Source organism: Halichoerus grypus, chromosome X (assembly GCF_964656455.1).
Source record: "Halichoerus grypus chromosome X, mHalGry1.hap1.1, whole genome shotgun sequence".
Taxonomy (NCBI): domain Eukaryota; kingdom Metazoa; phylum Chordata; class Mammalia; order Carnivora; family Phocidae; genus Halichoerus; species Halichoerus grypus.
Genome location: NC_135727.1, coordinates 23,108,059 through 23,180,147, shown reverse-complemented (window position 1 = coordinate 23,180,147; position 72,089 = coordinate 23,108,059).

Below are 72,089 nucleotides of genomic sequence, written 5' to 3'. Positions count from 1 at the left end.
AAAATCTATGGGATACTGCAAAGGTGGTCCTAAGAGGGAAATACATAGCCATCCAAGCCTCTCTCAGAAAATTAGAAAAATCCCAAATGCACAAGCTAAACTAATACCTAAGGGAGCTGGAGGAAGAACAGCAAATAAAACCTAAACCAAGCAGGAGGAGAGAAATAATAAAGATTAGAGCAGAAATCAATGAAATAGAAACCAGAAAAACAGGACAGATCAATGAAACTAGAAGCTGGTTCTTTCAAAGAATTAATAAGATCGAAAAACCACTGGCCAAACCTATCCAAAAGAAAGAGAAAGGATCCATATTTATAAAATCATGAATGGAGGGGAGAAATCATGACTAACACCAAGGAAATAGAAACAATTATTAGAAATTATTTCCAGCAACTCTATGCCAACAAATTAAGCAACCTGGAAGAAATGTATGCCTTCCTGGAAACTTACAAACTACCAAGACTGAAACAGGAAGAAATAGACAATCTGAATAGACCAATAACCAGTAATGAAATTGAAGCAGTGATCACAAACGTCCCAAAAACCAAAAGTCCAGGGCCAGATGGCTTCCCAGGGGAATTCTACCAAACATTTAAAGATCTTTTGTTTGTTTATTCATTTGACAGAGAGAGAGACAGCTAGAGAGGGAACACAAGCAGGGGGAGTGGGAGAGGGAGAAGCAGGCTCCCAGCTGATCAGGGAGACCAATGTGGGGCTCAATCCTAGGATCCTGGGATCATGACCTGAGCCGAAGGCAGATGCTTAATGACTGAGCCACCCAGGCGCTCCTCTACCAAACATTTAAAGAAAAAATCATCCTATTCTACTGAAGCTGTTCCCAAATATAGAAACAGAAGGAAAACTTCCAAACTCCTTCCATGAGGCCAGCATTACCCTGATCCCAAAACCAGGCAAAGACCCCATCAAAAAGGAGAATTACAGACCAATATCCCTGATGAACATGGATGCCAAAATACTCAACAAGATCCTAGCTAATAGGATCCAACAGTACAATAAAAGGATTATTCACCACAACCAAGTGGGTTTTATGCCTGGGATGCAAGGGTGGTTTAACATTCACTAGTCAATCAACATAATAGAGCACATCAATAAAAGAAAAGACAAGAACCATATGATCCTCGCAATAGATTCAGAAAAAGCATTTGACAAAATACAACATCGGTTCCTGGTTAAAACTCTTCAGAGTATAAGGTTAGAGGGAACATTCCTCCATATCATAAAAACCATCTATGAAAAGCCCACAGCGATATCATTATCAATGGAGGAAAGCTGAGAGCTTGTCCCTTAAGGTCAGGAACATGACAGGGATGCCCACTCTCACCCCTATTATTCAACATAGTGCTAGAAGTCCTAGTCATAGCAATCAGACAACAAAAAGAAACAAAAGGCATCCAAATTGGCAAAGAAGAAGTCAAACTCTCTCTCTTCATAGATGACATGATACTTTATGTGGAAAACCCAAAAGACTCCACCCCCAAATTACTAGAACTCATACAGCAATTCAGTAATGTGGCAGGATACAAAATCAATGCACAGAAATCAGTTGTTTTTCTATACATCAAGAATGTAACAGTAGAAAGAGAAATTAAAGAATTGATTCCATTCACAATAGCAACAAAAACCATAAGATACCTTGGAATAAAGACTCCACCAAGAAACTACTACAACTGATAAATGAATTCAGTAACGTCACAGATACAAAATCAATGTGCAGAAATGTCACATTTCTATGCACTAATAATGAAGCAGCAGAAAGAGAAATTAAGAGAACAATCCCATTTACAATTTCACCAAACACCATAACTTACCTAGGAATAAATTTGACCAAAGAGATAAAAGACCTGTACTCTGAAAACTATAAAACATGGATGAAAGAAAATGAAGATAACACAAAGAATTGGAAAGACATTCCATGGTCATGGATTAGAATCACAAATATTTTTAAAATGTTTATATTACCTGAGGCACGTGGGTAGCTCAGTCAGTTAAATGTCTGTCTTTGGCTCAGGTCATGATCCCAGAGTCCCACATCAGGCTCCCTGCTCAATGGGGAGTTTTCTTCTCCCTCTCCATCTGTCCTTCCCCATGTTCTCTCTCTCTCTCTCTCATAAATAAAATCTTTAAAACAAGTTATACTACTCAAAGCAATCTACATCCCTAATGCAATTACTATCAAAATACCAACAGTATTTTTCACAGAACCAGAACAAATAATCCTAAAATTTGTATGGAACTACAAAAGACCCTGAATAGTCAAAGCAATTTTGAAAAATAAAAGCAAAACTGGCGGTATCATAATTCCAGACTTCAAGTTATATTCAAAGCTGTAGTATTCAAGAGTATGGTGCTGACATAAAAGTAGACACATGGGGGAATCTGAGAGGCTCAGACAGTTAAGCATCTGCCTTCAGCTCAGGTCATGGTCTCAGGGTCCTGGGGCTGTGCCCCACATCAGGCTCCCTGTTCAATGGGGGGTCTGCTTCTCCCTCTCCCTCTGCCCTTCCCCCTCTCCCTCTGCCCTTCCCCCTGCTCTCTCTCTCCCTCTCTCTCTCAAATAAATAAATAAATAAATAAATAAAATCTTAAAAAAAAGTAGACATAAAGACAAATGGGACAGAATAGAAAACCCGAAATAAAACTGCAATTATGTGCTCCATTAATCTCTGACAATACAGGAAAGAATATCCAGTGGGGGGGGGGAACAGTCTCTTCAACAAATGGTGTTGGGAAAATTGGTCAGTTCCATGCAGGAGAATTAAACTGGACCATTTTCTTACACCATACACAAAAATAAACTCAAAATGCACTAAAGACCTAAATCTGAGACCTGAAACCATAAAAATGGTAGAAAAGAGCACAGACAGTAATGTCTCTGACATCAGCCATAGAAACATTTTTCTAGGTATATCTCCTGAAATAAGGGAAATGACAGCAAAATTAAACTATTGGGGCCACATTAAAATAAAAAGCTGCACAGCAAAGAAAATGAGCAATAAAGCTGAAAGGAAACCTACTGAATGAGAGAAGATATTTACAAATGACATATCTGATAAGGGGTTAGTATCCAAAATATATAAAAATTTGTACAACTCAACATCCAAAATGCAAATAATCCAATTAAAAAATGGGCAGAAGACATGAACAGGCACTTTTCCAAAGAAGAAATACAGATGGCCAATAGGCACCTGAAAATTCACTCAATATCATTAGTCGTCAGGGAAATGCAAATCAAAATTACCAGATATCATCTCACACCTGTTGGAATGACTAAAATCAACAACACAAGAAACAACAGGTGTTGGTGAGAATGTGGAAAAAAAGGAACATTTGTGCACTTTTGGTAGGAAGACAAACTGCTGTTTATCACTGTGGGAAACAGTATGGAGGTTCCTTGAATGGTTAAGAATAGAACTACCCTACAATCCAATAATAGCAGGGACAGGCATCCCTGTTGAGATAGTTTTCTTGTGTATTTCATTAAAATTATAGATCAGTTTTTAAAAGATTGCCCTCCCTTCTAAAAACACTATTTCTCCATGGTTTACAGGCCTCTTTTCAGATACTTTATTAGCATTTTGTATTTTTTTCCCAATAAATACCTTGCATAGTTAGTTAGGTTAATTTCTGGATGTCATTGGCTAGCATAGGTTTTTTGAGATACCATTGATTACCAAAAAGATAATGTGGAAATATTGGAAATACTTGTAATTTTTTTCTCTCCTATTTTCCAGTTCTGTCAACATTGCTATAGCACCAGCAGTTAGTTTTAGTTTTCATCTTCTTTCAGTTTTCCCCAGCACTAGCCATGGATTGTATCTTAATGGTTACTTGCAATAATCAGGTCTTACTCTTTGGCAGTTAAAGAATCAGCCTTCTGTGCTCCCTCACACCCTATGCCAGGCCTTTAGGTTATCCAAGCCCCTGTTAAGACACATTCCCCTCAGTGATATGAACACCTGTAAACTCACACTCCTTCCTTGGTTATATAAGTGCCAAAACTTCAGATCCCCTCCTTTTAAGCTCCTAAGTTCTAATAGCATCACCTTTTTAAAATTTTATTCTTTCTCTTTATATAAGTGGTAATTGTTTTTTATGGTTATTCATTTTTGGATTTTAGGGTTATCTTAGTATCCCTAAATTTTGGTATCAGTAAAATTATTGTGGCAATAAACTGACATTCTTAAACATGGAGACTTAGAGATTCTTATATTCAATCATATGATCTTATACATATGAATATATAACAGCATTTATAATTATTCAAATAGCTTGGTCTTTAATCCATATAATTTCATGGAGCTAGAGCAGTAGTAGACATGTGAAATATTTGTGAGATGAATATAATTGTTAGAAGATAATCATTTGTACAGATGTTATGTACACTTGGAACTCCTTTCTATCAGTGAAGCCCTGAGATCTTTATGATTTAATAATCACCAATATTGCATTATTACATAAACAGTCATCTTGTTAGAGTGTTTGAGAGACTTGAGGAACATGACCTACACTGTTTACCTGTTTCAGCCATTTTCTTCCTTGAGTATTTTGCTGTCAACATTTCATTAATCTTTGTCTACTTTTTACTTAGCACAGACAACAATTGCTTCATTCCATCATGAAGAAGAATAAAAACAGTAAAGGAAATCATCAGGCTTATGTTTTAGAGCGTAAAATTTTAGGTTGAGAAACAAAATATTTCTTTCTTCTATTCAAGCAACACCTTACTGAGTTGTATGATATTTCTTTTCTATATCTTCTTAATGTTAATAAAGCACTACCATGAAATTTATGGCCACTCATAGATCTTCAAGTGAGAAATGATAACTACTTGCTGTTTCTCTTGAGTATATAATTTAAATGGATTTTCTCAATAATTTTCAAAGGAGTATTTTAATACTTTCTGATAAACAATGCAGAACATATATGCAAACACTATTACTATAAAGACATTTTCAAAATTACCCTTTCATTCTGCATACTTGTATATTTGTTGTTGATCATTTTGTCTGAAAATATGGTATGAAAACCATTATAGATGATTGAAAAATATATGCAGGCATGCTAAACAAGTAATCAAGGTAAAATTTTATAAGAACATACATCATTTTTGCAAGTATGCATTTTTTAAAAACCATTTATAAAGCACCAGCAGTTTAAAGAAACTCTATTAAACACTAACATAGCATCAATGCTACTGATATGTATGGGATTACTTCTGCTTTAGTGTAATAAAATTATCTGCTGCCCTAAAAAAGCAGTTTCTATTCAGCTTATATATGTTTAAACACTGAGAATATTCATGATCGTGACAATTATATCTTATACAGATATATAGCAGGTGACAGACAATAATTATACAAAATAACAATTACTGCATAATACAAATGATTTTCTTTCTCTTCTAGTGATTTCTGTGTGTGTCTGATGATATATGGAATATATCATGATATAGGATTAAACATTTTAAGCAAATAATTTTGTTAAGTCAAAATATTTGGGAAGCAGGAATTGCACATCAATTCCTTGAGAAGGGGAAGACATAAAAACCTAGGCAACAATGAAATAATTTTTTAAATGTTAAGAAAAATAGAGTATACACTTAATGTTCTGACATTCTTTTAGGTGATAAAAACTCAGTAATATAGGAGTAGCAAAAAGAATAATGGGTGAGCAATGGGTCTCATCTTTGAATTACTTAAACCCTAATCCCCAGGAAACACAAATCCCCATTCATCCTGCAAACAGATCCAAGTCTACTGATAGTTTTTTAGCAAAGGTCCTCAATGTGGTAATTAAGTTAATCTGCTGACCTTCCTAAATTTACATATATATATATATATATATATATATATATATATATATATATATATATATAAATTGTCTCCAACAACCTGTGGTTCTGAACCTGAAGATGTAAGAGTAAAAAGAATTGAGCATATTTCTCACCCCTCTTTCCTCCATTTAATGTTCAGCCCCTAAAGCTGAGGTTTCACTAAAAGAGGATTTCATCACTGACTCCACGCCTAACCCCAGATCATTGACACAGGGATTTTGCCTGGTCTAAAAGTAGAGAACCTGAGAAAGTTAGTTGTAATGAGCATGTCTGAGGTCAGAAAACATCTCAAACACTGATACTGGGAAACATTCATTCAAAGGTAGCAGAATTTAAATTAGTCTGTTGGCCTCAGCATTATTGAAAATAATACAGCAATCAACTGGCAATTAGTGGAGCTTAACAGCTGAGTGTGGTCAGAGGCAGAGATAGTCAAAATAAGCCCTAACCAAATCACTTATCCCAGGATGATTGCATGCATAAAAAAGGCTATGCCCCTCTGAGGAGCAACATCAGAGGCTTAACACTGCAGAGAAACAATATCCTTTACAAAAATGAACCACCAAGACACTAAGTAAAATTAAAAAAAAAAAATAACAGTAACAAGCCCAGAGGTGTTCAGTAACGAGTCCTCAGAGTTACTACAATATATCATGTAAAATGTCCAGTTTCAAAAAACAAAGAGACATGGGAATAACTATAAAGTATGACACGTGGATGGGAACAAAAATAACAGGCCAGGCAATAGAAACTAACTTTGCAGGGTTCCAGAGGTTGTATATAAAAAAAAAAAATTTCAAAGCACCTCTTACAAATATACTCAGAGAGCTAAAGGAAATAATGATTAACAATGTACATAAAGATATGATGACAATGTTACATCAAATAAGTATAACAATAAAGCTTTAGAAATTATTTTTAAAGGATCATATGAAAATTCTAGGGGGTGAAAAATACAATAACTGTAATAAAAAAAAAAATTCACTACAGGGACCCAATAGTAGATTTGGACTAGCAGAGGAAAGATTTAGCAAACTTGGAGATAGACCAGTAGAGATTATACAATTTGAGGAACAAAATAAAAATAATAAAGAAAAATGAGCAAAATGTCATAGAAATATGGGGCACCATTAAATGCACCAACATATGCTTAATGGGAATACCAGGAGAGAGAGAGAAAGGAGCAGAAAAGATAGTTGAAGAAATAGTGGCTGAAAACTTCCACATATATTGAAAAACAACAATATATACATCCGGTAAACTCAATGAATTTCAAGCATAAGATATAAAAAAAGAAACATCATGCTGAATTCTGGAAACCAAGGACAATATCATAAAAACAGCAAAAGAAAAATGACTTATTTCTTACCAGGGAACTTGAATAAGATTAATAGTTGACATCTCAGTAGAAACATTGGAGAACATAAGGTAGTGAGATAACATATTTCAGCTTCTCAAAGCAATCACTGTGAATCAAGAATCCAATATCCAACAAATCTATCTTTCAAAAATGGAGGTGAAACAAAAACAGGCTCAAATAAACAAACACTGAAAATTTGTTACTAGCTGACCTGTTTTACAAGGAATACTAAGGATTTTTCAAGCTGAAAGCAAGTGATCTCAGATCCACATGAAAATAAAGAGCACCAATATATGTAATTAGGTAATTATACAAGATGTTGTAAATTCATACATTGTCATTTCTTCTATTAACTGTTTTAAAAATCAACTGTGTAAAACAATTTGTATATAATGTATTTGGGGGTACATAACATGTAGAAATGTAATTACTTCACCAATAACAACACATAAAAATTAAGGGATTAAACACATAAAACACATAAAAATTGGAGGGAGGCAAGATGGTGGAAGAGGAGACCTAGTTTCTTCTGGTCCCTTGAATTTAGCTAGATAACTATCAAATCATTCTGAATACCCATGAATTCAACCTGAGATGTAAGAAAAGAATATCTGGCACTCTACAAGTAGAAAAGCGACCACTTTCTGCAAGACAGGAGGTGCAGAGAAGTGAATCTGAGGGGATATATCAGAAGACAAATGGTGGGGGGAGGGAGCCTCAGTAAACTGGCTTCCAGAAAATGGTATAGCCCCAGAATTAGAACCCTTAGAAATCTGTTCCAGTAAGAGACATCTCTGCTTGAAAGGTGCTCAGGTGGTGAAAATGGGCAAAATTCTAAGTGGAACAATGTAGTTTCAGGATTGCCTGAGTCACAGAAATAATGGGGTGCCTGAGCCAGTAGAGTTCCCAAGCATTGGAGCAAGGAAATTGGTTACGGTCAGTGAGCCTAGGAGGGGGCTTTCAGCTTGGTTCACTGTAAACCACGAGCCACACCTTAATCGGGTGACTGCTGTCTGTGCAGGGGCCCTGCAAAGGACAGAAGCTTGGGTTCCCTCTGCCTTGCCCCAGGAGGGACAGAACTGGTGCACGCACCACTGGGCAACAGCTCTCAGGGCAGGAACCCTGTAAAGACTGTAATGGGCAACCATCCACCTTCCCTTGGGAGGGGTGGAGTGGGTACAAGAATGATTCAGTGAACCCTCTCTGCGCCAGGGCCCTACAAAGTGCAGTAACGCAGGACACTCTGTGTTCCCCCAAGAGGATTGTTGTGGGTGCGCACTGCAGGAGTCTGCCGAGTTTGGCACACACAAAGGTGAAGACTGTTTAACCCTAAGGGTTTACTGAAGAGAGAGGACCACATTCTTTCCACTCTGGGCCTGGAGATAGGGCATAGACATTTTTATTTTGATCATCTAAAGAGAGGCACAAAGCTGTCAAGGAACAAAAGCCTCACAGAGGACCAGCTTATACTGAGCCTGGCACCCTGGCAAGTGGCAGTGCAACTCCACCCAGGCAAAGACACCTGAGAAGAAGCACAGCAGGCCCCTCTGCCAGGAGACCAACTGGAAGTACAGGTGCACAGCAAGTTTAAGGACTCCAGGAGAGTGTAAAACTCCAGTGCTAGGGGAAAATAGTATATAGAATTCAAGGTTTTTCTCATGATTCACTTATCCTTCAGTTTAAAATTTTCCATTCCTTTTTTTTTCTTTTTTCCCTTTTCAACTAGTTTCTTATTTTATCAACTCTTTGTTTTTAAGGTTTTTTTTAACTTTCATTTTTTACATTTACATTTTATAGATATATATTTTTTCATTTTTGGCTTCCTTTCACTCTATTCAATTTTTGTATATATCTAAGTTTTATTTTCTTTAAAATTTTGAAATTTAGTGTCTTCTAACATGCAGACCAAAATACACTCAGGATCAACTAGATGACCCTGTTTTGTCCACCCTGTGAGATTATATTCTCTTTCCCCCCTCCCTTTCTTTTTCTTTTTCTTTTTTGGTTTCTGACATCTTTGGATTTGTCTAGTGTGTATTTTGCTTAGATCGTGGTTGACATATTTGATTCTATTCACTCATTCATTCATTCTTCTCTGGGCAAAATGACTAGAAGAAGGAATTCACAACAAAAGAAAGAAACAGAGGTAATATTCTCTGCCACAGATCTAATCAATATGAATATAAGTAAACTGTCAGAGCTGGAATTCAGGATTATGATTATAAAGTTACTAGCTGGACTTGAAAAAAAGCATAGAAGACACTAGAGTATCTCTTAGTCCAGAAATGAGATCTAATCAGGCTGAAATTAAAAATGCTCTAACTGAGATGCAGTCCAAATTGGATGCTCTAACAGCTAGGGTCAATGAGGCAGAAGAGAGAGTAAGTGACATAAAAGACAAGTTGATGGAAAGGAAGGAAGCTGAGGAAAAGAGAGAAACACAACTAATAGGCCATGAGGACAGGTTTTGAGAAATTAGTGATTCCATAAAACGAACCAACATCAGAATTATTGGGGTGCCTGAAAGTTAAAAGGGGAAGATAGGGCCAGAAGCTGTATTTGAGCAAATTATAGCTGAGAACTTCCCTAATCTGGGGAAAGAAACAGACATTCATTTCCAAGAGGTAGAGAGGACCCATCCCAAAATCAATAAAAATAGATCAACACCCCAACATATAATAGTGAAGCTTGCAAATTTCAGAGATAAAAAGAAAATCCTGAAAGCAGCTCGAGACGAGATTCTTAATCTACAGAGGTAGGAACATTAGCCTGACATCAGACCTATCCACAGAGACCTGGCAGGCCAGAAAAGGGCTGGCATGGTATATCCAGAGTACTAAATGAGAAAAACATGCAGCAAAGAATACTTTATCCAGATAGGCTGTCATTAAGAAAGGAAGGAGAGATAAAGAACTTCCAGGACAAACAGAAACTGAAAGAATATGTGACCACCAGCCAGAATTGTAAGAAATATTCAGGGGTGTCCTATAAGTGAAGAGAGAGCTCAAGAGTAACATAAACCATAAAGAAACAGAGACAATCTACAGAAACAGGGACTTAACAGGCAATAAAATGGCACTAAATTCATATCTTTCAACAGTTACTCTGAATGTAAATGGGCTAAATGCTCCAATCAAAAGACACAGGGTATCAGATTGGATAAAAAAGCAAGACTCATCTATATGCTGCCTACAAGAGACTCACTTTAGACCTAAAGACACCTCAAGACTGAAAGTGAGGGGTTGGAGAACCATTTATCATACTAATGTACCTCAAGAGAAAGCTGGGGTAGCAATCCTCATAGCAGACAAATTAGATTTTAAACCAAATACTGTAGTAAGAGATGAAGAGGGACACTATATCATACTTAAAGGGTCTACCCAACAAGAAAATCTAACAATTATAAATATCTATGCCCCTAATTTGAGAGAAGCCAATTATATCAACCAATTAATAATCAAATTAAAAAAACACATAGATAATAATACAAAGATAGTAGGGGACTTCAACACCACACTCACAACAATGGACAGATCATCAAAGCAGAAGATCTACAATGAAACAAGGGTTTTGAGTGACACATTGGACCAGATGGACTTCGCAGATATATACAGAGCATTGCATCTTAAGGGCAACAAAATATACATTCTTCTCGAGTGCACATGAACATTCTCCATAATAGTTCACATACTGGGTCACAAATCAGGTCACAACCAGTATCAAAAGATTGGGATTATTCCCTGCATATTTTCAGAGCACAATGCTTTGAAACTTGAACTCAATCATGAGAGGAAATTTGAAAGGAACTCAAACACATGGAGGTTAAAAAGCATCCTACCAAAGAATGAATGGGTCAACCAGGAAAGTAAAGAAGAATTTAAAAAAATATGGAAACTAATGAGAATGAAAACACAACTGTTCAAAACCTTTGGGATACAGCAAAGGTGGTCCTTAGAGGGAAGTACATTGCAATACAAGCCTCTCTCAAAAAAATTAGAAAAATCTCAAATACACAAGCTAACCTTAAACATAAAGGAGCTGGAGAAAGAACAGTAAATAAAGCCTAAAACAAGCAGAAAAAGAGAAATAATAAAGACTAAAGCAGAAATCAATGAAATAGATACCAGAAGAACAGTAGAACAGATCAACAAAATTAGAAGCTGGTTCTTTCAAAGAATTAATAAGATCAATAAACCACTAGCCAGACTTATCAAAAAGAAAAGAGAAAGAACCCAAATTAATAAAATCCTGAATGAAAGAGGAGAGATCACGACCAACACCAAGGAAATACAAACAATTTTAAGAACATATTATGAGCAACTATATGCCAACAAATTAGGCAATTTAGAAGAAATGGATGCATTCCTGGAAACTTATAAACTACCAAAACTGAAACAGGAAGAAATTGAAAACCTGAACAGACACATAACCAGCAAGGAAATTGAAGAAGTAATCAACAACTTCCCAAAAAACAAGAGTCCAGGACCAGATGGCTTCCCAGGGGGATTTTACCAAACATTTAAAGATGAATTAATACCTATTCTAATGAAACTGTTTCAAAAAATAGAAATGGAAGGAAAACTTCCATACTCTTTCTATAAGGACAGCATCATTTTGATACCAAGACCCCATCAAAAAGGAGAATGACAGACCTGTATCCCTGATGAACATGGATGCCAAAATTCTCACCAAGATACTAGCCAATAGGATCCAATAGTAAGTTAAAATAATTATTCACCATAGCCAAGTGGGATTTATTCCTGGGCTACAAGGGTGGTTCAACATTCACAAATCAATCTATATGATACATCACATTAATAAAAGAAAAGACAAGAACCATATGATCCTCTCGATTGATGCAGAAAAAGCATTGACAAAATACAACATTCTTTCTTGATTAAAACTCTCCACAGTTTAGGGATAGAAGGAACATACCTCAATATCATAAAAGCCACCTACAAAAAGTCCACAGCAAATATCACTCTCAATGGGGAAAAACAGTTTTTCCTCTAAGGTCAGGAACATGACAGAGATGTTCACTCTCACCACTGTTCAACATAGTACTAGAAGTCTTAGCCTCAGCAATCAGACAACAATACAAAATGAAAGCCATTCAAATTGACAAAGAAGTTAAACTCTCACTCTTCACAGATGATATGATACTTTATGTGGAAAACCCAAAGATTCCACCCCAAAATTTCTGGAACTCATACAACAAGTCAGCAACATAGAAGGATACAAAATCAATGCACAGAAATCAGTTGCATTTCTATACACTGAGACTGAAGAAAGAGAAATTAAGGAATTGATCCCATTTACAATAGCACCAAAGACCATAAGATAACTAGGAATAAAGGTAACCAAAGAGGTAAAGGATCTGTACTCTAAAAACTACAGAACACTTATGAAATAAAATGAGGAAGACACAAAGAGATGGAAAAACATTTCAAGCTCATGGATTGGAAGAATAAACATTATTAAAATGTCTATGCTGCCCAGAGCAATCTACACACTCAATGCATTTCCTATCAAAATACCATTGACATTTTTCAGAGTTGGAACAAATAATCCTAAAATTTGTATGGAACCAGAAAAGATCCCGGATAGCCAAAGGAATGTTGAAAAAGAAAACCAAACCTGGGGGCATCACAATGCCTGACTTCAAGCTATATTACAAAGCTGTGATCATCAAGACAGCTTGGTACTGGCACAAAAACAGGCACATAGATCAATGGAAAAGAATATGGAACCCAGAAATGGACCCTCAACTCCATGGTCAACTAATCTTCAACAAAGCAGGAAGGAATACCCAGTGGAAAAAAGAACAGTCTCTTCAATAAATGGTGCTGGGGAAATTGGACAGCCACATGCAGAAAAATGAAACTTGACCATTCTCTTATACCATACACAAAGATAAACTCAAAATGGATGAAAGACCTCACTGTGGGGCAGGAATCCATCAAAAACCTAGGGATAACAGAAGCAGCAACCTCTGTGACCTCAGCTGCAGCAAATTCTTGCTAGACATATCTTTAAAGACAAGAGAAACAAACAAACAAACAGAAAACTTTTGGGACTTCATCAAGATAAAAAGCTTCTGCATAACAAAAGAAACAGTCAACAAAACTAAAAGGAAACTTACAGAATGTGAAGTTTTTGCAAATGACATATCAGATAAAGGGCTAGTATCCAAGATATATAAAGATCTTATCAAACTCAACACCCAAAAAACAAATAATCCAAGGATGAAATGGGCAGAAGACATGAACAGACATTTCTCCAAAGAAGACATACAAATGGCCTACAGACACATGAAAAAATGCTCAACATCACTTGTCATCAGGGAAATACAAATCAAAGCCACAATGAGATACTGCCTTATGCCAGTCAGAATGGCCAAAATTAACAAGACAGGAAACAACGAATGTTGGTGAGGATGTGAGAAATGGGACCCCTCTTACACTGCTGGTGGGAATGCAAGTGTGTACAGCCACTGTGGAAAAGAGTATGGAGGTTCCTCAAGATGTTAAAAATAGGGTGTCTGGGTGGTTCAGTTGGCTTAGTGTCTGCCTTCAGCTCAGGTCCTGGGGTCCTGGGATCTAGCCCCACGTCAGGCTCCCTGCTTCTCTCTCTCCATCTGCCTTCCACTCCCCTGATTGTGCCCTTTCCTTCTCTCTCTCAAGTAAAATAAATAAAATCTTAAAAAAAAGACATTAAAAATAGAGGTACCCTATGACCCAGCAATTGCACTACTAGGTATTTACCCCAAAGATACAGATGTAGTGAAATGGAGGGACACCTGCACCCCAATGTTCATAGCAGCAATGTCCACAATAGCCAAACTGTGGAAGGAGCTGAGATGTCCTTCAACAGATGAATGGATACAGAAAATATGGTTTATATATACAATGAAACATAACTCAGCCATTAGAAAAGATGAATACTAACCATTTACATCGATGTGGATGGAACTAGAGGGTCTTATGTCAGTGAAATAAGTCAATTGGAGAAAGACAATTATATGATTTCACTCATATGTGGAATATAAGAAGCAGTACAGAGGATCATAAGGGAAGGGAGAGAAAATTGAATGGGAAGAAATCAGAGAGAGAGACAAACCATGAGAGACTCTTAACTATGATGAACAAACTGATGGTTGCTGAAGGGGAGGTGGGTGGTGGGATGTTGTACCTGGGTGTTGGGCATTAAGGAGGGTATGTGATGTGATGAGCACTGGATGTTATACACAATTGATGAATTGTTGAATACTACATCTGAAACTAATGATGTATTATGTTTTGACTTACTGAATTTAAATTAAAAAAATTAAAAATAAAAATAAATAAAAAATTAAAAAATTAAAAAAAAATAAATTGAATGGGAGAAAGACTGTACTGAGCTAAATACATAACTCCAGAAGATAACTCAAATCCACTGGGGCAAATGAAGATAACCAGAAGAGATAAGGAAGAAAGTTAATATAATAAAAGCTATAAGTACATATTGTTTTACTTTCTTCTTAAATGTCATAAAATTATATAAAGTAATAATTGTAAAAATGTTTTTTTGCAATTGTAACATACATACCTTAATATCAATGAAAAATATCAAAAGAAGTGGGAAAAAGAATACAACTATAGAGTGCTATTTACATATCTCACTGGAAGTGTTAGTGTAAATCTAAAGCTTGTTATGATAACTTTAGATGTACATAGAATAAGCCATAAGGCAGCCACTAAGTAGATAATTCAACCAATATAATGACCAAAATAATTAAAGAATTTAAAAAGCTTCATTAGAAAATATTCACATCATGGAAAAGAAAGCAGTAAAGAGGATAAAGGAACAAAAAATATATGAATGAAATAGAAAATGAAATACAGAATGCCATATATATAAATCAAATGTTATCAACAAAAATATTAAATGACAATGGATCATACAATCAGATCAAAAGTCAGAGATTGTCATAAGAAATTCAAAAAAATGATCCTCCTATATGATGTCTAAGGAGACAGACTGAGATTTAAAGACAAAGATTGAAGGTAAGATACAAGAAAAAAATGCAAATAGCAGCCTCAAGAAAGTTGCTACTATCAAAGAAAATTGACTTTAAAAAAATGTTACCACAGATAAGCAAGGATACTTTTATAATAAAAAAGCTATGAAGAATGAATGTTTTACTTTTTCTTTCCTGATTTGGATGCCTCTTATTTCTTTTTTTCTCCTCCGTTTGCTGAGGCTAGGACTTATAGTACTATGTTGAACAAAATGGTGAGACTGGACATCCCTGTTGTGTTCCTGACCTTAGGGGAAAAGCTCTCAATTTTTCCCCATTGAGGATGATATTCTTTGTGGGTTTTTTGTATATGGCTTTTATGATATTGAGGTATGTTCCCTCTATCCCTACACTGCAGAGAGTTTTAGTCAAGAAAGGATGCTGTATTTTGTCAAATGTTTTTTCTGCATCTATTGAGATGATCATACTATTTTGAAAACCCAAAAGACCACCCAAAAAGTGCTAGAACTCATACAGGAATTCAACAAAGTGGCAGGATATAAAATCAATGAACAGAAGCCAGTTGTGTTTCTCTACACTAACAATGAGGCAGAAGAAAGAGAAATCAAGAATCAATCCCGTTTACAATTGCACCAAAAATCATAAGATACTTAGGAATAAACTTAACCTAAGAGGTAAAAGCTCTATACTCTGAAAACTATAGAACAGTTATGAAAGAAACTGAGGAAAACACAAAGAAATAGAAAGTTCCATGCTCGTGGACTGGAAGAACAAATATTGCTAAAACGTCTATGCTACCCAAAGCAATCTACATATTCAATGCAATCCCTATCAAAATACCATAAACACTTCTCAAAGAGGTGGAACAAACAATCCTAAAATTTGTATGGAACCAGAAATGACCCTGAGGAGCCAAAGGAATTTTGAAAAAAGAAAACCAAAGCTGGTGGAATCACAATTCCGGACTTCCAAGCTGTATTACAAAACTGTAATCAAGACAGTATGGTACTGGCACAAAAACAGACTCATAGATCAATAGAGAATAGAAAACCCAGTTTGTTTCCTGAGATTAAGAATTCTGCATATCAGTGAGGTCATATGATACATGTCTTTCTCTGATTGACTTATTTTGCTCGGCATAATACCCTCCAGTTCCAACCACATCACTGCAAATGGCAAGATTTCATTCTTTTTGATGGCTGCATAATATTACATTGTATATATATACCACATCTTCTTTATCCATTCATCTGTTGATGGACATCTTGGCTCTTTCCATAGTTTGGGTATTGTGGACATTGCTGCTATAAACGTTACAGTGCACATACCCCTTCGGATCACTACATTTGTATTTTGGGGTAAATACCCAGTAATGCAATTGCTGGGTCATACAGTAGTTCTATTTTCAACTTTTTGAGGAACCTCCATAGTGTTTTGAGAGTGGCTGCACCAGCTTGCATTCCCACCAACAGTGTAGGAGGGTTCCCCTTTCTCTGTATCCTCGCCAACTTCTGTCGTTTCCTGACTTGTAAATTTTAGCCATTCTGACTGGTGTGAGGTGGTATCTCATTGAGGTTTTGATTTGGATTTCCCTGATGCCAAGCGATGTTGAGCACTTTTTCAGGTGTCTATTGTCCATTTGGATGTCTTCTTTGGAAAAATGTCTGTTCATGTCTTCTGCCCATTTCTTGATTGGATTCTTTGTTCTTTGGGTGTTGAGTTTGATAAGTTCTTTATAGATTTTGGATACTAGCCCTTTATCTGATATGTCATTTGCAAATATCTTCTCCCATTCTGTCGGTTGTCTTTTGGTTTTGTTGACTGTTTCCTTTGCTGTGCAAAAAACTTTTTATCTTGATGAAGTCCCAATAGTTCATTTTTGCCCTTGTTTACCTTGCCTTTGGCGAAGGTTCTAGGAAGAAGTTGCTATGGCTGAGGTCGAAGAGGTTGCTGCCTATGTTCCCCTCTAGGATTTTGATGGACTCCTGTCTCACATTGAGGTCTTTCAACCATTTGGAGTCTATTTTTGTGTGTGGTGTGAGGAAATGGTCCAGTTTCATTCTTCTGCATGTGGCTGTCCAATTTTCTCAACACCATTTGTTGAAGAGACTGTCCTTTTTCCATTGGACATTCTTTCTTGCTTTGTCAAAGATTAGTTGACCATAGAGTTGAGAGTCCATTTCTGGGCTCTCTATTCTGTTCCATTGATGTATGTGTCTGTTTTTGTGCCAGTACCATATTGTCTTGATGATTACAGGTTTATAATAGAGCTTGAAGTCTGGAATTCTAATGCCACTGGCTTTGCTTTTCTTTTTCAACATTCCTCTGGCTATTCAGGGTCTTTTCTGGTTCCACACAAATTTTAGGATTCTTTATTTCATTTCTTTGAAAAAAGTTGATGGTATTTTGATAAGGATTGCATTGAATGTGTAGATTGCTCTAGGTAGCATTGACATCTTCACAATATTTGTTCTTCCAATCCATGAGCATGGAACATTTTTCCATTTCTTTGTGTCTTCCTCAATTTCTTTCATGAGTATTCTATACTTTTCTGAGTACAGATTCTTTGCCTCTTTGGTTAGATTTATTCCTAGGTATCTTATGGTTTTGGGTGCAATTATAAATGGAATCAACTCCTTAATTTCTCTTTCTTCTGTCTTGTTGTTAGTGTATAGGAATGCCACTGATTTCTGTGCATTGATTTTATATCCTGCCACTTTACTGAATTCCTGTATGAGTTCTAGCAGTTTTGGGGTGGAGTCTTTTGGGTTTTCCACATAAAGTATCATATCATCTGCAAAGAGTGAGAGATTAACTTCTTCTTTGCCCATTCGGATGCCTTTTATTTCTTTCTGTTGTCTGATTGCTGTGGCTAGGACTTCTAATACTATGTTGAATAGCAGTGGTGATAATGGACATCCTTGCCGTGTTCCTGACCTTAGGCGGAAAGCTCTCAGTTTTTCCCCATTGAGAATGATATTCGCTGTGGGTTTTTCATAGATGGCTTTTATGATATTGAGGTATGTACCCTCTATCCCTACACTCTGAAGAGTTTTGATCAAGAAAGGATGCTGTACTTTGTCAAATGCTTTTTCTGCATCCATTGAGAGGATCATACGGTTCTTGTTCTTTCTTTTGTTAATGTATTGTATCACATTGATTGATTTGTGGATGTTGAACCAAACTTGCAGCCCAGGGATAAATCCCACTTGGTTGTGGTGAATAATCTTTTAATGTACTGTTGGATCCTATTGGCTACTATTTTGGTGAGAATTTTTGCATCCATGTTCATCAAGGATATTGGTCTGTAATTCTCCTTTTTGACGGGGTCTTGGTCTGGTTTTGGGATCAAGGTAATGGTGGCCTCATAAAACAAGTTTGGAAGTTTTCCTTCCATTTCTATTTTTTGGAACAGTTTCAGAAGAATAGGTATTAATTCTTCTTTAAATGTTTGCTAGAATTCCCCTGGGAAGCCATCTGGCCCTGGGCTCTTATTTGTTGGGAGATTTTTGATGACTGCTTCAATTTCCGTAGTGGTTATTGGTCTGTTCGTGTTTTCTATTTCTTCCTTGTTCAGTTTTGGTAGTTGATACATCTCTAGGAATGCATCCATTTCTTCCAGATTATCTAATTTGCTGCCATATAGTTGCTCATAATATGATCTTATAATTGTTTGTATTTCTTTGGTGTTGGTTGTGATCTCTCCTCTTTCATTCATGAGTTTATTTATTTGGATCATTTTTCTTTTTTGATAAGTCTGGCCAGGGGTTTATCAATCTTATTCAGTCTTTCAAAGAACCAGCTCCTAGTTTCGTTGATCTGTTCTACTATTTTTTGGTTTCTATTTCATTGATTTCTGCTGTGATCTTCACTATTTCTCTTCTCTGCTGGGTTTAGGCTTTATTTGCCATTCTTTCTGCAGCCCCTTTAGGTGTAGGGTTAGGTTGTGAATTTGAGAACTTTCCTGTTTCTTGAGAAAGGCTTGTATTGCTATATGCTTTCCTTGTATTGCTATATACTTTCCTCTTAGGACTGCCTTTGATGCATCCCAAAGATTTTGAACAATTGTGTTTTCATTTTCATTTATTTCCATGAATTTTTTTTAATTCTTCTTTAATTTCCTTGTTGACCCATTCAATCTTTAGTAGGATGCTCTTTAGCCTCCATGTATTTGAGTTCTTTCTGACTTTCCTCTTGTGTTCGAGTTCTAGTTTCAAAGCATTGTGGTCTGAAGATATGCAGGGGAATTATCCCAATCTTTTGGTACCAGTTGAGACCTGATTTGTGACCTAGAATGTGATCTATTCTGGAGAAGGTTCCATGGGCACTAGAGAAGAATGTGTATTCTGTTGCTTTGGGATGGAATGTTCTGAATGTATCTGTGAAGTCCATTTGGTCCAGTGTGTCATTTAAAGTCTTTATTTCCTTTTGATCTTTTGCTTAGATGATCTGTCCATTTCAGTGAGGGGGGTGTTAAAGTCCCCTACTATTATTGTATTGTTGTTGATGTGTTTCTTTGCTTTTGTTTTTAATTGGATTATAATTGTCTGCTCCCATGTCAGGGGCATAGATACTTACAATTGTTAGATTTTCTTTTTGAATAGACCATTTAAGTATGATACAGTGCCCTTCCTCATTTCTTATCATAGTCTTTGGTTAAAAATCTAATTTGTCTGATATAAGGATTGCCACCCCAGCTTTCTTTTGATGTCAATTAGCATGGTACATGATTTTCTACCCCCTCAATTTCAATCTGGAGGTGTCTTTGGGTCAAAAATGAGTGTCTTGCAGACAGTATATTGATGGGTCTTGTTTTTTTTATCCAATCTGATAGCCTGTATCTTTTGATTGGGGCATTTAGCCCATTTACTTTTAGGGTAACTATTGAAAGATAGGAATTCAGTGCCATTATATTGCCTGTAAGTGACTGCTACTGTAAATTGTCTCTGTTCCTTTCTGGTCTATGTTGTGTTTAGGCTCTCTCTTTGCTTAGAGGACCTCTTTCAATATTTCTTGTAGGGCTCGTTTTGTGTTTGCAAATTCTTTTAGCTTTTGTTCGTCTTGGAAGCTTTTTATCTCTCCTTCTATTTTCAATGACAGCCTAGCTGGATATAGTATTCTTGGCTGCATATTTTTCTCGTTTAGTGCTCTGAATATATCATGCCAGTCCTTTCTGGCCTACCAGGTCTCTGTGGATAAGTCTGTTGCCAATCTAATGTTTCTACCCTTGTAGGTTACAGACTTCTTGTCCTGAGGTGCTTTCAGGATTTTCCGTTTGTCTCTGAGACTCCTAAGTTTTACTATTAGATGTCGGGATGTTGACCTATTTTTTTTTATTTTGAGGGGAGTTCTCTGTGCCTCTTGAATTTTTATGCCTGTTTTCTTCCCCAAATTAGGGAAGTTCTCTGTTATAATTTGCTCCAATATACCTTCTGCCCCTCTCTCTCTTTCTTCTTCTTCTGAGACCCCATTTATTCTAATATTGTTTTATCTTATGGTATCACTTATGTCTCGAACTCTGCCCTCGTGATCCAGTAGTTGTTTATCTCTCTTTTTCTCAGCTTCTTTATTTTCCATCATTTGGTCTTTTATATCATTCACTAATTCTCTCTTCTGCCTCATTTATCTTAGCAGTTAGAGCCTCCATTTTTGATTGCACCTCATTAATAGCCTTTTTGATTTTGACTTGGTTAGATTTTAGTTCTTTTATTTCTCCAGAAAGGGTTCCTGTAGTATCTTCCATGCTTTTTTCAAGCCCAGCTAGTATCTTTATAATCGTCATTCTGAACTCTAGCTCCAACATCTTACTAATGTTTGTATTGATTAAGTCCCTGGCAGTCGGTACTGCCTCTTGTTCCTTTTTTTGAGGTGCATTTTTCCATCTTGTCATTTTGTCCAGAGGAGAATAGATGAATGAGAGAACAAAATGCTAGCAGTGTAACAACGATCCCAGAAAATTATACACTAAACAAATCAGAAGAGACCTTCCAGAAAGTGGTCGTTTTTCTGTTCAGAAAGTTGCTGCTATTATTTTCTTCTATGTATGTCCTTTTGAGTTCGTAGGTGTTCAGAATGGTTTGATACATATCTAGCTGAATTTCTGGGACCAGATGACATTTAGGTCTCTTACTCCTCTGCCATCTTGCTCCTCCCCTCCTCTCTTTTTGTTAATCTAACTTAATATTTCAGTTTTGTTGGTCTTGCTAAATACTCAGCTCTTGGTTTAATTGATTTTCTCTATGATTTTGCATTATTATTATTGATAAGTAGAAGATGTCTAAACATCAATAGAAACAGGAAAAACAATAGAATAGAAAAATAGTCAAATGTATGTATAAATAATTTATATTGAAAGAAATATTTTTAAAGATTTGTTTATTTACTTTAGAAGTGGGGGATGGGCAGAGTGAGAGGGAGAAGGAGGAAGCAGACTCCCTGCTGAGTGCTGAGTCCAATATGGGGCTCAATCTCATGATCCTGAGATCATGACCCAAGCTGAAATCAAGACTCAGTTCCTTAATGGACTGAGCCATCCAGGTGCCCCAAAAGGAAATCTAAATAATGAAGTAACATATGAAACTTTGTCAACTGGCAAATTAAAATTGCAATTAGAAATATATTTCTTCCTTTATCTTTGTTATTTGAACAATTAAGGTAAAAAAGCATTGGATAGGGCAGAGCAAGGCAGTAATTGCAGTGGTGGAATGGATGGGGAAGCCATGATGTCCCAGAGTAGAGTTTCAGAGTTCTTATCAAGGTAAAGAAAGCATCAGTGTGGTGATGGTGATAAGCCCACCATAGAGATACAAAACATGAAAAGAGTTAAGAGCATATCCATACATTGGAGCTTCCTGATATGAGGTATCAGAGCCTGAGCAGGATGAGGAAAGTGTCCATGCAGAGAAGGAATTTGGGATAAGATATCATGTCCCAAGTAGGTTATGGAGGTATTATTGTGAGAAGTATGGCCTGGCATAGTAATTCATGTTGAAAAAAGGTATGGAAGAAGTCCATACGGGGAGGAGGTCCTTTTATATATTAGTAAAACACAAGCAGTGTGAGGAACTTTCACATTCAGAGAAGTGATGCCTTGGGGAATCAGAATTAAAACAAGGTTAAGAAGTCTTCCATGCATTGTATATATATACCACATCTTCTTTATCCATTCATCTGTTGATGGACATCTTGGCTCTTTCCACAGTTTGGCTATTGTGGACATTGCTGCTATAAACATCGGGGTGCACATAGCCTTTTGGGTCCCTACTTTTGTATCTTTGGGGTAAATACCCAGTAGTGCAATTGCTGGATCATATGGTAGCTCTATTTTCAACTTTTTGAGGAACCTCCATACTGTTTTCCAGAGTGGCTGCACCAGCTTGCATTCCCACCAACAGTGTAGGAGGGTTCCCCTTTCTCCGCATCCCCGCCAACATCTGTCATTTCCTGACTTGTTAATTTTAGCCATTCTGACTGGTGTGAGGTGGTATCTCATTGAGGTTTTGATTTGGATTTCCCTGATGCCAAGCGATATTGAACACTTTTTCATGTGTCTGTTGGCCATTTGGATGTCTTCTTTGGAAAAATGTCTGTTCATGTCTTCTGCCCATTTCTTGATTGGATTCTTTGTTCTTTTGGTGTTGAGTTTGATGAGTTCTTTATAGATTTTGGATACTAGCCCTTTATCTGATATGTCATTTGCAAATATCTTCTCCCATTCTGTCAGTTGTCTTTTGGTTTTGTTGACTGTTTCCTTTGCTTTGCAAAAGCTTTTTATCTTGATGAAGTCCCAATAGTTCATTTTTGCCCTTGCTTCCCTTGCCTTTGGCGATGTTTCTAGGAAGAAGTTGCTGCGGCTGAGGTCGAAGAGGTTGCTGCCTGTGTTCTCCTTTAGGATTTTGATGGACTCCTGTCTCACATTGAGGTCTTTCAACCATTTGGAGTCTATTTTTGTGTGTGGTGTAAGGAAATGGTCCAGTTTCATTCTTCTGCATGTGGCTGTCCAATTTTCCCAACACCATTTGTTGAAGAGACTGTCTTTTTTCCATTGGACATTCTTTCCTGCTTTGTCGAAGATTACTTGACCAGAGTTGAGGGTCCATTTCTGGGCTCTCTATTCTGTTCCATTGATGTATGTGTCTGTTTTTGTGCCAGTACCATACTGTCTTGATGATTACAGCTTTGTAATAGAGCTGGAAGTCCAGAATTGTGATGCCGCCAGCTTTGTTTTTCTTTTTCAACATTCCTCTGGCTATTCGGGGTCTTTTCTGGTTCCATACAAATTTTAGGATTCTTTGTTCAGTTTCTTCGAAAAAAGTGGATGGTATTTTGATGGGGATTGAATTGAATGTGTAGACTGCTAGAGGTAGCATTGACATCTCTGCTCCATCTCTGCAGCCGGCTTCCCTGCTCCAATACCTGGGAGCTCTGCCACACTCAAGCACCCCCGGTCTTTCTGTGACCCTGAGGTTCCTGAGACCACACTGTCCCGCGAGGGTTCCACCCCCCGCTTAGCCACTGGAGCGACGTCCCTCAGCAGAACCGACTTCTAAAATTTCCAATTTTGTGCTCTGCTGCTCTATCACTTGCCAGAAGCAGCTGACGGAGGCCCCCTCCCCCACCGTCTGTCCTCCCAAATATCGCCTTGGATTCACTTCTCTGCGCATCCTACCTACCAGAAAGTGGTCGATTTTCTGTTCAGAGAGTTGTTGCTATTCTTTTCTTTGATCTCCTGTTGAGTTCGTAGGTGTTCAGAATGGTTTGATCCCTATCCAGCTGAATTACTGAGACCAGACGAAATCTGGGTCTCCTACTCCTCCACCATCTTGCTCCCAAGATTCCTACTTTTTTACATTTTTGACATATAACACAATATTTATATACTTCTTATATTATACATTTACACAATAACTCAACAGCTGTGAAAATGCCATGTTAAAGGCTGTAGTAGCTGCAGACAATGCCAGTATTATCTCTTTTTATACTGTTATCATATAAAACATAATACCAAGAGCTTAACTAGCAGTCTCTGCATCAAAGGAGGCAAAATACATATTTATCTAATGTTAACATGTCAAAGTAAACACAAAAACTCCTATGGAAATTGTTTCTTTTTATTGGTATATGTGTCTTTAGACATCAATAATGATCAAGAGAAGTTTACAAGCTCATTATTCAACAATAGTCACAGAACTGGTGATACAAAATTTGAAAACATATTCATGCAGATTTGAAATATTTTAAATGTAACCTAAGCAGATGTAAATAAAGGACAGAGCACTATGCTCTGTTTGCTATCCCTCCTCCACGAAACACCCAAATATAAATATAACTCCTCATTATGGTAGAAAACTATTTCTCAAGCACCAACTATAGGCTAACCACTGTATGAGATAACTTTATTAGATGCTTAGCATGATAGTTTGAATATGAGTTTTTCAACTTAGCAACAAAAGCCTTATTTTTCAGGTTCTTCTCAGGTGCATCTATTTAGCACACAGTCATGCCATGGAATAAAAGTCAATTGCATCATGCCAATCAACAATTAATAATAAAGTATTGTAATTAGCTTTAGCACTTGAGGATAATGGATATTTTTTTTTATTGAACATGTGTATGTGCTGCATAATTGCACTTGGTTGTACATTTTGCATGAGTAAACATGCAAAGTTTTGATTTATAATAAAAACTCATGCATAACTTTCAAGTTCCTATTGACAAGAACTTAGTCTATGCAAAAATATCAGGGAAAGATTTGTGTTAAAATCTGCACAGGAACGCCTGGATGGCTCAGTCGGTTAAGTGTCTGCCTTTGGCTCAGGTCATGATCTCAGGGTCCTGGGATGGAGCTCCATATTGTGCTCCTTGCTCAGTGGGGAGCCTGTTTCTCTCTCTGCCTGCTCTGCCTGCTCCACCTGTTGCTCCCTCTGATTGTGCTCTCTCTCTCTCTCTCTCTGACAAATAAATAAAATCTTAAAAAAATTAAAATAATAAAATAAAATCTGCACAATAATAATCCAGTGTGTATACATTTGACTATGTGCATTTTTATGAAGGATTTTCAATAAATAATAACAAAAATAAGTTGAAATTAAACTTTGTCAAATCCCCTGAACTTCTTCTTAAGAACAGTTTGAAAACTGAGTCCTTGAAGGAGACAGGTTCAAATAACCTGTTCACTCTAAGGCAAAATATTACCTCTGAGGACACAACTTGATTGCTTGAATAGTGTAAATTTCACATTCTATTATATCATTTCTAAAATAGTTCCACAGGAGTTATAAATAGTCATAATACTCCATATATTATCCTAACTGCTGCAGTTGCTGGAAGTAAGGTCAAAAAAGTACAAAGTAAGGAATAGAGATGTTCTGATGTTGGTGAAATGGTAAAGGGATGAATAAACATAGGAATAGTGGGGGCATAATTTTAAACATCCATCCTCCTGTATCATTATGATGATTAACTGTGATTATATGCATGATACACCTTAAGAACAAATACTATTATATCAGAGTAAAGGTAGCTCATTTGATAAGAGAATGTGGAGCAACAAAGGTCATGAATTCAATTCTCCATGTGATTTATTGATTATGAGTGTAAGAGAATATGTATTGAGAAGCAGTAATTTAATCTTACCACACCACAATAAGTCAAAATTTATTTCAAAATAGTGAGGCTAGTTGAGTACCTATTGGATTTAGGACATGGTATTAGGTGATAATAGTATTGAAGTAAAAACAGTTTTAATAAATCTGATAAATGCTTTCATAAAGGCATATATAGAATGACAAGTGAGTATATAAGAGAAATATCTAACCCCAATATTGTGGGTTCAGAGAAGAGAAAGATACAATATGACATTCTAAGTTTATTCATGAAGTAGGTTTAGCTAAAGCATAAAGGTAGAGGATAAATTTATAATACTGTCATTTCAGTATGTGAAGACAGTGTATATAGATGATAAAAGCTTTATATGTATAAAACAGTTTAGGTAGAGACTGCTATAAGCATAAGCAGCATCACAAATGTTACATTATAAATATTTTTGTATGAGTCTTGATTATAGCCCTAGGCAAAATTAAGAAATTAGTAGAATAAGGCAACCTACTTAAAAAATAAACTTGAATTTTTAATGTATCTCTAATTTTACAAATGTGAATGCATGCGTTTCTGATAATTGTACTACTTAGAGGGCAAATAAATGAGAGAAATATTTTTTCCATTGCTTTAGGAATGATTATCATAACTCTATTGATATAGTTCTAAAATAAAATGTGATGTGTCACCATGACCTTGATGCAAATAAAAAGACTGTGTTATAAAAAATGTCTACATTAGGATAGTTCTCTTTATGAATCCTTTGCAATAAAGTATATATACTTTATAAATCCGTCAACATTTAACTAAGTGAAACCAAAATCAATCTACATTAGAATGATCTTGGAGTAATATTATCCAGAAGTTGCCCACATTTATCAAATAATCTGCTTCTTTAAAATATTTCAGTTTCCCAGATACTTATATGAACATTGAGGTGTCTTTTTTTTTAAAAGAGTAAGTTGGTTGCAAAAATAATTATATGGACTTATTATGTGCCAGAACATGTTATAGATGTTTTGGATACATGAAGGTACTAGAAAGATATAACACCTACCCTAAAGTATCTTACATCCTACTAGGCAGAGATCATAATGAATACAAAATAAACAAATAAATAGGATAATATCAAGTACCGATAAGTTTTATGGTGTCAATAAAGCAAAGAAGTATGATAGAATGTAACCAGTAATTTGGCAGGATAATTATTTTAGCTTGAGATGTTGTCTAAGACTTCTCTGGATGATTCAAACTTTGAGGTGAGACAGGAATTATGAGGAGAAAAATCTGTGAAGACATCTGAAGAAATGGTGCTACAAGCAGGAGGAATAACAGTAACAAAGTCCCTGAGACAGAAATAAGCTAGGACAATTGAGTAACAAGGAAACAACTCAGCATCTTAGAGTTCAATTAGGTCAATGTTAAGTTGGAAATACCTATCAGACATCCATATAGAAATGTCTATTAGGCAGCTGGATGAAGAGTATGACCAAAGGAATGGGATCAAATGGAGGTTTTGGCTTCACATAGATTAAGAGACACTTCTATTATAAAAGGAGAGAAGGGAGAATATGTGCAAATAGATGTCAGTAGATTGGTGGGATTTAAGATAATCAAGTGAAATATTGTCTGTTTGCATCTTTGCTTCATAAATGTGCACTGAAGTTATTATGTAAGGTAGGGATGGTATTTTTAGGAGACACATGCTGTAAACTAGTCATTTTAAACAATGAAAAAGTGATAAATTAGGGAAATATGATAGAATTGTCTGTCAGTAACCCTTGAGAACTTTTGATTATAAATTTGAAGTGATTTTATTTAGCACAATCATATACTCTCCTTTGATAGTCAACTTCACATTAAGTCAAAGAACAAATTATATTAGGAATATTTCAGCTATATACATAAAAACTGAGACATATGTAGTTGTAAAGCAACATGGCAAGTGATGTATTAACCAAGACCTTTACCTGTCAACTGATAGAAAATTATGTGTAGTGTTTTGACTACTATAGTTTTGTAATATAGTTTAAAATCAGGAAGTGTGTGCCCCCAGATCTGTTTTTCTATCTCAGCATGCTTTCACTATTTGGGGTCTTCAGCAGTTCCATATAATTTTTAAGACTTTTCCTATTTCTGTGAAAGATGCCATTGAAATATTTATAGGGATTGCATTGAATCTATTGATTACTTTGGGTAGTATGAACATGTTGACAATATGAATTCTTCCAATTCATGAACACAGAACATCTTTCCATTTATTTGTGTCTTCAATTTCTTTCATCATTGTATTATATTTTTCAGTGCACAAATCTTTTACCTCCTTGTTTAAATTAATTCCTAAGAATTTTATTGTTTTTGATGCTATTATAAATGGGATTGTTTTCCTAATTTTCTTTTTCGATAGTACATTGCTAGTGAATAGAAAGTAAAATGATTTTTTTGTTGTTGATTTTGTATCCTAAAACTACTGAAATCGTTTATTAGAGAGAGCAAGCATGCAAACAGGGGGAGGGGCAGAGAGAGGAAGAGAGAGAGACTAGCAGACTCCCAGCTGAGTGCAGAACCTGATGTGGGGCTCCATCTCAGGACCCCAAGACCATGACCTGAGCTGAAACCAAGAGTCTAATTCTCAACCGACTGAGCCACCCAGGTGCCCCGTTCTAACAGTTTTTGATGGAGTTTTTAAGATTTTCTATATTTAAGATCATGTCATCTGCAAACAGAGACATTTTACTTCCTCCTTTCCAAACTGGTTACCTTTTATTTATCTGTTTTTTCTTGTCTGATTACTCTGGCTAGAATTTCTAGTACTATATTGAATAGGAGCAGTGAAAGTGAGAACACTTGTCTTGTTCCTGATCTTAAAGGAAAAACTTTCAACCTTTTACCACTGAGTATGAACTTAGTTGTGGACTTATCATATATGGCCTTTATTATATGGAGGTATATTTCTCCTATATCCAATTTGTTGAGAGTTTGTACCATGAAAGGATGTTGAATTCTGTTAAATGCTTTTTCTGCATCTATTGAAGAGATCATATTATTTTTTTCTCTTTCATCTCTTCCTCCCTATCTTTCTGTTTGCTCCCCTAAAATCATTCCTATTTCCCAATATGTGCCCCTCTTTTTCTCTTCTCCTTTAATACAGCCATTCTGAAGCTCCCAGCCCAGAGACTTCAACATGTAAATAAAGAGGCATCCTTGGTAATAGGTTCTCTGTATACACTTCTATGTAATGTAGACAACAACAACAAGAATAACAAAACAAAAACTTCTATATTTCTTGTCAGTCAAGTAATACATAATGTCTTTGCTGACAACATTTTCTCAATAAATAATCAGTATTTGAGCCTGATTTTGAGTCCCAAATAGCTCAAAATATGATACATTTTCTAACTTAAACTCTTGGTAGATTAACATTAAAAGGCTCCTTATTTGGACTCTATTATCCACTAATCTTTCTAAGCCTTATACATGCATGAGAATGAATTTCAACCCACCCTTGTGAGAATGAAAAACAAAAGCAAGAAGGGCTAATTTAGCCACCTTTCTTAAAATATTGACTTTTAGGGGCACCTGGGTGGCTCAGTTCATTAAGCGTCTGCCTTCAGCTCAGGTCATGATCCCAGGGTCCTGGGATTGAGCCCCACATCGGGCTCTCTGCTCAGTGGGAAGCCTGCTTCTCCCTCTCCCACTACCCCTGCTTATGTTCCTTCTCTCCCTGTGTGTCTCTCTGTGTCAAATAAATAAAATCTTTAAAAAATTGACTTTTAGAAAACATAGAGTAATTGAAAAATGAAAGCTTTGAGAAACATCACAAAATTCAGAGGATATTCCCAATGGAAAAATGTCAATATTGTACCAAAAAAGTTTCAATATTGTGCTGAATAAATTAACCATATGAGGTGATAAGCGGAGGAGTATATTATTTATAGCTCAGAGATACATTAATTATATTGGGTCCTTACAATGATAAATATGCCTGAGTTTGTGCCATTACTGAAATTAGTTTGAGGGTCAGTAAGATAGACAACTCACACATCTCAGTGGACTAACACAATGAAGGCTTATTTCTCATTTGTAAAAGTCAGCTATAGATCTAAGCACCTCTATCAGGAATCTGTCCTCTACCTACAGATTCATTAATTCAGGATATTGAGATTCTTTAACACTCTGTAATTTCACTATATAAAATATATAACCTCATTGGTTGGAGAGGTATGAAAAACATAACAGGGAGTAGAGCACTAGATCTTAAATTCTTCCACAGAAAAGTGGTGCACATTACCCCTGCGCACATTTATTGAACTAAACAAGATTCATGGTCATGACTAACTTTAAAGGGGAAGATGGTGGATCCAATCCCTCTGATGTGCCTGGACAGAGAGAAAAACCAGAAATGTTGATAAATCTGAGTGAAGTTTTTGATAATATTCTTGGAAGATATTGGTTACAAAATATAGCAATTACTAGGCAAATAGATTTTTACAAGGAGTGTAATATTGTGTATTTGTCAAATGTGTGGGGTAGACTGTCAAGACAACTTTACCTGTACTCAGACTTGGTTGCAACTTACATATGTGGCACAAAAACTACTGAGGGACTCTTACTACCAATAACTCATCTTCTGACTCAGTGGAAGAATATTCCTTCCAGACATGCTTCTTTGGCTATTCATTATCTCTATTATTATCTCCATTATTACTAAAATTTTACTGATCATGTCTTACCTGACAAGAAGTGTATAACAGTTTGACATATGCATCCTCATAGTAACCATATTAGTCATATATTATTCCCATTTTTAAATTAGAAATTGAAGTTTGGGGAAGTTAAAATTTGCTCAAACTCCCACAGCTAGCAAGTGGTATAGCTATAATTTGAGGTGATTTATCTCCAGCTCCATACAGAACATCAAATTCAATCACAGATATAAGTCAAATAAATTTCCTGAGTAAAGTAAAATAGTAAATCATTAGCACACAAGCAAAAGAACTGAGTTGAAGATACCGGTGTTATTCTTTAATAAAACTGGCATTTTTGGAAAATAAACTGTCAAAGTAATTCAAATGCTAAAACTTTTTTTTTTTTTAATTTTTGTAGGGTTTTAAAAGTTTTTTTATTTAAATTCCAGTTAGTTAACATACAGTGTAATATTACTTTATTGCCTTTAATTAATTAATTAATTGTGGTATCTTTACCTGGTTTTGGTATCAGGGTAATGCTGGCCTTATGGAATGAATTTGGAAGTTTTTCTTCCTTTTCTATTTCTTAGAATGGTGTGAGAAGAATAGGTATAAACTCTTCTTTAAATGTTTGGTAGAATTTGCCTGTGAGGCCGTCTGGTCCTGGACTTTTATTTGTTGGCAGTGTTTTGATTTCTGATTCAATTTCTTTGCTGGTTATTGATCTATTCAAGTTTTCTATTTCTCCTTATTTCAGCTTTGGTAGTTTATATGTTTCTAGGAATTGATCCATTTCTTCCAGGTTGTCCAATTTGTTGGCATATAGTTTTTCATATACTATTCTCTCATAATTGTTTGCATTTCTGTGGTATTGGTTGTTATTTCTCCTCTCTCATTTGATATTTTATTTATTTGGGTAAGATCTCTTTTCTTTTTGATAAGTCTAGCTAAAGGTTTATCAATTTTGTTGATCTTTTAGAAGAACCAGTTCCTGATTTCATTTTTCTGTTCTATTGTTTTTTTGTTTGTTTTATATTCTATATCATTTAATTCTGCTCTAATCTTTATTATTTCCTCCTTCTGCTGGCTTTAGGCTTCATTTGTTCTTCTTTTTTCCATGCTTTTAGGTGTAGGTTTAGGCTATTTATTTGAGATTTTTCTTGTTTCTTGAGATAGTCCAGTATTGCTATATACTTCCCTCTTAGGACTGTTGCTGTACCCCAAAGGTTTTGGGCTGTTCTGTTTTCATTTTCATTTGTTTCCCTTTATTTTTTTTTTTAAATCTTTTCCTTGATTCCCTGGTCAACCCATTCATTGTTTAGTAGCATATTGTTTAACCTCCATGCATTTGTGGTCTTTCCAATTTTTGTCTTGTGGTTGACTTCCAGTTTCATAGCATTGTGGTTAGAAAATATGCATTATATGAATTCAATCGTTTTGTATTTGTTGAAGCCTGTTTTATGACATGATATATAATCTTTCCTGGAGAATGTCCTATGTGCACTTGAAAAGAATGTGTATTCTGCTCTTTTAGGATAGAATGTTTCCAATATATTTGTTAAGACCAACTGGTCAAGCGTGCAATTCAAAGCCTTTGTTTTCTTGTTGATTTTCAGTTTAGATTATCTGTCCATTGATGTAAGTGGGGTGTTAAGATCCCCTACTATTATTGTATTATTATCAGTTTGTTCTTTTATGTTTCTTATTAACTGTTTTATATATTTGGATGCTCCCAGGTTGGGTGCATAAATATTTACAATTGTTAGACCTTTTTGTTCGATTTTCCCCTTTGTGAGTTTATTGTGCCCTTCGTTGTCTCTTGTTACAGTCTTTTTTTAAAGTCCAATTTGTCTGATATAAATATTGCTACTCTGTTTTTTTTTTTTTTTCTTTGACATCCATTTATATGATAAATGTTTCTCCATCCCCTTGCTTTCAATCTGCAGGTGTCTTTGGGTCTGAAATGAATCTCTTGTAGGTGGCATATAGATTGGGCTTTTTTATCCATTCTGACACCCTATGTCTTTTGATTGGAGCATTCAGTCCATTTACATTCAAATTAATTATCAATAGATATGTATTTAGTACCATTTTATCATTCGTTTTTCTTTGCTCTTGGAGATTTTCTCTGATCCTTTCTTGTGTTTGTCACTTTTAGTCTCTTCTTCACACTCAATGAGTCCCCTTTAATATTTCTGGCAGGGCTGGTTAGTAGTCACAAATTCCTTTCATTTTTGTTTGTCCAGGAAACTCTGTATCTCTCCTTCTATTCTGAATGATAGCTTTGCTGGATAGGTTATTCTTGGCTATAGATTTTACCCATTCAGCACTTTGAATATATCATGTCACTCCCTTCTTGTTTGCCAACTTTCTCTTGAGAAATCTCCAGATAGCCTTATGGATTTTCCCTTATAGGTTAAGGATTTCTTTTGTTTTGCTGCTTTTAAGATTTTTTCTTAATTATTATATTTTGCAGATTTAATTACAATATATCTTGCTGTTGGTCTGCTTTTGTTGATTTTGATGGCAGCTCTCTCTGCCTCCTGGATCTGGATGTCTGTTTCCTTCCCCAGATTAAGGAAGTTTTCAGCTATTATTTCTTGAAATAAATTTTCTGCCCCCTTTCTCGCTTTTCTTCTTCTAGGACTTCTATAATATGAATGTTTTATATGTGATGGAATCACTGAGTTCCCTAAGTCTACTTTTCTGTTGCATAATTCTTCTCTTTCTTGTCAGCTTCATTACTTTCTATTACTTTGTCTTCTAGATCATTAATTCATTCCTCTGCTTCTTCCAGCCTGCTGTACATTGCATCACATTCCTAATCCAGTTATTGCACTCTTCATCTCTAATTGAGTCTTTTTTTTAACTCTTATCTCTGTGGTAAGGGTCTCACTGATGTCTTCTATTCTTTTCTCAAACCAGTGAGTATCCTTATGTTTGTTGTTTTAAACTCTCTATCAGTCATATTACTCATATCTGTTTTGCTTAGATAGCTGGCCATGGCCTCATTTTGTTCTTTCATTTGGGATAAATTCCTCCTTCTCCACATTTTGTCTAAGTCTCTGCTTTCTTCTATATGTTAGAAAAGTCAGTTATGTCTTCTGCACTGGAAAGTAATGGCCTTATGAAGAAAAGGTCACATAGTGCCCAAGGCCTGGCACTTCAGGGAGTTTCTCTGGTGTGTGCTGTGTGCACTCTGCTTTGTGTTTTGCCTGCTTTTTCAGTCCAGTTTTCTACAGAGGTTCTCCTTCCCTGCTCTGGACAATGTTTGGTCCCTGGCCTGAATGTGGTGAATTTTAACTAGCTGTGCTCTGATCTGTTTGTGAAATGACACCTGTCACCACCTCCACTGGAACTGAGGCCCTGCAGTTCTCTTTGGTCAGGAGATGTGGTGTGGGCAGGGGCTTGTGCTGGTCTTCTTGGGAGGATCTTACAGAGCTGGGACCAAAAAAGCTTGACTGAGAAGGACAGTCTCACCAGGGCACAGGGGGGTGGGACTTGGTAAAAGTACGTTAAGCATCCAGTGTCCATCTTTTACTGCTTCCCACAGGTGGTTCTGTGTTTATGCTGAGGGGTAGGGGAGGGAAATGGTGTTGGCCAACTCCTTTGTTCGCATACAGGTCTCTCCATGAATGCTGCCTCTCAGGGGTACTCTTCAAGAAGAGCAAATAATCGCCCTACTGTGTGCCTTTGGCACTCTTCAGATCACTGCTTCCATATTGTCTGCCTTGGGTTGTTTGCCTGCCTTCTTTCCAGGAGCATCACAGTGCCCTCTAGACTGCATCCCAGCCAAACCCACTGACCTTTAAAGCTCTAGGATTTAAGCCCTGCTGGTTGCAAGAACTCATGAATTTTAACCTTTCTTGTTTTCCAAGCCAATGGCTTTGGGGAAATGTTCTCCTTGTGCATTCCCCTGTGTGCTCCTCTCTCACCCTTCCTTGTGACCGTGGCTCCCTCCCTTCTGCAGCACCTTCTATCAATTTCTCCCCTAAACCAGATCTGTGCACTTCCTACCTTCTTCAATGTTGTCTCTTCTCTCCCTTTAGCTGTGGAGTTTGTTCTGTCAATCTTTGAGTCTATTTCTGGGGTATTAAGGATGATTTGGTAGTTATTTAGTTGTGTTTCTGGGACAAGGCAAGCCTAGGGTCCTCCTATTCTGCCACCATCTTCCTTTAAGAAGACTAAAGTTTCTATTTCTTTTAAAATTATCTAGGCCAGTAGTTCTTAAACATTTTTATTCTAGTGCCTATTGAAAAATATTGGAAATGCAAAAACCTTTTGCTTATATGAATCATATAACTGATATTTATAATATACACTAAAACAGATAATTTAAATTTACTAAACACATTACATGTAAACATATAAATATTTTGTGAAAAATAATTATATTTACAGAAGAGTGGATTATTTTACATTTTTACATATCTTTTTAATGTATAGTTTAATAGAAGACAATTGGATCCTCTTTTTAAAAAATATTTTATTTATTTGAGAGAGATCATGAGTCAGGGAAGGGGTTGAGGGAGAGGGAGAAGCACACTCCCCACTGACCTGGGAGCCCAACACAGGGCTCGATCTCAGGACCCTGAGATCATGACCTGAGCCAAAGTCAGACACTTAACTGACTGAGCCACCCAGGCACTCAAAAATTGGATCCTTTTATGTGCATCTGCATTCTGTCTTTCATGATACAGTGTTTTGATTGAGTTATATGAAGATAATTTGACCTCTTACAGGCATGTAATTGGAGAAAAGAGGACCTCATGAATCCATTGAAGGGAGTCAGACCACATTAAGAGTCATTGATCTAGGAAATTGTCTGAAGGAAGTATCTTGGTCAATGAAACCAAGTTGAATTAGACATCAAGATACTGGTGGCCATAGAAAATAAGTCAATCAGAGAAAGACATGTATCATATGATCTCACTGATATGAGGAATTCTTAATCTCAGGAAACAAACTGAGGGTTGCTGGAGTGGTGGGGGGTGGGAGGGATGGGGTGGCTGAGTGATAGACATTGGGGAGGGTATGTGCTATGGTGAGCACTGTGAATTGTGTAAGACTGTTGAATCACAGACCTGTACCTCTGAAACAAATAATACATTATATGTTAAAAAAAAAAAGAAGATAGTAAGAAGGGAGAAATGAAGGGGGAAAAATCATTGGGGGAGATGAACCATGAGAGACTATGGACTCTGAGAAACAAATTGAGGGTTCTAGAGGGGAGGGGGTGGGGGAAGGGTTAGCCTGGTGATGGGTATTAAAGAAGGTACATATTGAATGGAGCACTGGGTGTTATATGCAAACAATGAATCATGGAACACTACATCAAAAACTAATGATGGGGGCGCCTGGGTGGCTCAGTCAATAAGCGTCTGCATTAGGCTCAGGTCATGATTCCAGGTCCTGGGATCGAGCCCCGCATCAGGCTCCCTGCTCAGCAGGCTTGCTTCTCCCTCTCCCACCCCCACTGCTTGTATCGCCTCTCTCGCTCTGTCTCTCTCTGTCAAATAAATAAATAAAATCTTAAAAAAAAAACAACTAATGATGTAATGTATGGTGATTAACATAACATAATAATAAAAAAATAAAAATAAAAAAAGAATATCACATATAATTTTTCCTCTGGAATGACCATGAGATTTGCCTTGGCTGATGAAATATAAGTAGAAAAATTATATACCAGTACTGAGGAAAAACTTAATGAAATGTTACATGTTTTGCCTTTTTCTCTTCTTCTTATATTACAGTGGACAACATTTTTCTACATAGCAGCTGATTTATCATACTGGACGCCATAATGTGCATGATGGTGATATGGAACACAGCCCTTAGCTGTCTCATGATGGAAGAGATTGGTTGAGATTGGTTGTTGTTTGTTACTGCAGCATAACCATAAAAGACTCTTAACTATAGGAAACAAACTGAGGATTGCTGGAGGGGAGGTGGGTGGGAGGATGGGGTAAATGTGTGATGGACATTAAGGAAGGCACTTGATGTAATGAGCACTGGGTGTTATATGCAACTGATGAATCGCTAAACTCTACCTCTGAAACTAATAATATGCTATATGTTAATTATCTGATTTTAAACAAAATAATTAACATATAGCATAAAAAATAGTATCCTATCTTAAGTGATACAAGACATAGGTTTATTTACTTGTGTTACAACAAACTGTTCATGAATATAACTTCTTCAAGAAAATTAAACACTTTTTTGAAAATAGGGACTATGTTTTCCCCAATATCAGCAACCCTAAGTCAGTGACTCTTAGTTATATGTCTGAGAAAAAAAAAAAAAGTGAGCACTTTAAAATGCATATTCTTGGTCTAAATCATCTTAAGACAATTTTCAACATCATAGAGTATAGAAGAGGTGTTAGAAATTCTCTTTATTAGCTAAGATCTTGTTGAGTATTTTGGTATCCAGGTTCATGAAGGATATTGGTCTGTAATTCTCTTTTTTGATGGGGTCTTTGCCTGGTTTTGGGATCAGCATAATGGTGGCTTCATAGAACGAGTTTGGAAGTTTTCCTTCTGTTTCTATTTTTTGGAACAGCTTCAGTAGAATAGGTATGATTTCTTCTTTAAATGTTTGGTAGATTCCCCCTGGGAAGTCATCTGGCCCTGGACTTTTGTTTTTTGGGAGGTTTTTGATTACTGCTTCAATTTCCTTGCTGGTTTTGGTCTGTTCAGATTGTCTATTTCTTTCTGTTTCAGTATTGATAATTTGTAAGTTTATAGGAAGGCATCCATTTCTTTCAGGTTGCTTAATTTGTTGGCATAGAGTTGCTGGTAATAATTTCTAATAATTGTTGCTATTTCCTTGGTGTTAGTCATGATCTCTCCCTTTCCATTCATGATTTTATTAATTTGGAGCCTTTCTCTTTCTTTTGGATAAGTTTGGCCAGTGGTTTATCAATCTTATTAATTCTTTCAAAGAACCAGCTTCTAGTTTCATTGATCTGTTCTACTGTTTTTCTGTTTTCTATTGCACTGGTCTCTGCTCTAATCTTTATTATTTCTCTTCTCCTGCTTGGTTTAGGTTTTATTAGCTGTTCTTTCTCCAGCTCTTTTAGGTATAAGGTTAGCTTGTGCATTTGGTTTTTTTCTAATTTTCTGAGAGAGGCGTGGATGGCTATGTATTTCCCTCTTAGAACCGCCTTTGCAGTGCCTTATAGGTTTTGGCTGAAATGTATTTGTTCTCATTAGTTTCTATGAATTGTTTAAGTTCTTTAATCTCCTGGTTGAACCAATCATTCTTTAGCAGGATGCTCTTTAACTTCCAAGTGTTTGAGTTCCCTCTAATTTTTTATTTATTTATTTTTATTTTATTTTTATTTTTTTGTGCTTGAGTTCCACTTTCAAAGCATTGTGGTCTGATAACATGCAGGGAATAATCTCAAACTTTTGGTAATGGCTGAGACTTAATTTGTGACCCAGTATGTAGTCTATTTTGGAGAAAGTTCTGTGTGCATTCAAGAACAATGAGTATTCTGTTGTTTTAGGGTGAAATGTTCATATATATGAAGTCCATCTGGTCCAATATGTCATTCCAAGCTCTTGTTTCTTTGTTGGTCTTCTGCTTAGATGATTTGTCCATTGCTAAAAGTGGCGTTTTGAGGTCTCTTATTATTAATGTATTATTGTCGATATGACTTTTTATTTTGGTTAACAGCTGGTTTATGTAGTTGGCTGCTCCCATGCTGTGGGCATAGATATTTACAACTGTTTGATTTTCTTGTTGGATAGACCCTTTAAGAATGATATGGTGTCCCTCTGGATCTCTTATTACAGTCTTTGGTTTAAATTCTAGTTTGTATGATATAAGAATTGCTACCCCAGCTTTCTTTTGAGTTCCTTTGGCATGATAAATGGTTCTCCATCCATTTCAGTTTGGAGGTGTCTTTAGGTTCAAAATGAGTCTCTTGTAAACAGCATATGGATGGGTCCTGTCTTTGTATCCAATCTGCAACCCTGTGCAATTTCATGAGAGCTTTTAGGCAATTCACATTGAGAGTTACTACTGAAAGATATGTATTTATTGACATCATATTGTCTGTACAGTCCCTGTTTCTATGGATTGTATATTTCTGGTCTATATTACTCTTGGGGTCTTTCTTCTTTTATAGAATCCCCTTTAGTATTTCTTGCAGGACTGGCTTGGTGTTCACATATTCTTTCAGTTTCTGCCAATCCTGGAAGCTCTATCTCTCCATCTGTTCTGAATGACACCTTGCTGGATAAAGTATTCTTGGCTGCATGTTCTTCTCAACTGTAAATTAAAAGGATTATTCACCACAACCAAGTGGGTTTTATGCCTGGGATGTAAGGGTGGTTTAACATTCACAAATCAATCAATGTGATAGAACACATCAATAAAAGAAAAGACAAGAACCATATGGTCCTCTCAATAGATGCAGAAAAAGCATTTGACAAAATACAACATCTGTTCCTGATTAAAACTCTTCAGAGTATAGGGATAGAGGGAACAGTCCTCAATAACATAAAAACCATCATAGAAAAGCCCACAGTGAATATCATTATCAATGGGGGAAAGCTGAGAGCTTGTCCCTTAAGGTCAGGAACACGACAGGGATGCCCACTCTCACTCCTATTGTTCAACATAGTGTTAGAAGTCCTAGCCATAGCAATCAGACAACAAAAAGAAATAAAAGGCATCCAAATTGGCAAAGAAGAAGTCAAACTCCCCCTCTTCAAAGATGACATGGTACTCATGTGGAAAACCCTAAAGACTCCACCCCCAAATTACTAGTACTCATACAGCAATTAAGCAACATGGCGGGATATAAAATCAATGCACAGAAATCAGTTGTTTTTCTATATGATAACAATGTAACTATAGAAAGAGAAATTAAGGAATTGATTCCATTCACAATAGCAACAAAAACCATAAGATACCTAGGAATAAACATAACCAAAGAGGTAAATAATATATACTCTAGAAACTACAGAACATGTATGAAAGAAATTGAGGAAGACACAAAAAGATGGAAAAAACATTCCATGCTCATGGATTGGAAAAATAAACATTGTTAAAATGTCTATCCTTCCCAGAGCAATTTACACTTTCAAAGCCATCCCTATTAATATACCACTGACATTTTTCAAGGAGCTGGAATAAACAATCCTAAAATTTGTATGGAACCAGAAAAGACTCTGATTTGCCAAAGAAATGATGAAAAAGAAAACAAAGGCTAGGGCATCACAATGCCTGACTTCAAGCTATATTACACAACTGTGATCACCAAAACAGCATGGTGTTGGCACAAAAACAGACACATAGACCAAAGGAACAGAATAGAGACCCCAGAAATGGACCTTCAACTCTATGGTCAACTAATCTTTGACAATTCAGGAAAAAAGTATCCAATGGAAAAAAAGTCCCTTCAATAAGTAGTGCTGGGAAAATTGGACAGCTACATATAGAAAAATGAAACTAGACCATTCCCTTACAACATACACAGAGATAAACTCAAAATTGATGAAAGACCTCAATGTGAGCCAGGAATCCCTCAAAATCCTAGAGGAAAACACAGGCAGTAAACTTCTCAACATTGGCCACACTAACTTCTTTCAAGACACGTCTCTAACAAGGGAAACAAAGGCAACAATGAACTTTTGGTACTTCATCAGGATAAAAAGCTTCTGCACAGCAAAGGAAAGAGTCATAAAACAAAGAGGCAACCCACAGAATGGGAGAAGATATTTGCAAACGACATTACAGATAAAGGGCTGATATCCAAGATCTGTAAAGAACTTTTCATACTCAACACTCAAAAAACAAATAACCCAGTCAAAAAAATGGGCAGAAGACATGAACAGACACTTCTCCAAAGCAGACATACAAATGGCTAACAGACACATGAAAAAATGCTCAACATCACTAGCCATCAGGGAAATACAAATCAAAACCACAATGAGCTACCACCTTACACTGATTAGAATGTCAAAAATTAACAAAACAGGAAACAACAAATGTTGACGAGGGTGTGGAGAAAGGGGAACCCTCTTACACTGTTGGTGGGAATGCAAGCTGGTACAGCCACTCTGGAAAACAGTATGGAGGTTCCACAAGACATTAAAAATAGAGCTACCGTATGACCCAGCAATTACACTACTAGGTATTTACCCCAAAGATACATAGTAAAAAGAAGGGGCACATGCACCCCAATGTTCATAAGAAGGGGCACGTGTATCCCAGTGTTCATAGCAGCTACATTCAAGATAGTGAAACTGTAGAAGGAGCCAAGATGCCCTTCAACAAATGAATGGATAAAGAAGTGGTACATATGTACAATGGAATATTACTCAGCCATCAGAAAGGATGAATACTCACCATCTGCACTGACATGGATGGAACTGGAGGGGATTATGCTAAGTGAAGTAAGCCAAGCAGATAAAGACAATTATGATATGGTTTCATTCATATGTGGAACATAAGCAATAGCACGGAAGACCATAGGGGAAGGGAGGGAAATCTGAAGGTGGAGAAATCAGAGAGGGAGAGGAACTATGAGATACTATGGACCCCGGGAAACAAACTGAGGACTTCAGAGGGTAGGGGTTTGGGGGAAGGGTGTAACAGGGTGATGGGTATTAAGGAGGGCACGTGTTGTGATGAGCAATTAGTGTTATATGTAACTAATGAATCATTGAACACTATATCAAAAACTAATGATGTACTATACAGTGGCTACCCGAACATAATAAGAAAAAAGAAATTCTATTTATTAAGATAATTCTAGTTCTTCAGAGTGTAAGAATATAAATTCTGGGAGGAGTAAGATGGTGGAGGAGTGGAGACCTAAATTTCTTCTGGTCCCAGGAATTCAGCTAGATAGCTATCAAACCATTTTGAACACCTACGAACTCAACAGATGATCGAAGAAAAGAATAGCAGCAACTCTCTGAACAGAAAAGTGACCACTTTCTGGAAGGTAGGACGTGCAGAGAAGTGAATCTGAGGCTATATTTGGGAAGATAGACCGCGGGGAGAGGAAGCCTCCTTCAGCCAGCTACCGGCAATTGATAGAGCAGCAGAGAACAAAATCGGAACATTTAGAAGTCGGCTCCGCTGAGGGACGTCGCTCCAGTGGCTAAGCGGGGGTGGAACCCTCGCTGGGACAGTGTGGTCTCAGGACCATCAGGGTCACAGAAAGACCGGGGTGCCTGAGTGCAGCAGAGCTCCCAGATATTGGAGTGGGGAAGCCAGCTGCAAAGACGGAGCAAAGGAGTGGGCTCTCAGCACGGGGTTGCCAAAAACCGTGATCTGTGGCACAGTCAGGCCACTACTCCTCCAGCAGGGACCCAACAAGCGGCAGATCTGGGGAGACTCCCCTTCCCCACCACACCAGGAGGAGCAGAGTGGGAGTGCACCACAAGAATCGGCTGGGTTTGGAGACTCCAAATGGGGTCCTATGCCAGAGATAGAAACACACAGTCACAGGCCAGGAGAGCATGGAGTGCAGCTGGAGACCAGGGAGAAGGGAGTGATTGACTGTTTTTCTCTAGGATCTCACTGAGGAGTGGGGCCCTGAGTTCTCAGCTCCTCTGGGGCGGAGATTGGGAGGCACCATTTTCACTCTCGTCCTCCACAGCTGTATGGAAAGCTTGCAGGGAACAAATGCTACCGGGAGCAAACCAGGGCAGATTAATTAGCCCGGCCCCTGGCAAGGGTGGTGTAATTCCGCCTCTGGCAAAGACATTTGAGAACCACTGCAACAGGCCCCTCCCCCAGAAGATCAGCAACAACAGCCAGCCGAGACCAAGTTTACTGTTCAATGAGAATGGCAGAACTCCAGCACTAGGGGAATACAGCACATCAAATTCATGGCTTTTTTCCCCATGATTCTTTAGTCTTTCAAAGTTAATATTTTTAATTTTTTTTCTTTTTCTATTTTTTTTGAATTTTTCTTTTTCTTTTTTCAACCAACAACTTATTAATCCCTTTTTTTAAATCTTTTTTATTTTTCATTTTTAGAGTCATATTCTATCCCTTCATTGTAGTTAACCTTATTTTTGTATATATATAAGTTGTTCTCTCTTTAAAATTTTGGGGTACAGTTTCGTCTAACAGACCAAAATATACCCTAAATCTCTAGTGTATGGCTTTGTTCTAGTCTTCTGCCTGATTACAGTCTCTCCCTTTTTTTTAAAATCTTCTTCTTTCTTTTTAAAACCAACTTCTTATCTTACCAATTCCTTTTAAAAAATCTTTTATAATTTTCATCTTTACAGTCATATTCCATCCCTTCATCATATTTACCCTTATTTTTGTCCATATATAAGTTTTTCTTTCTTTAAAATTTTGGGAAGCAGTTTCTTCTAACAGACCAAAATATGCACCAAATCTAGTATGGGGCATTGATCTATGCACTAGCGTGATCATAGTTGATCATATTCTTTTTTTTTCCTTTTCTTTTTCTTTCTTTTTACTTTTTTCTTTCTTTCCCTTTCTTTTACCTCATTTCGGGTCTCTTCTGATTTGTTTGGTGTATATTTTTCTGGGGTCATTGTTACCCTGTTAGCATTTTGTTCTTTCATTCATCTATTCTCCTCTGGACAAAATGACAAGATGGAAAAACCTCAAAAAAAAGAACAAGAGGCAGTATTGACTGCCAGGGACCTAATCAATACAGATATTAGTAAGGTGTCAGAACTAGAGTTCAGAATGACGATTATAAAGATACTAGCTGGGCTTGGAAAAAGCATGGAAGATACTAGAGAAACCCTTTCTGGAGAAATAAAAGAACTAAAATCTAACCAAGTCAAATTCAAAAAGGCTATTAATGAAGTGCAATCAAAAATGGAGGCTCTCACTGCTAGGATAAATGAGGCAGAAGAGAGAATTAGTGAGTGATATAAAAGACCAAATGATGGAGAATAAAGAAGCTGAGAAAAAGAGAGATAAAAAACTACGGGATCAGGAGGGCAGAATTCGAGACATAAGTGATACCATAAGATGAAACAATATTAGAATAATTGGGATCCTAGAAGAAGAAGAAAGAGGGAGAGGGGCTGAAGGTATATTGGAACAAATTATAGACGAGAACTTCCCTAATTTGGAGAAGGAAACAGGAATCAAAATCCAGGAGACACAGAGAACCCCCTAAAAATCAATAAAAATAGGTCAACACCCTGACATATAATAATAAAACTTACAAGTCTCAGAGACAAAGAGAAAATGCTGAAAGCAGGTCAGGACAAGAGGTCTGTAACCTACAATGTTAGAAACATTAGATTGGCAGCAGACCTATCCACAGAGACCTGGCAGGACAGAAAAGACTGTCATGATATATTCAGAGCACTAAACGAGAAAAATATGCAGCCAAGAATACTATATCCAGCTAGGCTGTCACTGAAAATAGAAGGAGAGCTAAAAAGGATCCAGGACAAACAAAAACTAAAGGAATTTGCAAACACGAAACCAGCCCTACAAGAAATATTGAAAGGGGTCCTCTAAGCAAAGAGAGAGCCTAAAAGTAAAATAGACCAGAAAGGAACAGAGACAATATACAGTAACAGTCACCTTACAGACAATACAATGGCACTAAATTCATATCTTTCAATAGTTACCCTGAATGTAAACATGCTAAATGCCACAATAAAAAGACACAGGCTATCAGATTGGATAAAAAACAAGACCCATCGATATGCTGTCTGCAAGAGACTCATTTTGGACCCTAAAACACCTCCAGATTGAAATTGAGGGGGTGGAAAACCATGTACCATGCTAATGGACACCAAAAGAAAGCTGGGGTGGCAATCCTTATATCAGACAAATTAGATTTTAAACCAAAGACTATAATAAGAGATGAGGAAGGACTCTATATCATACTTAAAGGGTCTATCCAACAAGAAGATCTAACAATTGTAAATATCTATGCCCTTAACTTGGGAGCTGCCAATTATATAAGCCAATTTATAACAAAAGCAAAGAAACATATCAACAACAATACAATAAGAGTAGGGGACTTTAACACCTTCCTCACATTGGGAGCCTGGGTGGATCAGATGGTTAAGCATCTGCCTTCGGCTCAGGTCATGATCCCAGGGTCCTGGGATCGAGTCCCGCATCGGGCTCCCTGGTCCTTGGGAGCCTGCTTCTCCCTCTGCTTCTCTCTCTCTGTGTCTCTCATGAATAAATAAATAAAATCTTTAAAAAAAAAACACCTTCCTCACTGAAAAGGACAGATCATCTAAGGAAAAGATCAACAAGGAAATAAGGACTTTAAATGACACAGTGGACCAAATGGACTTCACAGATATATTCAGAACATTCCATCTCAAAGCAACAGAATACACATTCTTCTCTAGTGCCCATGGAACATTCTCCAGAATAGATCACATCCTAGGCCACAAATCAGGTCTCAACTGGTACCAAAATTTGCAATCATTTCCTGCATATTTTCGGACCACGATGCTTTGAAACTAGAACTCAATCACAAGAGGAAAGTCGGAAAGAACTCAAATACATGGAGGCTAAAGAGCATCCTACTAAAGAATGAATGGGTCAACCAGGAAATTAAAGAAGAATTTAAAAAGTTCATGGAAACAAATGAAAATGACAACACAACTGTTCAAAATCTTTGGGATGCAGCAAAGGTCGTCCTAAGGGGAAAGTATATAGCAATGCAAGCCTTTCTCAAGAAACAGGAAAGGTCTCAAATACACAACCTAACCCTATACCTAAAGGAGCTGAAGAACAGCAAATAAAGCCCAAAACTAGCAGGAGAAGAAAAATAATAAACATCAGAGGAGAAATGAATGAAATAGAAACCAACAGAACTATAGAACAGATCAACGAAACTAGGAGCTGGTTATTTGAAAGAATTAATAAGATTGATAAACCCCTGGCCAGACTTATCAAAAAGAAAAGAGAAATGATCCAAATAAATAAAATCATGAATGGAAGAGGAGAGATCACAACCGACACCAAAGAAATACAAACAATTATAAGAACATATTATGAGCAACTATATGCAAGCAAATTAGATAATCAGGAAGAAATGGATGCATTCCTAGAGATGTATCAACTACCAAAACTGAACCAGGAAGAAATAGAAAACATGAACAGACCCATAACCACTAAGGAAATTGAAGCAGTCATCAAAAATCTCCCAACAAACAAAAGCCCAGGGCCAGATGGCTTCCCAGGGTAATTCTACCAAACATTTAAAGAAGAATTAATACCTATTCTTCTGAAACTGTTCCAAAAAATAGAAATGAAAGGAAAATTTCCAAACTCATTTTATGAGGACAGCATTACCTTGATCCCAAAATCAAAGACCCCATCAAAAAGGAGAATTACAGACCAATATCCTTGATGAACATGGATGCCAAAATTCTCACCAAAATACTAGCCAATAGGATCCAACAGTACGTTAAAAGGATTATTCACCACGACCAAGTGGGATTTATTCCTGGGCTGCAAGTTTGGTTCAACATCTGCAAATCAATCAATTTGATACAATCAATTTGATACAATACATTAATAAAAGATAAAACAAGAACCATATGATCCTCTCAATAGATGCAGAAAAAGCATTTGACAAAGTGCAGCATCCTTTCTTGATTAAAACTCTTCAGAGTATAGGGAGAGAGGGTACATACCTCAATATCATAAAACCGATTTATGAAAAACCCACAGCAAATATCATCTTCAATGGGGAAAATTGGGAGCTTTCCCCCTAAGTTCAGGAACATGGCAGGGATGTCCACTATCACCACTGCTATTCAACGTAGTACTAGAAGTCCTAGCCACAGCAATCAGACAACAAAAAGAAATGAAAAGCATCTGAATTGGCAAAGAAGAAGTCAAACTCTCACTCTGTACAGATGGTATGATACTTTATGTGGAAAACCCAAAAGATTCCATCCCAAAACTGCTAGAACTCATACAGGAATTCAGTAAAGTGGCAGGATATAAAATCAATGCACAGAAATCAGTTGCATTTCTATGTACCAAGACAGAAGAAAGAGAAATTAAGGAGTTAATCCCATTTACAATTGCACCCAAAACGATAAGATACCTAGGAATAAATCTAACCAAAGAGGCAAAGGATCTGTACTCAGAAAACTATAAAATACTCATAAAAGAAATTGAGGAAGACACAAAGAAATGGAAAAACGTTCCATGCTCATGGATTGGAAGAACAAATACTGTGAAGATGTCAATGCTACCTAGAGCAATCTACACATTTAATGCAATCTCTATCAAAATACCATCAACTTTTTTCAAAGAAATGGAACAAAGAATCTTAAAATTTGTATGGTACCAGAAAAGACTCCGAATTGCCAGCGTAATGTTGAAAAAGAATAGCAAAGCTGGTGGCATCACAATTCCGGACTTCCAGCTCTATTACAAAGCTGTCATCATCAAGATAGTATGGTACTGGCACAAAAACAGACACATAGATCAATGGAACAGAATAGAGAGCCTAGAAATGGACCCTCAACTCTATGGTCAACTAATCTTCGACAAAGCAGGAAAGAATGTCCAATGGAAAAAAGACAGTCTCTTCAACAAATGGTGTTGGGAAAATTGGACAGCCACATGCAGAAGAATGAAACTGGACCGTTTCCTTATACCACACACAAAAATAGACTGAAAATGGATGAAAGACCTAAATGTGAGACAGGAGTCCATCAAAATCCTAGAGGAGAACATAGGCAGCAACCTCTTCGACCTCAACCACAGCACCTTCTTCCTAGAAACATTGCCAAAGGCAAGGGAAGCAAGAGCAAAAATGAACTATTGGGACTTCATCAAGATAAAAAGCTTTTGCACAGCAAAAGAAACAGTCAACAAAACCAAAAGACAACCGACAGAATGAGAAAATATATTTGCAAATGACATATCAGATAAAGGGCTGGTATCCAAAATCTATAAAGAACTTATCAAACTCAACACCCAAAGAACAAAGAATCCAATCAAGAAATGGGCAGAAGACATGAACAGACATTTTTCCAAAGAAGACATCCAAATGGCTAACAGACACCTGAAAAAGTGCTCAACATCGCTCGGCATCAGGGAAATACAAATGAAAACCTCAATGAGATAGCACCTCACACCAGTCAGAATGGCTAAAATTAACAAGTCAGGAAATAACAGATGTTGGTGAGCATGTGGATAAAGGGGAACGCTCCTACACTGTTGGGAATGCAAGCTGGTGCAGCCACTCTGGAAAACAGTATGGAGGTTCCTCCAAAAGTTGAAAATAGAGCTACCGTATGACCCAGGAATTGCACTACTGGGTATTTACCCCAAAGATTCAAATGTAGTGATCCAAAGGGGTACATGCACCCCAATGTTTATAGCAGTGGTGTCCACAATAGCCAAACTACGGAAAGAGCCAAGATGTCCATCAACAGATGAATGGATATAGGGGCGCCTGGGTGGCTCAGTTGGTTAAGCCTCTGCCTTCAGCTCAGGTCATGATCCCAGGGTCCTGGGATCGAGCCCCGCATTGGGCTCCCTGCTCAGTGGGGAGCCTGCTTCTCCCTTTCCCTCTATCTACTGCTCTGCCTACTTGAGCTCTCTCTGTCAAATAAATAAATAAAACTTTAAAAAAAAACAAAACAGATGAATGGATATAGAAGATGTGGTATATATAGAAAGAGCTAAGATGTCCATCAACAGATGAATGGATATAGAAGATGTGGTATATATATATATATATATATATATATATATATATACACAATGGAATATTATGTAGCCATCAAAAAAAAAATGGAATCTTGCCATTTGCAATGACGTGGATGGAACTAGAGTGCATTATGCTAAGCGAAATAAGTCAATCAGAGAAAGACATGTATCATATGATCTCACTGATATGAAGAATTCTTAATCTCAGGAAACAAACTGAGGGTTGCTGGAGTTGTGGGTGATGGGAGTGATGGGGTGGGTTGGTGATAGACATTGGGGAGGGTATGTGCTATGGTGAGTGCTGTGAATTGTGTAAGACTGATGAATCACAGACCTATACCTCTGAAACAGATAATACATTACATGTTAAAAAAAAAAGAAAAAACATAGTAGGAAGGGAAAAATGAAGGGGGGAGATCAGAGGGGGAGTCGAACCTTGAGAGACTATGGACTCTGAAAAACAAACTGAGGGTTCTAGAGTGGAGGGGGGTGGGGGGATGGGTTAGCCTGGTGATGGGTATTAAAGAGTTCACGTATTGAATGGAGCACTGGGTGTTATATGCAAACAATGAATCATGGAACACTACATTAAATAAATAAATAAATAAATAAATAAATAAATAAATAAATAAATAAATAAATAAAAATAGAAAGAAAAGAATATAAATTCTGTACAACCGCAATCAGTTAACTATTTTCCCAATTGACTTTTAAGAACTTATCTTTATTAAGACAATTTTTAAACTCCAGAGGAGGCAAGGTTGATATGGGTTCACTGAGATAAACCATGGCAAGTGATTATGTTGTTTTTGCTTTAATTTTATTTCTTTTTTCTTTAAAAAAAAATGTGAGATAGAATGTTTAGTTTTATTTCTTCACAGTATTTACAAAATGCTATTTATTTGTTGTTTGTTGAGAAGATTTATAAATACAGAGAACAAACTTGTGGTTGCCAGAGGAGGGATGGGTGGAGGGATGGGTGAAATAGGTGAAGGTGATTAAGAGTACACTCATAATCAGGAGCAATGAGTAATGTATAGAATTGTTGAATCATATTGTACACCTGAATCTAATGTAACACGGCATGTTGATTATACTTGAATAAAAAGTAAGAAATACTGTAATGGCAGAAGGGAAATTGCAAAAGGGAAATTAAAACTGGATAGATGGACAGCTAAGTAGAAAGGTGAGGTTTAGTTGTTAATATTATTAACTGTTATCTGATTAAACTAATATAAGATTGATTCATTTTTTTCCTGTTAACTATTACAGTCTATGATTACTAGTTTCCAATCTAATGACAAATGTTAGAAATACCTGTCTAATAGTCACTCAAGTTCTAATGCAAAAATAGATTGAAGTAAAATAATGGAAAAAGATATTTGGTGCAAATAGTAGCATAAAGAGAGCTGGAGTGGCTATGCTAATATCAAACAAAATGGACTTTAAATAAAAAACAAAACTGTTACAAGAGCCGAAGGAGTTATATATCAATAAAAGAGTCAATTATCAAGAAGATGTAACAATTATAAACCTATATGCACCAAATATTAGAGCCCCAAAATTGACAGACTTGAAAGGAGAAATAAATAGCTCTACAAAAATATTTCGAGACTTCTATACTGTACTTTCAATAATGGATATAACAACCAAATATAAGATCAATAAGAGAATAGGGGAATTGAAGAATTAGAACATTATGAAACAGTTGAACAATATGAAACAATTAGACCTAACAGATATATATAGAACACTACACCCAAAACAGCAGAATCTTCATTTTCCTCAGGTGCACATAAAACATTCCCCCAGATAATCAATATATTAGGCCAAAAAATAAGTCTTAATAAATTTTAAAAAGTTTGAAATTATACAATTTTTCCAATCACAAGGAAATTAAACTAGAAATCAGTAACAAAAATAAAACTGCAAAATTAACAAATATGAGAAAATTAAACAGTACACTCCTAAATAATCATTAGATCAGAGAAGAAATCATAGGGAGTTAACATAACAAAATTTAAGGGATACAACAAAAACAATTCTGAGAGGTATATTGATAACTATGAACTTATACTTAAAAAAATAAAGGCCTCAAATCAATGACCTAATTTTACCCTTAAGGAACTAAGGGAAAAAAGAACAAACTAAACTCAAAGCTAGTAGGAGGAAGAAAATGATAAAGATTAGAGCAGAGATAACTAAAAAGAATAGAAAAAAAGAGAAAATCAATAAAGTCAAAAACTGGTTCTTTAAAAACATCAACAAAGTTGACAGACTGTTATTTGTATATACTAAAAAAGAAATAGAAGACTCGAATTGCTAAAATAAGAAATGAAAGTAGACATATTACTCCTGATTTTATAGAAAAAATATAAGAGACTATTATGAACAAATGTATGCTAAAAATAACGTGGAAGAAATGGGTAACATTTATTCATTTATTTCTTCTAGGTTATCCAATTTTTAGCATGCAAAAGCTCCAAACTTATTCATGAGTAAATAGAAAACCTGAATAAACCTATAACTAGTAAGGAGATGGAATTAATAATCAAAACCTCCCACCAAAGTAAGCTCAGGAACAGATGGCTTCACTGGTGAATTCTACCAAATATTAAAGAAGAATTAACACCAATTCTCCTCAGCTCTTCCAAAAATTGAAGAAGAGGGAATACTCCCAAACTCATTTTATGAGGCCAACAGTATCCTGATGCCAAAGCCAGTTAAAGATACCAGAAGAAAAACAAAACAAAACAAAACAAAACAACAAAAAAACCCTACAGTCCAATATTCCCAATGAATATTGATGAAAAGATCCTCAAAAAATACTAACAAACTGAAATCAGTAGCATATTGAAAGGATTATAGACCATGATCATTTGGGATTTATTCCCAAATGCAAGGATGATTCAACATATGAAAATCAAACAATGTAACACACCACATTAATAGAATGAGGTAAAAACATGATTAGCTCAATTCATTTAAAAAACTAGATAAAATTCAACTCCCTTTCATGATACACTCAATAAACTAAGAATAGAAGGATACTTAACCTGATAAAACCCAAGTGTGAAAAGCTCATAGCTAACAACATACTCAATATTGAAAGGCTGACAGCTTTCCCATAATATCAAAAATAAAACAAAAACACCACCAACAAAAAACAGAAAAGGATCCTCACTTTTGCCATTGCTATTCAACATAGTATTGGAAGTACTATGTCAGAATTAGGCAAGAAAAAGAAATAGAAATCATCTAATTTAGAAAGGAAGGCAGAAAATTACCTATGTGCATACATGACATGATTGTATATATAGAAAACCCTAAAGATTCCACACACAAAAAACTGTTAGACCTAATAAACAAATACAAAACACTCAAAAATCAGTTGTATTTCGGCGTACTAACAAGGAGCAATTCAAAATGGAAATTAAGAAAACAATTTATTTACAATAGCATCAAAGGGAATAAAATACTTAGGAAAAAATTACTCAAGGAAGAAAAATACCTGTACACTGAAAACTACAAAAGGTTGAAAGAAGTTAAAGAAAGCATAAATAAATGGAAAAATCCTGTATTGGATTGGAAGAATTAATATTGTAAAGAATACACTATTCAAAGTGATTACTGTTGACTGAATTGTGTCCTCCCACCCAAACTCATATGTAGACACTCAAGCCCCCAATATGACCACATTTTGAGATAAGACCTTTCAGAACATAATTAGGGTTAAATAAGTTCATAAGGGTGACACCCTGATACTATAGAATTAGTATCCTTATAAGAAGAGTTGCATGAGAGCTCACTTTCTCTTGACCTCACCCCCTCTCCATACACACACATGCACAGAGAAGAGGTCATGTGAACACACAGTGCAATAATGGCCACTTGTAGGCAAGAGAAGAGGCCTCAGAATAAAAACCTACCTTGCTAGCACTTTGATTTTGGACTTCTCAGCATCTGAATTGTGAGAAATAAATTTCTGTTACTTAAGCCACCCAATCCATGGCATTTTGTTATGGTTGTCTGAACAGATTAAGATAATAATGTACAGATTCAGTACAATCCCTATCAAAATTTCAATGCCTTATTTGAAATAGAAAAACCCATACTAAAACTCAAATGAAATTGCAATGGACACTGAGTACCTAAACAATCTTGCAAAAGAAGAACAAAGAGATCTCACAATTCCTGATTTCAAAACTCACTACAAAGCTATAGTAATCCAAAGAGTGTGGTACTGGCATAAGTACATATATAGACCAATGAAGAAAAATAGATAACCCAGAAATCTACCCTCACATATATGCTTAATGGACTTTTTATAAAGATGCCAAGTCTTTTCAACAAATAGTGGTAAGAAAACTAAATATCAACATGTGGAATAAAATTGAGCCCTTACTTTTACAACATATACAAAAACTAACTCAAAATTAAAGATCTAAATTTAAGAGATAAAACTATAAATGCCTAGAAGAAAACATAGGAGTAAAACTTTATAATATTGGACTTCACAACATATTTTTTTTAGCTATGGCACCAAAATAATAGGAAATGAAAGAAAAAAGAATAGATGAACTTGATTTCATCAAAATTAAAAATAGCTGTGCAAAAAAGGACACTATCAAGAGTGAAAAGGAAACTTATAGAATAGACGAAAATACTTGGCAAGCATATATCTGATAAGGGATTAATCTGGAATATATAAAAACAACTCAACAATAAACAACTCAACTCAAAAACAAGCAAAGGACTTAAATTGACATTTCTCAAAATAAGATATGCTCATCATCCATAGGACTGGGGAAATACAAGTCAAAAGTAGTAGGAGATTACACTTCATACCCACTAGGATGGATTATAAATACACACATACAAATCAAACAAAACAAAAAGTAAGAAATGTTTGCAAGGATGTGGAAAAATTACACTTGTGCTTTACTGGTGGAAATGTAAAATGGTCCAGCAGTTGTGGAAAACAGTGTGGCTGTTCCTTAAAAATTAAATATAGAATTAGCATAGGATCCCAGCAATTCCACTTCTAGCTATGTATTTAAAATTATTGAAAGCAGGAGCTCAAACATATACTTGTATCCCAATGTTCATAGCAGAACAAAAGTCAAAATGTGGAAACAATCCAAATGTCAACAAATGAATGGATTAAACAAAATGTGGTATATAGATACATACAATGGAATATTATCTGGTCTTAAAATTCTGTGTAACTCTGACACACTTTGCAGCATGAATAAACCTTGTAAACATTATGTTAAGTGAAATAAGTCAGATACAAAATGACAAATATTTTATGATTCCACTTATATGAGATACACAGGATCAAATTTATCTTGTCAGGATAAAGTAACACTGAAAAGATGAAATTCATCAGGAATCTTATAATAAACTGCCCAAATTTAAAATGGTGGAAAATTTAAAAATTAGTGAGGGATTTAAGTCAATTTAAAATTTAAAATGAGTGTTAAATAAAAAACACATAAATACTATGAGCTATGGGATAATGCAGTTATTATAGATATTAACATTACACAATCTTGATAGGTAGTCTAGCAGTGAAGGTCTACAAATGGTAGTGACAGTATCAGTGAAGTCATCAGTCAATTAGAGAAGCAAGAGGAGTGAAACCCCAAATGTGGAATGGTAAAGAGGTATCTGACGAAGAAATCTTTGGGGACACATTGCCTCAGTGGGTTAATGAATGTTATTGGCCAGTGGGACCAACAGTCAGAAAGAAGAGCTTAACACAGAGCAGAGTAGAACAATGACAAGCTGGAACCCATTATAACATTTGTCATCACATCTAGCAATTGCCTATCATAAGAGAATGATTGCTGTTACTTCTAAATCTCATGAAAATTCCTCTTTTGGTGAAAAATAACATAGACACATCTATTTGACATTATCTCAACAGGCCACTGATACTCTGTTCAGTATTGTTGTTCATTATGTTTCACTTTGCAAAATTTTTATTAATCTGACTTTAAATTCATCATTTTTTTCTTCTATGGTGTCCAGTTGGCTGTTTATCTGAACATTTTTTCACTGCATATATTACATTTTTCAGTTCTAAAATTTTCATTTCTTCTCTTATGGAGTTTCCATATCACTCTTGATATATCTCATACATTCATACATTCTATCCATCTTTTAACTGTGAAGTCACTACTACGGATTCTAAAAAATGCACTGAGCAAACTATAGGCCACTGGTTTAACTATATTGTGTGGCCTTGTGGTTTTGTAGATTACGGAGTTCTTTCACTGACCTTATATCCAACATAAAACTTCCCCTGGTGAGAGACTGCTACATTTGATCTTGTCAGTGTCTGTTCTTGTTAATAAGTTCAGTCATGACTTCAGTTTTGGCTCAAATTTAAATTTAACTTTGGCAAGGTCCTGAAATACAAGCATAACTAAACTGTCCAATACTAGAACATCTTTATTTTATTTCAAGATTTGTTTCCACTACAATTTACTTAGCAAAATTCCCAGTGTAGGGTGGAGGATGGTTGGACTGCTAGGCTGAGCAATTTATTTTTGTGTTCAAGAATGTTTTTGTTTCTGGGGTGCCTGGGTGGCAAAGTCAGTTAAGCATCCAACTCTTGATTTCTGCTCTCAGCTGGGCATGGAGCCTGCTTAAGATTTTCTCTCTCCTTCTCCCTCTGCCCCTCCCCTTGGCCTGTGGGCTCTCTCTCTCTCCCTCAAAAAATATTAAAACATTAAATAAATGTTAAAAAGAATGTTTTTGATTCCAATCCATTACACAAGCCTATACTGCAATTTTGAACTCTGTTTTTTTCTCTACCTTGTAAAGTCTTTTTTAATATGTGGCACAACCACTAAGTCTACACACCCCTGAAACCCTAAATCTGTACTCAATCTAGACTATAATTGAGAAAAGCCACTACTTTTTTTCACATATGAGGGGCCCAGACCTCTGTGGAATTAAATTCATTAAGGCATTTTTGCATCTATTATTTTTAATAGAGTTAAAGAAAATATGGTTATTATCTTATCCATTATTATGCTTTACTGTGGCTGTGATTGGGTTTGGCATCCTTCCATAATATAAACCAAAGTAGAATTCCACCTTACCCATTCATGTTGATGCAAAAAAAAAAAAAAAAAATCCATGACGTAGTAACATATACAATTTAAGTATATATCAAAAGAATAATAGAGCATGACAAAGTAAAAATTCAAACATCAATTTCTGTATAATTCATTGCAACAATAAAAATATATTATTATATAAATCAATGCCAAAAAGCCTTTGATAAAATCCCCTGACATTTCCAATAAAACATTCTAACTCAAGTAGATATAAAGGGAACATGTCTAAAATTATAAAGTTACACAACAAAAAATAAACAAGCAAACTTTGTTCTAAAAGTTGAATTTCTGAAGCTATTTCCATTAATAAACAAGAATAACTTAGAAGTGCCCTCTATAACCACTATTATTTTAACCACTATTATTCAACATTAATTTGTAGATCTTACAAGTGCAGTTAGAAAATGCAATTAAACATTCTGTATAAATATTGGAAGAGAAGAAGCATAATTATTTTTATTTTCAGACAATTTGATTTTTCAACTGGAAAACCCAAGAAAGTATAGTGAAAAAGTATGAAAATTAAGATTAAAATATAGAATCCTTTACATTTTTATATTTATAAAAACTAGTTGAAGACTGATGTGGAAAAATAGTCCATTCACAATAATGACAAAACCTAACATTACCAAAGATTAAATTTAACACAAAAAGTAGATCACTTTATGAAGTAAATTATAGTAGATTACATAAGGACACAAGAACTGAAAAACTTAAAACAAATATTCCACATTTGGAATATTTGGAAAACACAATAAAATAAAATTTTCCTTCTTCCTTTCTGAACATTAGAGAATTATTTTAAAATTAATATGAAAGAACATATATTTTAGAAAAGAAAAACATTTAAAGAGAGTACAAATATAGTCAACTGATCTTTGACAAAAGAGCAAAAACAATGCAATAGGAAAAGAATAAACTTTTCAACAAATGGTGATAGAACAATTGGATATATACAGGCAAAAAATAAATTTAGAAACAGATCTTAGACCTGTCACAAAAATTAACTCAAAATGGATCATATTCCTAAATTTTAAATGCCTAACTATAACACTCCCAGGAGATAAAATAGAAAACCTAGATGGCTTTGGGTATGATGATGACTTTAAAAACAATACCAAAAGCAAAATCCATGAAAAAAAGATACATTGAAATTCATTAAAAAGTTCAAAACTTCTGCTCTGTGAAAGACACTATTAAGAGAATGAAAATACAAGCTACAAACTTGGAGAAAATATTTGTAAGAGACACATCTGATAAAGGACTGCTATCCTAAATATACAAAGAACTATTAAAACTCAACAATAAGAAAACATACAACTCAATCTAAACAATGAGAAAGAAAAAGGTCTGAACAGACATATCTCCAAAGAAGATATACAAATGGCAAATAAACATATGAAAAGATGTTCAACATCATGTCTCATCAGGAAATTTCAGATTAAAACAACAGTGAAATACCACTATTCATCTACTAGAACATCTAAAATCCAGAACATTGGCAATCCCAAATGCTGGCAAGGACATGGAACAAAAGGAACTAATTCATAATAATGGTACTAATAATATTACTAATTCATTGCTGGTGGAAATGCAAAATGGTACATCTTCAGAAGAATATTTTTGCAGTTTTTTACAAAATTACACATTTACCATATGATCCAGTGATCATATTACTTGGTATTTACTCAAATTAGTTGAAAATTTACACCCACACAAAAATCTGGACACAAATGTTTACAGCAACTTTATTTATAATTGTCAAAACTTATAAGCAACCAAGATGTACTTCAATAGATAAGTGGATAAACACACAGTGGCACATTCATACAAAGAAATATTATTCAGCACTAGAAAGAAATGAGCCATCAAGCCATGAAAAGACATGGAGTGATCTTAAATGCATATTGCTAATGAAAGAAGCCCATCTGAAAAGACAACATACTATATGATTCCTGCTAGATGATATTCTGGAATAGGTATAACTACAGAGAGAGTGAAAGATCAGCACTTCTCAGGGTTTTAGGTGTAAGGAGGAAGGGATGAATAGGTGGAAAGATGATTATTTTAAGAGAGTGAAAATACTCTGTATGATACTCTAATGGTGGATACATGCTGTTATATATTTGTTAGGACTCATAAAATGTATAACAGAAATAGTGAATATTAATGTAAACTATGGGCTTTAATTACTAATAGTGTATTAATATTGGCTTATCAATTGTAACAAATGTATCACACTAATGCATGATGTTAATAATAAGAGAAAATGAAAGAGAATGGGAGAGGGTATATGAGAAATTTGTATTTTGTGTTCAATTTTTCTGTAAATCAAAATTGCCCCCACAATAAAGTCTATTAATAAAATAGTAGTGAAAATAATAGTGAAATAATAGTGAAAAAGATGCTTTATCCAATATCAAATATTATAATAAATCTGCTTTAACAAAAAATACATATGTATTTAGCGTAATAATGGAAAAATAAAAGAGTAAAATGGGGAACCAGAAAATACAAATTCATTCATGGAAATATCATATATGGCAAATATATTTTAATTCATTTGGAAAAAATTATTTAATAAGTTGTACTAACATAATTGACATGTCCCTCAAGAAAAATAGTTATACATTCATAGCATATAAAAATAAATGTTATCAAAATTAAATTTTGTGAAATAGAAAATAATGCAATATATGGAAGTTTATTGATAAACACTTATTTTCAGTCATTTATAATAAGTGAACTAATTGTATAATGAAATGAAAAAATTAAATGAGTTTTATAAACATTTTGTAACTGAAGGATGGATGCAATTTTATTAATATCAGAAAACAAAAACAAAATGGGAAAGACATAGTTAAGTATTTATTAAAAATCTTTAATTTGAAAATAACAAACAGTATAAGTTTGAAACAATTGAAAACATATGAAGATATGAAAACAATTGAAAAAAAATGATAGACTGAAGAAGATATTTGCAATATATATGTCAGTAATGGTGACTTCAGTGACTTCACTGAATGATTAAATTAAATACAAAGCTAATACAATTGACACATGGGAAAAAATCAAACAATAAAAAATATAGCAATAATAAAAATATTAAGCTCACAAAAGAGGAAAGGCTAATTGCTATTACATATGAAAAGGTATTTAACCTAATCAGAAGTCAGGGAATTTGAAGTAACAATTTTCATCTATTAGATTTGCAATAATTACAGTTCTATCACCCAGTGCAAGGAGGATGTGAGACAAGAGGGCTTTTTTATAGCTTTATTGATATATAATTCACATGCCATTTAATTAATCCATTTAGAATATGCAATTCAATGATTTTATTTTTGATGAGAATGTTACATCAGTTATCTATCACTTCAGCAACAAATTACCATCAACTTTGAGGTTTAAAACAACACAAATTTATTATCTCACAATTCTGTATGTCAGAAGCCTGGTGGGCTCAGCTTGATTCTCTGCTCCAAGTCTCAGAAAGCCAAAATCAAGATGTTGGCAGCCTTGTTTTCCTTTCTGGAGATTAGGGATATGAGTCCACTTTCAACTCATTAAGGTTGTTGGCAGAATTCAATTTCTTTGTGGTTATGGGACTGAAGTCACTATTTCCTTGCTGGAGGTCCTTCTCAGCTTCCTTGGCTCATTGCCCCTTTTCTAGATATTTAAAGCCAGAAACAGAAGGTGAAGTCCTTCCCATTCTTAGAATCTTACTGACCTCTCTTCTGCCTTATCTCTTCTCTGCTTCATATCTTCTACAATATGACTGATTTTTCTTCCTTTCTCTTCTGCATTTAAGGGCCTATGTGATGACAAAGACTCCCTCCTTGACCAAACTTTAGTCAGGCTCCTTTGAGTTTTCTTCGGTACTAGGTCTAAACTTTGGCCCACTGAATGCATTTGTAGCAAAGAATCCTGTTAAGCCAGTATATCAAGAATGCCCCTCCCCCCATATCTAAATCATTGGCCTGTCTTTAACAAGAATCCTATTAAGCCACATTAGGAAGAATCCCTCTACCTTTGACATCTAACCAAAGTTCTCTCAGTAATTTTCCATCCACTGACCACCCCCCCCTTACTTTGTTCTTTGGCTATAAATCTCCAGATGTTTTCACAGTATTTGGAGTTAAGGTCAATCTCTCTCCATTATTGCAGTAGTGCCGACACTTACTTCAGGAATATTAGAAAAAAATCCTCCTTGCCATCTTTGACAAGTGCCAGGATATATATATATATATATATATATATATATATATATATATATAGATATATATCACTTTAACAGTGATTACATTAGGCCCATTGAGATATTCTAGGTTAATCTTATTTTAATATTGGTTGATTAGAAAACTTAGTTCAATCTGAAAAATCCCTTTACAGCAGTACCTAGATTAGTGTTTGAATAACCAGAATCAACATGAAATTAGTATTCAAAAGGAAAATAATTAATATTCAAGTTAAATTAAGAATTTTTGGTATAGTGGTCATTTGTTCTTTCGGCTGGTCAGCAACCATTCCCATTTTTATGGTAACAACACAGATTTGGCTTTAAGAAAAAAGACTTCCATGAGAGACTATGGACTCTGAGAAACAAACAGGGTTTTAGAGGGGAGGGGGGAGGGGGATTGGTTAGCCGGGTATTGGGTATTAAGGAGGGCACGTACTTCATGGAGCACTGGGTGTTATATGAAAACAGTGGATCGTGGATCACCACATCAAAAACCAATGATGTATTGTATGGTGACTAACATAACATAATAAAATTAAAAAAAAAAAAAGAAAAAAGACTTCCCATTTCAACCTTGTGGTATGCTGATCAATGCATTCCACTTCTCTGGTCATGGTGATGAGCTCAGAGAAGACATATAATACAATAAGATTCAGGGAAAGAAGACAAAACTTTTTTAGAGATTCCTAAAAAGAGAAGTTCCCTTTCATTTCTACAACAACTAGAAAAGTCTTATTCTCATCTTTCTTGGATTATATGGTATGATAATATAAATTCCAGAATTGCTGTAGCCATTATTATACCTAAAGGGAAGAATCAGGAGTCACATATGGAGCCACATTTGGGGAAAAACGCAGGTTGAAGCTGATGAAAAATTTTGACTGAAAATAATAAGAAAAAAGAGATGGTGAGAAACTGGATCCTTCCTGATGTTGTGGGAACTCTTAGTTAGGCTTTGCCTAAAGAAATTCCTACTCTGAATTTTCAGTTATATGAGTCAATAAACTGTCCTTAGTGCATAAATTGTCTTGAGCTGCTTTCTTTCACCTGGAAATAAAGGCATCATAGGGGTGCCTGGGTGGCTCAGTCATTAAGCGTCTGCCTTCGGCTCAGGTCATGATCCCAGGGTCCTGGGATCGTGCCCCGCATCGGGCTCCCTGCTCGGCGGGAAGCCTGCTTCTCCCTCTGCCACTCCCCCTGCTTGTGTTCCCTCTCTCACTGTGTCTCTCTCTTCAAATAAATAAATAAAAATTTAAAAAAAAAGGCATCATAAAAGTATAGACCATTTTCTGGGCGCCTGGGTGGCTCAGTCGTTAAGCGTCTGCCTTCGGCTCAGGTCGTGATCCCAGAGTCCTGGGATCGAGCCCCGCATCGGGCTCCCTGCTCGGCGGGAAGCCTGCTTCTCCCTCTCCCACTCCCCCTGCTTGTGTTCCCCTCTCTCGCTGTGTCTCTCTCTGTCAAATAAATAAATAAAATCTTAAAAAAAAAAGTATAGACCATTTTCATATTATAGAAATTTTCAGAGCTCATATGTCAATACAAAATACAGATATGCAAGAATAAAACATATTCAGGAATTTTCAAAATTAAGTAACTATAAAAATCATTGTGCACTTTTAGTTTCCAGTTCCACATGTAAGGATCTTGCAAGTTGCAACTCCATTCCAAGTAAAAAGCCACACAGGCTAAAAATCGACTCTTCTTTGGATCCATAAGAGAGGGGAAGACACAGGAAAAACCACCACCCCCAAGACTAGAGAGACAGACAGGAGAATACAGGGAATCATAGCTCACCAAAGCAGAGACTGAAGAGCAGAAACTGCCACAGAAACCAGTGATAGAGTAGAAAAACCTGAATGGCAATTGATAGAATGCTAGAGACTCAATGAGGACAACTCTGATAGGAAAACCTCCAGGGGGACAGGATCAGGATCATAGGGAACTTCCATATCAGAGAAATGTCAGAGAAAAACCCTCTTGTGCTTTCGGTAGGAGGGGAAGGAAAAAGGAACCATTTTGGAATGCTTCAGAGCACTCTATTCTTCTTAGCAAGGCCTATCATCAGGAAAAATTAGTTAACCAGATTCTAACCTGCTGGAGTATTATCAGAATCTATCTGATCTGGGGAAGGGAAATAACCAACTCCAGTCAGCCCTAGACTTCCACATGGGAGAAAATAAATATTCAGCTACAGCTCCCTATAAGCATCCTGCATCACCAAAAGGAGGAGAAAAAAACTGAGAAACACTTGGGAAGTTGACAGACCAGAGGCATAGGTGTACTAAAAGACAGAACTAATCACAAGACTATAGAATTCTTCCCTTCCCCTCACACTTTACCATGAAATTCCAAAAGGTCTATTTACAACAGTTCCTTTTAGCCATTACATCATATCAGATTATCAAGAAAAAGAAACCATAAGGCATAATAAAAAACGACACGGTTCAAAGAGATAAAGCATGCATCAGAAGCAGAAATGGCAGGATGTTAGAATTATCAGACTGGGAGTATAAAACAAGTCTTATTAACATGCTAAGTGTTCTAACAAATAAAGTAAATAGCATGCAAGAACAGATGGGTAATGTAGGCAGAAATCCTAAGAAAGAACCCCCCCCAACAGAGATCAAAAACATTGTAACAGAAATGAAGAATAGCCTTTGGCAGGCATATTAATAGACTGAGGTAAAATCTCTGAGCTTGAGGATATATCAATAGAAACCTCAAAACTGTAAAGCAGAAAGAACAAAGACTGTAAAAAAAATATAGAACAGAATATCCAAAGGCTGTGGGGCACATACAAAAAGTATAACATATATGTAATAGGAATGCCAGAAGGAGAAGAAAGAGAGAAAGCAACAGAAGTAATATCTGTAACAATAATGACAGAATTTTCCCAAGTTAAGGTCAGATGTCAAGCCACAGATCCAGAAAGCTCAGGTAATATCAAACAGGATAAATGCCTCCCCACCACCACCAAAACACCACCACCAACAACAACAACAAAACTACACCAAGGCATACCAATTTCAAACTTCAAAAAGTCAAAGATTAAGAAAAAATCCTGAAATAAGCCAGAACAAAAATGCCTTACTGAGAGAGAAACAAAGATAAGAGTTACACATGATTTCTCAAAAATAATGCAAGCAAGAAAATAGTGTAATGAAGTATTTAAAGTGTTGAGAGGGGGAAAAAAACCCACCAACCTAGAATTCTGTGCCCTGTGAAATTATCCTTCAAAAGTGAAGGGAAAATAAAAACTTTCTCAAACAAAAATCGAAGTATTTTTTGCTAGTAGAGCTGTATTTCAAGAAATGTTAAATGAAGTGTTTTGAGTTAGAAAAAAATTATATAGATCAGAAAATCATGTTTTCATATAGACAGGAAGAACATCAAAGAAGAAATAAGTGAGGGTAAAGTAAAACTTTTTCTTTTTCTTCAATGTTTAACAAATGATAGTTTGTTAAAAATAAAAATAACAATAATATATTTAATGATGTATGCTTATGCATATATACATAAATACTTCTCTATGTTATATATAAGTGAAGTGAGTGACAGTGATGTTACAAGATATGGGAAGGAGGATATAGGTATATTTTATTATAAGGTACCCATACTACCTGTGAAGTAGTATAATGTTATTTGGAGGTTTATTTGGATCTGTTGTAAATGTATACTGCAAAATCTAGGGCTACCACTAAAAAAAGGTTGAAAATAGAAGGAGCATAACTGGTAGGCAAATTATTTAAAAAAAAGCTCAATTAAAATCACAAAATAGAAAAGGATGGAAGACAAAAATAGGGATAAAGAACAGGGCAATAAGTAGAAAACAAAAATATATTTTAATCTAACTATAGCAATAATTATTTTGCATGTTAATCATCTAAATGCACGAATTACAAGATAAATATGTCAGACTAGATTAGAAAGCAAGATCCACTTAAGCATCATCTACAGGAAACCCACTTTAATACAAAGGCATAAGGTTAAAAGTAAATAAATGGAGAAAAATATGCCATGTCAATGTTAGGAATAAAAGGGAACTTCTTCAAGTTGATAAAAGCATCTACCTACAGCTAACATCATACCTGATGGTAAGAAAGTTGAAAGATGTCCCTTTTCCTACTCCTTTTCAACATTGTACTGGAAGTTCTAGATAATTCAAGAATAGAAGAAAAGGAAATGTAAGATAGGCAGATTGGAAAGTTAGAAAAAAATAAAACTGTCTTTGTTTGCAGATGACATGGTCATCTATGTAGAAAATCTCACAGAATGGACCAAAAAAGTCCTGGAACTAAAGCAATTTTGATAAGATTGCAAGATACAAAGTTAATATACAAAAGCCAAATGCTTCCCTATATACCAATAATGAACATGTGCAATTTGTAATTAAAAACACAATGCCATTTTCATTAACATCCCAAAAATGAAATTGTATATATATACTAGATCTACATGAGGAAAACTACAAAACTCTGATGAATGAAATCAAAGAACTAAATAAAGGAGAAATATTCTATGTTTATAGATAGAAAGGTTCGATGTTGTCAAGATGTCAGTTCTACCCAAATTGATCTACAGATTCAGTGCAATCTCAGTCAAAATCCCAGCATGTTATTTTGTGTATATCAATAATCTTATTCTAAAATTTATATGGAGAGGCAAAAGACCAAGAATAGCCAAAAAAAATATTGGAGAAGAACAAGGGTTGGAGGACTGACACTATCTGAATTAAAGGATTACTATAAAGCTATAATAATTAAGACAGTGATGTTGACAAAAGAACAGAAAGATAAATCAATGGAATAGAACAGAGGGCCTATAAATAGACCCACATAAATATAACCAACTTTGACAAAGGAGCAGAAGTAATTTAATGGAGAAAACTCTTTTCAACAAATGATTCTAGAAGAATTGGATATATACATGCAAGAAAGTGAATCTACATACATTCTTTACACACTTTACAAAAATTAACTCAAAATGGATCATATATCTAAATATAAAACACAAAAATATAAAATTCCTAAAATATAATATAGGATAAAGCCTAGATGACTTAATATAGTGTAACTTTTTGATACAACAATAAAAACTCAATTCATGAATGAAATAATTCATAAGCTGGACTTCATTAAAATGAATAACTACTGATCCATGAAAAAACAGTGTCAAGAAAATGTAAGAGGGGCGCCTGGGTGGCTCAGTCGTTAAGCGTCTGCCTTCGGCTCAGGTCGTGATCCCAGGACCCTGGGATCGAGCCCCACATTGGGCTCCCTGCTCCGCGGGGAAGCCTGCTTCTCCCTCTCCTACTCCTCCTGCTTGTGTTCCCTCTCTCGCTATGTCTCTCTCTGTCAAATAAATAAATAAAATCTTTAAAAAAAATAAAATAAAATAAAATAAAAAAAGAAAATGTAAGACAAGCCACAGACTGAGAAAAAATATTTGCAGAAACACATCTGATAAAATATTGTTTCCCCAAAATAGACAAAGAATTCATAAAAACTCAACAATAAGAAAACAATGTGATAAAAAATGTGCCAAAGGTCTTAACAGATGCCTCACTAAAGAGAATATACAGATGGTAAATAAGCATATGAGATGTCCCATATTGTGTGTCATCTCCCCTTCACACATTTTGTTCAACCCCCCACCACTCTCCCCACTGGCAACCATTAGTTTGTTCTCTGTATTTATAGGTTTGATTCTGCTTTTTGTTTGTTTATTCATTGGTTTTTAGATTCCACTCATAAGTGGAATCTTATGGTATTTATCTTTCTCAGTCTGACTGATTTTACTTGGCATAATAATCTCTAGGTCCATCCATGTTGCCTCAAATGGCACAATCTCATCCTGATTTATGGCTGCATAATATTCTATTGTGTATATATACCACATCTTTCTATTGTGTATATATACCACATCTATTCATCTATTGTGGAGACTTAGGTTGCTTCCATATCTTGGATATTGTAACTAATGCTGCAATAAACATAGGAGTCATATATCTTTTCAAAATAGTGTTTTAGTTTTCTTGGGTAAATATCCAACAGTGGAATTATTGAGTCATATGGCATTTCTTTTTTTAATTTTTGAAGAACCTCCATACTGGTTTCCACAATGGCTGAACCAATTTATAGTCCCACCAACATACTTGCCAACACTTGTTATTTCTTGTCATTTTCATTTTAGTCATTCAAACAGGTGTAAGGTGATAGCTCATTGAGGTTTTGATTTGAATTTCTGTGATGATTAGTGATGCTGAGCATCTTTTCATGTGTTTGTTGGCCATCTGTATGTCTTCTTTGGAAAAAATGTCTATTCAGTTGTCTTGCCCATTTTTAAATCAGATATTTTTTGGTGTTGAGTTATATAAGTACTTTATATATATATATATACATACATATATATATTAAAGATTTTAAAATATTTAATTAATTAATTTATTTATTTATTTGACAGACAGAGACATAGCGAGAGAGAGAACACAAGCAGGGGGGAGTGGGAGAGGGAGAAGCAGGCTTCCTGCCGAGCAGAGAGCCTGTTGTGGGGCTCGATCCCAGGACCCTGGGACCATGACCTGAGGCAAAGGCAGACGCTTAATGACTGAGCCACCCAGGCGCCCCAGTACTTTATATATTTTGGGTATTAACCCTTATTGGATATATCATTTGCAAGTACCTTCTCCCATTCAGTAAGTTGTCTTTCTGTTTTGTTGAGGGTTTCCTTTGCTGTGCAAAAGCACTTTATTATGATGTAGTCCCAATAGTTTATTTTTGCTTTTATTTCCCTTGCCTTAAGGAGACATATCCAGAAAAATGTTGATACATACCACTGATGTCAGTGAAATTATTGCCTGTGTTCTCTTCTAGGATTTTTATAATTTCAGATCTCACATTTAGGTCCTTAATCCATTTTGAGTTTGTTTTTGTGTAGGTGTCATAAAGTGGTCCAGTTTCATTATTTTACATGTAGTTGTCCAGTATTCCCAGCACCATTTATTGAAGAGATTTTCCCCATTGTATATTCTTGCCTTCTTTGTCATAGATTAATTGACCATGCCATCGTAGGTTTATTTCTAAGATTTCTATTCTGTTCTATTGATCTATGCATCTATTTTTGTCAGTACTGTATTATTTTGATTACTACAGCTTTGTAGTATATCTTCAAAGTTGGTATTGTGATTCCTTCAGATAAGTTCTTTCTCATGACTGCTTTAGCTATTCAGGATCTTCTTTGTTTCCATGAAAATTTTAGTATTATTCATTCTAGTTTTGTGAAAAATGCTGTTGGTATTTTCATAGGAACTGCATTGAATCTGTAGATTGCTTTTGGGTAGCATGGAAATTTTAGCAATATTCTTCTAATCTATGGAAATGAACTATCTTTTCTATTTGTTTATGTCATCTTAAATTTCTTTCATCAGTGTTTTATAGTTTTCAGAGTACAGGTCTTTTACCCTTTTAATTAACTTTATTCCTAGGTATTTTTTTGTGTGTGCAATTGTAAATGGGTTTTTTGTAAATTTCTCTTTCTGCTATTTTGTTATTAGTGTATAGAAATGCTACCAATTTCTTTTTTGTATCCTGTCACGTTGCTGAATTCATCTGTAAGTTCTAGTAGTTTTTGGTCGAGTCTTTATGATATTCTACATATAGTATCATGTAGTTTGCAAATAGTGACAGTTAAGTTCTTCTTTACCAATATGGATGCCTCTTATGTTTTTTTTTTTCTTGTATGATTGCTGTGGCTAGGACTTCCAATACTATGTTGAATAAAATGGTGACATTTTAGAGTGGACATCCTTATCCTATTTCTGATCTTAGAGGGAAAACTCAGTGTTATACGATTGAGTATGATGTTAGCTGTGAGATTTTTATATATGGTTTTTATCATGTTTTAAATATTTTATTTATTTATTTGACAAAGAGAGAGAGAGAAAGAGAAAGAAAGAGCACAAGCAGGAGGAGCAGCAGAGGAAGAGGGATAAGCAGGCTCTCCGCTGAGCAGGGAGCCTGATGCAGGGCTCGATCTCAGGACCCTGGGACCATGATCTGAGCCAAAGGCAGATGGTTAACCAACTGAGCCACCCAGGCACCCCAAACATCCAACTATTTTGAACATATAGGAATTTGATCTGAGGTTTAAGAAAACAATCTGCACAGTTGAAGGGAGAGAATGTGGCAGTGTGAGGTTCAGAGCTGTGAAATGGGGGAGAGGAAAGTCGTGGGACCCCAAAGGAGAGAGAACCCTTTTCATGGAACAAAGTCAAGGAGAGAGCACAGTGGGTAGGGATCACACAATAAGCCATGGTAAGGAGATCCCCTGGGTTGCACTGGGAGAGATCTCTCCCCTTCCCAGAGTTCATTTGGAAGAGCATATTTTGCCTCTCCAAGGACAAAAAGCCAGCTGGGAGCCATTGAGTGGTGCTCAACAGCACGGACAGAGATGTGCTCAGAGGGAAGATAACCTCATAGCAGCATTTTGCTATGAGCCACAATAGGCTTAAACCACCATGTGCATGCCAAGTGGCTGCTTTTCTGGGACAGAACTGAGCAGGAAGCAGACATTGGCAGAGTGCAGATAACCTGGCCACTGCTTTTCCCTGTCTGCCACAATAGATTCAAGCCTCTGTGTGACTCTTTTCAGGGACAGAATGGAGTAGAGGACTGAGTTGTGAGCAGATGGCAGATAACCTGGTTGCAGCTTTTTACTGTGCATCACAATAAACTAGCCTCTATGCATATACTGTGTGACTGCTTTTCTGGGACAGGACAGTGCTGGGCACACCACTAGTTTCTCCTCTGGGGGAGGGGAGTGGGTCCGCACCTTGCCAGGCCCTTTAAAACTTGGAGTTTGAATCCCAGCCACCAGCCAGAGATAAAATACAGGAGATCTGTGGCACCAGGTGCACCAACAGCCTGGGGAACAGATAAGTTAATGGCAGGGAACTGATGAAAGCCCACCCAAGACACAAGAGATTGTTTGCTTCACTGAGTGGGCCTCCTTAAGAGCGGTGGCTAGGAGTTCCTCTCCATGGGGACAAGAAGGCAGGGTGACACCATCTTCCTCCTCCACCACCCCTCTCACCCTCCCCCCTGCCCACCAATGCATTCAGACTTCAGAGAGAAACACAGTACCACCAGTGGAGACTGGAGTCCCCTACACTAAAGCCTGCGCCCCTATGCCTGGCAGGGGCATGTTTACAAAGGCAGGTCAGCTTGTGAGCCAGATCAGGAGGCCTCAACCTCAGAAGACCAACACAGCCGCCCCCCCACCCCACCGACATGTAACAAGGCTACTGATTAAATAGTGCTCCAAAATGTTAGCTTCTGGTGGAAATAAGAACACTTGCTTCTTTGTTTGTCCTCTTAATTTTTAAAATTTTTATTTTTTTATTTCTTATTTTTTATTTTTATAGTTTATTTTATACGTTTTTCTTCTTTTTTCTCTTTATCTTTTTTTGTTTTTTTTTTTCTTTTTTTTTTTAGTATCAGGCTTATAATTAACTGGAAAGCCTCCACCAAAAAATTGCTAGAACTGATAAAGGAATTCAGGAAGTTGTAGGATATAAAATCAATGCACAGAAGTCTGTTGTACTTTTATACACTAAAAATGAAGCAGCAGAAAGAGAAATCAAGCATGAATCGATCTAGTTTACAGTTGTATTAAAAACCATAAGATACCTAGGAATAAACCTAACCAAAGAGGTAAAAGATTTGTACTTTGAAAACTACAGAACACTTATGAAAAAAAATGAAGAAGACATAAAGAATTGGAAAGCCATTCCATGCTCATGGATTGGAAGAACAAATATTGTTAAAATGTCTATACTACCCAAAGCAATCTACACATTTAATGCAATCCCTATCAAAATGCTATCAACATTTTTTAAAAAGCTGGAATAAACAATTATAAAATTTTTATGGAACCAGAAAATAACCCAAATAGCCATAGAAGTGTTGAAAAAGAAAACCAAAGCTGGAGGCATCACAATTCCAGACTTCAAGCTATATTATAAAGCTGTCATCATCAAGACAGTATGGTACTGGCACAAAAACAGACACATAGATTAATGGAACAGAATAGAGAACACAGAAATGGACCCTCAACTCCAAAGTCAACTAATCTTTGACAAAACAGGACAGAATATCCAATGGAAAAAAGACAAGTCTCTTCAACAATTGGTGTTGGGAAAATTGGACAGCCACAAGTAGAGGAATGAAACTGGACTACTTTCTTACAACATACACAAAAATAAATTCAAAATGGATGAAACACCTAAATGTGAGACAGGAATCCATCAAAATCCTAGAGGGGAATTCAAGCAGTAACCTATTTGACCTTGGCCACAGCAACTTCTTGCTAGACATTTCTCCAGAAGCAAGGGAAACAAAATAAAAAATGAACTATTGGAACTTTATCAGGATAAAAAGCTTTTCCACAGCAAAGTAAACAGTCAACAAAAGTAAAAGGCATCCTACAGATTGGGATTAGATATGCACAAATGACGTATCAGATAAAGGGCTTGTATTCAAAATCTATAAAGAACTTATCAAATTCAACACCCAAACCCCCCCCCCAAAAAATCCAGTCATGTAATGGGCAGAAGACATGAACAGACGTTTCTCCAAAGAAGACATACAGAGGACAACAGACACATGAAAAAATGCTCAACATTAATCATTTTTAGGGAAATACAATTCAAAACCACCATGAGATACCACCTCACACTGGTCAGAATGGCTAAAATTAACAAGTCAGGAAATGAGAGATGTTGGTGAGGATGTGGAGAAAGTGGAACCCTCCTACACTATCGGTGGGAATGCAAGTTGGTGCAGCCACTCTGGAAAACAGTATGGAGGTTCCTCAAAAAGTTAAAAATAGAACTACCCTATGACCCAGCAATTGCAGTACTAGGTATTTATCCAAAGGATACAAAAATACTCATTTGAAGTGGCACATGCACCCCAATGTTTATAGCACCAATGTCCACAATAGTGAAAACATGGAAAGAGCCCAGATTTCCATCAACAGATGAATGGATAAAGAAGTGGTATACATATACAATGGAATATTACTGAGCCATCTAAAAGAATGAAATCTTGCCATTTGCAACAATGTGGATGGAACTAGAGGGTATTATGCTAAGCAAAATAAGTCAGTCTGAGAAAGAGAAATCCGTTTGATTTCACTCATACATGGAATTTAAGAATCAAAACAGATTAACACAGGGCAAGGGAAGGAAAAGTAAAATAAGATAAAATCAGAGAGGGAAGCAAACCATAAGAGACTCTGAACTATAGGAAACAAACTGGGGTTTGCTGGAGGGGTGGTGAGTAGGGGGATGGGGTAACTGGGTGATCAGCATTAAGGAGAACACTTGATGTAATGAGCACTGGGTGTTACATGCAACTGATGAATCATTAAATTCTACCCCTGAGGGGCGTCTGAGTGGCTCAGTTGGTTAAGCATCTGCCTTTGGCTCAGGTCATGATCCCAGGGACCTGGGAGATTGAGCGCCACATCAGGCTCCTTGCTCAGTGGGGAGTCTGCTTCTCCTACTTCTTTCTCTGCCTCCTTGTGGTCTCTCTCACTCTCTCTCTCTGTCAAATAAATAAAATCTTAAAAAAAAATTATATCCCTGAAACTAATAATGCACTCTGTGTTAACTAAATTGAATTAAATTTTTTTTTAAAAAAAGAGACTGTCTTTTTTACATTGCATATTTTTTCCTGCTTTGTCAAAGATTATTTGACAATAGAGTTGAGAATCCATATCTGGGCTCTCTGTTATGTTCCATTGATCTACGTGTCTGTTTTTGTGCCAGTACCATGCTGTCTTAGTGATAACAGCTTTTTAATATAGATTGAAATCAGGCAACATGATGCCCCAGCTTTGTTTTTCTTTGTCAACATTTGCGATTTGGGGTCTTTTCTGATTCTATACAAATATTAGGATTGTTTGTTCCAGCACTTTGAAAAATGCTGTTGGTATTTTGATCAGGATGGTGTTGAAGGTATAGATTGCTCTGGGCAGCATAGACAGTTTAACAATGTTTATTCTTCTGATCCATGAGCATGGAATGTTTTTCCATCTTTTTGTGTCTTCTTCAATTTCTTTCATGAATGTTCTGTAGTTTCTAGACTATAGGGCCTTTACCTCTTTGGTTAGGTTTATTCCAAGGTATCTTATGATTTTTGGTGCTATTGTAAATGGAATTGATTCTCTAATTTCTCTTTCTACAGGTACATTGTTAGTGTATAAGAAAGCAACTGATTTCTGTGCATTGATTTTGTATCCTGCCATATTACTGAATTGCTGTATGAGTTCTAATAATTTGAGGGTGGAGTCTTTTGGGTTTTCCACATAAAGTATCATGTCATCTGCGAAGAGAGAGAGTTTGACCTCTCCTTTGCCAATTTGAATACTTTTTATTTCTTTTTGTTGTCTGATTGCTGTTGCTAGGACTTCTAGTACTATGTTGAACAATAGTGGTGAGAGTGGGCAAATAAA